This window comes from Balaenoptera ricei, chromosome 16, assembly GCF_028023285.1.
Source record: "Balaenoptera ricei isolate mBalRic1 chromosome 16, mBalRic1.hap2, whole genome shotgun sequence".
NCBI lineage: Eukaryota > Metazoa > Chordata > Mammalia > Artiodactyla > Balaenopteridae > Balaenoptera > Balaenoptera ricei.
This window is the reverse complement of record NC_082654.1, coordinates 113,411,028-113,483,116: the sequence shown is the minus strand read 5'-3', so window position 1 is coordinate 113,483,116 and position 72,089 is coordinate 113,411,028. Positions and strand designations below refer to the sequence as shown.

The following is a 72,089-nucleotide window of genomic DNA, read 5'->3' as shown; positions in this document are numbered from 1 at the left end:
CAGATCCAACTCTGGGAACTGAGGGAAGTATCACATCCTAACTAGGGTTAGTTACCTGTCCCCAAGCTATAATTAATTCCTTTGAGAACAGAGACCATGACTTATTCACTTCTTTTTTTAATTTTTTAAAAAATTATTTAATTTATTTATTTTTGGCTGTGTTGGATCTTTGTTGCTGCGCGCGGGCTTTCTCTAGTTGCAGTGAGTGGGGGCTTCTCATTGCGGTGGCTTCTCTTGTTTCAGGGCATGGGCTCTAGGCACCCGGGCTTCAGGAATTGTGGCTCACAGGCTCTGGAGCGCAGGCTCAGTAGTTGTGGTGCACGGGCGTAGTTGCTCCGTGTCATGTGGGATCTTCCCGGATCAGGGCTCGAACCCGTGTCCCCTGCATTGGCAGGCGGATTCTTAACCACTGCGCCACCAGGGAAGCCCATTCACTTCTGTTTAGCACCTAATGCATGTAAGTATTCAAAGCCTGTTTACAAAATTAAATAAACGAATGAATAAACAGATGAATGAATGAATGAATCAATCAATCAATTCTTTTCCCTTGACATCAGTGAAAGTGGATGGGATAAGAAAGAATAGGAAAGCTGGGAAGCTGTCATATATTGGACTCTGTATGCTCATTCACATGTATTATTTCATAAGGTTCAGAGATGTTCCATGTACTCACACAGCCAGTACATGGTGAGATTGGGATTTAAAACTAGCTCTGTCTGGCGTTAATAGCCTATGATCTTCTTACCATCCCAATATCTCTTATTCTCCTTCCTGCTCTATAATATGTGGGGGTTAGGAGAGAATAGGAAGTGAAAGTTTCTCTTTTCTCCACCTAACAAAGGCTTTTCTCTCATCCTAAATTTGGGAGGTTGCATATTGGAGGACATGAAAACATCTTTAAGACTAATTTAGGGAAACCAGCAATCATGGAGGAAGAAAAGGCTGGATCTGCTGTGTGTTAAGGGACCAGGGGGAGAAAAGTTACAATATTCTGTAAGTTTTCAGTTCTTTACAGCCATTCATCACCCATATTGTGGTTCATCAGTGAAGCACCACTGCCTCAATTCAGCAAATAAATCACCAAGGCCAATAGCTGTTTGCCCCAAATCAGGGAATAACATATATTCACCTTGAATCAGGGTCTGGGTCACTGCATGTATTTCTTAGCGTGAAAGTTCAGTCCTCTTTAGCATCAGTAATCCCACATCCTGAGGAATGTTCGTGCAGGACATGTACTTTGTGTGACATCTCCTGCTTATCTCAGCTAATATCCTGCAAACAAAAGCAACTCTTAAGCAAGGGTCTTTTTTATTGAAGTATAGTTGATTTACAATGTTGTGTTAATTTCTGCTGTACAGCACAGTGATTCAGTTATGGATATATATATATATATACACACACACACACATTCTTTTTTTTTTTTCTTTTTTTCATTTTTTTTCTTCTTTTTTTTTCACATTCTTTTTCATATTCTTTTCCATTATAGTTTATCACAGGATACTGAATATAGTTCCCTGTGCTATACAGTAGGACCTTGTTGTCTATCCATCTTATATATAATAGTTTGCATCTGCTAATCCCAAACTCCCAATCCATCCCTCCTCCACGCCCCCTCCCTCTTGGCAACCACAAGTCTGTTCTCTATGTCTGAGTCTGTTTCTGTTTTGTAGATAAGTTCTTCTGTGTCATATTTTAGATTTCACGTGTAAGTGTTATCATATGGTATTTGTCTTTCTCTTTCTGACTTATTTCACTTAGTGTGATAATCTCTAGGTTCATCTATGTTGCTGCAAATGGCATTATTACATTCTTTTTTATGGCTGATTAGTATTCCATTGTATATATGTACCACATCTTCTTTATCCATTCCTCTTTCGATTGACATTTAGGTTGTTTCCATGCATTGGCTATTGTGAATCGTGCTGCTATGAACATAGGCGTGCATGTATCTCCTTGAATTTTGTCCAGATATATGCCCAGGAGTGGGATTGCTGGATCATATGGCAACTTTATATTTAGTTTTTTGAGGAACCTCCATACTGTTTTCCATAGTGGGTACACCAACTTACATTTCCACCAACAGTGTAGGAGGGTTCCCTTTTCTCCACACCCTCTCCAGCATTTATTATTTGTTGACTTTTTAATCATGGCCATTCTGGGGCTTCCCTGGTGGTGCAGTAGTTAAGAATCTGCCTGCCAATGCAGGGGACATGGGTTCGAGCCCTGGTCTGGGAAGATCCCACATGCCGTGGAGCAACTAAGCCCGTGTACCACAGCTACGGAGCCTGTGCTCTAGAGCCCGTGAGCCACAACTGCTGAGCCCACGTGCCACAACTACTGAAGCCCACATGCCTAAAGCCCGTGCTCCACAACAAGAGAAGCCACTGCAATGAGAAGCCCACGCACCACAACGAAGAGTAGCCCCCGCTCACCGCAACCAGAGAAAAGCTTGCACGCAGTAACGATGACCCAATGCAGCCAAAAAATAAAATAAAATAAAATAATTTATTAAAAAAAAAAATCATGGCCATTCTGACTGGTGTCAGGTAATATACCTCGTTGTAGTTTTGATTAAGCAAGGGTATTAATGTGAGTCCAGTGCACTTTTATTGGTTTGAGCTTGGATTTCAGAGAATCCAAGATGACCCAAAATTGGAGAGAACAATTGCTGTGTGTGTGCATTTTTTTTTGGCAAGAAGTTTTCTAGCTATTATTAGATTCTAAAAGTGGTTCAAAACCAAAAAGGTTAAAGATTTGGGGGAGAGAAAATACTCCTTATAGTTTTAAATTTCTACTTTATCTTATTTCTCTGCTGATAATTTGTATTCTCATTTATATTTTATGATTGGATAAAACCATGAAAATACTCCTCATGGTTTTAAATTTCTACTTTATCTTATCTTATTTCTCTGATGATAATTTGTATTCTAATTTGTATTTTATGATTTTTGCTGTAAACCCCAAACATGAGAACTTAAACAAGTAAATCAATATGTGTTTAAGTCAAAGCAGTAATGACACTGCCAGTGGCTGAAGGGGAGCCTGCCAGTGGGTGCTGGCAAGAGGAGTCAACTCAGAGCTCATACTTTCTCTCCAGAGAAGGGCCTCACACAGAGGACAAGGAGAAATGCCAACAGCTTCTTCATGGAAGTTCAAGTTTATGCAAGGCATGCTACCAGGCACTGCCTTAAAGACACCAGTGTCATTGCTGTTGAGGAAGCACTTGCCATCTTAGTATAAACTTGAGGAGAGCAATGACATGCAATAGCACTATATGGAGAGATATATAGCACCTCAGTAACACAGAGCTGAGAGATGCAGACACCCTGTTGTCGTAAGACAGCTGGGGAAGAGATAAAGGTCATTTCAGTTTCACACACTGCCACTTTCCTAAAGTGCATCCTATTCAAGCACTCACACTCAGCAGAGTCCCTGGGAATCATTAGTACCTCTTACTACTGTGCTCACATGAACCAGTATGTTTTGTGATTCCTATATACAAATTGATATAATAAACTCTAAGTACACCCAGGGAACCAATATGGCACATTACATCAAGAGCACAGCGTAGAAGATTCCCTGGAGAGATTCTGTTAAGTCACAGTCTAATAGTTTTAGCAGAGGCATTAACTTGTATTGTGTCAAACAGCTGTATGTTAAAGACTCCCTAAATAGATAGGGACATGACGAGAATATATTAACAGCTGCTTGCCCTGTCAATCATCCAAAGCTAATGTTATAAGATGTTGCATAGAAAAACTAGAGGGAAAATAGATTAGGTTTGTTAAAATTCAACTACGCCTAGTTTGTGGATTATAATAACCTTGTCAAACCCCTTGGTATTTTTAATTGAAATTATCCCACTGTACAGCCTTCCCAGATTCTAACACTGAATAAGCAAGAATGAAGATTAGTTATCTATGCTAGTTTGTGCACAGAGCTGTTACTACTAACTCATAAATCACAAATGAGTTATTAAATCCATTGATAGTACAAGATGCTAATGAAGCGAGGGTCAAGATTTGACCCCACAGGTGCCACTTAGTTTTACCTAAGTCCATGACTTAGGTAAGAAAAGATAAAATGCCCAAGCCTGGACAGCCTTTCTGCTGGTGAGCACCAGGGGACCAGATGAGAAAGGGCCAGTCACTCACTACCAATAAGCAAGGTCGGGGGTGGGGTGAGGCCCACATTTTACACAGTTCACGACCAGTCACATTTAGAAACAGGACTACAACTTAGTTCTTTTCACTGTGCCTTGCTGTCATCTCTGTTGAAGATAGAACAGTAGCACCGTTTATACAATTTAGGCCTCTTTTTTTTATTCCCCAGGGAATGTCACGAGATGCTAGGAGCTTGGGGCTAGTGTGTGCTGTTAGAATAATATGTAAATATCTGTATTTTTAATAATAATAATAGTTTTTCTCAGGAAAAAAGGCAAAAATAAAATCTCATATACACATATACATATATATACATATGTATATGTACACACACATACACATACATACACAAAAATACAAATCTTTTTCTATGCATATATATGTTTATTTTCTACAAAACAGGGTCACACTACATATACTATTTTGTTATGTGACTTTTTTTCCCTTAGTGATATGTCAGAAAAATCAGCTAATTTAAGAAATAGAATTTTCTAAATATGCTTAGTAATACGTTACACAAAATGATCTGAAACAGATATCTTCAGTGGAAATTCCTCTTCACCTTTGGAAACATAAAATCTGTAGCACTGCCAAAGATTTGAGACTTTGGATCAAGCAACATCCCTATTTTCATTCTCCCTCCTATACCATATGCAAACCCCTTCCTCTAATGGTGGGAAGCCATGATGCTCCTTCACTGCCAAATATTGTAAGTTTCAACTTTTGGTCTAGGTTTCTGCTCTCTAAGTACAGTGACTACGTATACTTCAAAAAACATTACGTTGAGATGGGACCCTGAGGACTTGTCTAGGGCATCATCTTCAGATTCTAGACCACCAACATTTAGTGTATTGTGAACTCAATTTCATTCTTTAAATGAGCCTATTAGAAGAGAAAGGAACAGAAAAATAATGAGTACATATATCACATGAAGGAAATGCAGATGTTCGATAATGAGACTCTAATTATATGGTTGTGTGTTTGCTTAGGTCACAAGGTAAAATGGACATGAATTTTTTTTTTAAACATCTTTATTGGAGTATAATTGCTTTACAATGGTGTGTTAGTTTCTGCTGTATAACAAAGTGAATCAGTTATACATATACATATGTCCCCATATCTCTTCCCTCTTGAATCTCTCTCCCTCCCACCCTCCCTATCCCACCCCTCTAGGTGGTCACAAAGCACCGAGCTGATCTCCCTGTGCTATGCTTCCCACTAGATAGCTATTTTACATTTGGTAGTGTATATATGCCAATGCCACTCTCTCACTTTGTCCCAGCTTACCCTTCCCCCTCCCCATATCCTCAAGTCCATTCTCTAGTAGGTCTGTGTCTTTATTCCCATCTTGCCCCTAGGTTCTTCATGACCTTTTTTTTTTTTTTTTTTTTTAGATTCCATATGTATGTGTTAGCATATGGTATTTGTTTTCCTCTTTCTGACTTACTTCACTCTGTATGACATACTCTGGGTCCATCCACCTCACTACAAATAACTCAATTTCGTTTCCTTTTATGGCTGAGTAATATTCCATTGTATATATGTGCCACATCTTCTTTATCCATTCATCTGTTGATGGACACTTAGGTTGCTTTCATGTCCTGGCTATTGTAAATAGAGCTGCAATGAACATTTTGGTACATGACTCTTTTTGAATTATGGTTTTCTCAGGGTATATGCCCAGTAGTGGGATGGCTGGGTCGTATGGTAGTTCTATTTGTAGTTTTTTAAGGAACCTCCATACTGTTCTCCATAGTGGCTGTATCAATTTACATTCCCACCAACAGTGCAAGAGGGTTCGCTTTTCTCCACACCCTCTCCAGCATTTATTGTTTGTAGATGTTTTGGTGATGGCCATTCTGACCAGTGTGAGATGATATCGCATTGTAGTTTTGATTTGCATTTCTCTAATGATTAATGATGTTGACCATCCTTTCATGTGTTTGTTGGCAATCTGTATATCTTCTTTGGGGAAGTGTCTATTTAGGTCTTCTGCCCATTTTTGTATTGGGTTGTTTGTGTTTTTGATATTGAGCTGCATGAGCTACTTGTAAATTTTGGAGATTAATCCTTTGTCAGTTGCTTCATTTTCAAATATTTTCTCTCATTCTGAGGGTTGTCTTTTCGTCTTGTTTATGGTTTCCTTTGCTGTGCAAAAGCTTTGAAGTTTCATTAGGTCCCATTTGTTTATTTTTGGTTTTATTTCCCTTACTCTAGGAGGTGGCTCAAAAAGGATCTTGCTGTGATTTATGTCATAGAGTGTTCTTCCTATGTTTTCCTCTAAGAGTTTGATAGTGTCTGGCCTTACATTTAGGTCTTTAATCCACTTTGAGTTTATTTTTGTGTGTGGTGTTAAGAAGTGTTCTAATTTCATTCTTTTACATGTAGCTGTCCAGTTTTCCCAGCACCACTTACTGAAGAGGCTGTCTTTTCTCCACTGTATATTCTTGCCTCCTTTAACAAAGATAAGGTGACCATATGTGCGTGGGTTTATCTCTGGGCTTTCTATCCTGTTCCATTGATTTATATTTCTGTTTTTGTGGCAGTACCATACTGTCTTGATGACTGTAGCTTTGTAGTATAGTCTGAAGTCAGGGAGTCTGATTCCTCCAGCTCTGTTTTTCTTTCTCAAGGTTGCTTTGGTTATTCGGGGTCTTTTGTGTTTCCATACAAATTGTGAAATTTTTTGTTCTAGTTCTGAGAAAAATGCCATTGGTAGTTTGACAGGGATTGTATTGAATCTGTAGATTGCTTTGGGTAATACAGTCATTTTCACAATGTTGATTCTTCCAATCCAAGAACATGGTATATCTCTCCATCTATTTGTATCATCTTTAATTTCTTTCCTCAGTGTCTTACAATTTTCTGCGTACAGGTCTTTTGTCTCCTTAGGTAGGTTTATTCCTAGATATTTTATTCTTTTTGTTGCAATGGTAAATGTGAGTGTTTTCTTAATTTCACTTTCAGATTTTTCATCATTAGTGTATAGCAATGCAAGAGATTTCTGTGCGCTAATTTTGTATCCTGCTCCTTTACCAATTTCATTGATTAGCTCTAGTAGTTTTCTGGTAGCAACTTTAGGATTCTCTATGTATAGTATCATGTCATCTGCAAACAGTGACAGCTTTACTTCTTCTTTTGCTATTTGGATTCCTTTTATTTCTTTTTCTTCTCTGATTGCTGTGGCTAAAACTTCCAAAACTATGTTGAATAATAGTGGTGAGAGTGGGCAACCTTGTCTTGTTCCTGATCTTAGTGGAAATGGTTTCAGTTTTTCACCATTGAAGACGATGTTGGCTGTGTGTTTGTCATATATGGCCTTTATTATGTTCAGGAAAGTTCCCTCTATGCCTCCTTTCTGGAGGGTTTTTATCATAAATTGGTGTTAAATTTTGTCGCAAACTTTCTCTGCATCTATTGAGATGATCATATGGTTTTTATCCTTCAATTTGTTAATATGGTGTATCACATTGATTGATTTGCCTATATTGAAGAATCCTTGCATTCCTGGGATAAACCCCACTTGTCATGGTATATGATCCTTTTAATGTGCTGTTCGATTCTGTTTGCTAGTATTTTGTTGAGGATTTTTGCATCTATGTTCATCAGTGATATTGGCCGGTAGTTTTCTTTCTTTGTGACATCTTTGTCTGGTTTTGGTATCAGGGTGATGGTGGCCTCGTAGAATGAATTTGGGAGTGTTCCTCCCTCTGCTATATGGACACAAATTTTAAAACTTGGAAATAACAGTGAATCTAGAGAGAGAAGCCTTTAGAACAGTAGAATTCCAAAGTTCCCCTAGAAGCCTTCTGCACCAAAAAAAAAGAAAAGAAAAGAAAGTTTAATGCATAAATCCATTAATTCTGGAATTCTTCTGACAGCTTCAGCGCTCACAGTAGCTGGCCTCCTTATTTGTTAAAAGAAGCAAACTTTTAACAGTTTCTTACTCCTGCTTCTAAGCCTTACAGGAAAAAATAAAATGTGTGCAGCTTGACTTATTTTATCATAAAACTAGGCATGTTTCTAGATTAATGAATCTTCTGATTAAAGACTGCCAAGTTCAAAGACTTGTTTTGGCTGCAGGAAAGAAATAAAATGATTCAGAATTAAAGACGAAGGAACTGAGGCAGGTGGAATGTTGAAATGGCTTAAACTACTGCTTTCGTGCTCATCTCCCACCTTGGAAGGAATCTCAGCAGGAGGAGATTATCAGAGGAGACAATTTTTATTGAAACCATTACTCAGCCCTTGCACTGCATGTGTAAATTTAGGACATGGTAAGAAGTTTCAGTTTTGACTTCTGACAGTTAACGACTTTTTGAAACCAGACGCAGTAATATCCATAGCTGATGGTAAGATATCATATTAATCCCACTAACTCATTAACATAAGCCACAGCTCAAAAGATGTGGACATCGATTGGGATTGAATTGATAGGCTGAAGAGTTCACTTTGAGAGCTAATTTGAGAGTTCTAAAAGTCTATATCCTTTGAAATGGTCTATTTCTTTTGAATAGCACGAATGATTTTATGTATCTGTTTAACTTGAGATCTACAACCTTTGCAAATCCTTCCCTGACTCCCTTGTCTTTCCTTTAACAGTAATAACACATATTCTGAGCCAGAAGGCAGCATGCAAATAAATGTATATTACACTGGACTATTCACTATTTAATATGTGGCTTTTTAAACCTGGCTTCTTATGGGTAAGGAGTATTTTGCATATCATAATCATCAGATTATATAGGAAAATACTGAGTACAAATTGGTCCCTCAACAAATATTGATTATACAGTAAAACAGAAAACAAGAAGGAAACCAACATTTATTGAATAACTGTCTGCCAGGCCCTTGATGTGCGTTATGTCATTTGAGTCCCAAGGTATCCTGAATAGCATGGACAGTTATCTCTATTCTACATTTGAAGAAACTGAGCTCAGTAACGTTTAACAATTCACAAAGCATCCCCCTAGGTCTCCAGAACCTGGAGATCTTCTACTACATCAGGGATGGCAAATGTGTGCCACATCCCTGGCAAGGAATCATAGTGTTCTTTCCTACTGAACCAATATATAACCTCAGAATCCTGCTCAACACAGTGTTCTGGGCAGCTTCAATCAACTGATTGCAGTTCATTCAGGAGTTGAAAACAAATTGCAAATTTGAAATTCAGCATATAGTCTCCAAGAAACTTTCCAACTCTGATATCCTATACTTCCTACCTACATCATTTAAAGAGTTTTATTATAATGATAAATTTTTAGAATAAAAATTTTAAATAAATAAAATAGAATTTTTATTATAAATTTTATTGTAGTAAATTAGAAAAGGTAAAATCTTAGTTGAAAAATGAAGCTTAAAGCTGTCACCTTATCAAGAGGCCAACTGCCACTCTGGACTACCTGTGCCTCCCTCTCTGACTTACCTTTCCCCAACCATCTCTGCTTCCCTGTCTCTGTTCTGGCATTATCTTAGATCGTCCCTGTCTAACATGGTAGTTCTATCTACATGTGGGTTTTGAGCACATGAAATTGTAGATAGTTCCAACTGAAATGTGCCATCAGAATCAAATACTCTCTAGATTTTGAAGACTGGTATGAAAAGAGAAGGTAAAGTACCTCAATAATTTTTATGTTGATCACATGTTGATGTTATAATAATATTTGAATATAATCGAGTTAGAGAAAATATAGTTAAAATTAGTTTCATCTGTTTCCTTTTATTTTCTTGTAATGTGGCTACTAGAAAATGCAAACGAACATGTGGCTCATATTTGTGGCTTGCATTTATATTTCTGTTGGATAGCAGCACTGTCCTAAAGGCTTCCATCTTCCATCTTTGATTCTTCTGTTTTCCTTGCTTCTGTGTGGCCTCCTGTTCTATTTTCAAGGCTGGATGGTCCTCCATCTTCTTAAGCTGTTGGCTCTTGGCTGCAGCCTTGTGTCTGGCTTCCATGTGATGGGACAGCTGTTCCATCTTCCCTCAGTCCATGGTAGCCTCCCTCTGCAACAGCTCTCTGCTGCCCACTGTTGTTGCCAGGAAACCTGTGAACTGTTTGAGCTGGATTTCAGTTCTTCTAGCCAAACCCCATCAAACTCTAGCACCCTTAGTTTCTTGTAAGTTCTTTCAGAGATACATAGGAAGAGATCATATTTGAAATGGGGAAGTGAGAAGACAGTCAAGCTCTTCCCCCTTTGACTTGGAGTCCACCTTCTTTTGCAGGGCGTTCAGCCAGCTCAGAGTAGTCCACCAGTGGCTGATTGATCAAGCATGAGGAGTAGGTGATCCACGCTGATAATAGCTTATCAGTGGTCTTCACAGAATGGCAGTGGTAGTACTGTTTCCAGTAGTGGTAGTGAGACCACAACTGGAAACATCCAGAGCAAGTCAGATGGCTGTTAGGGGTCCAAACATGAGATTCAGAGCAGGAACTGTTTCTTTGTAAGGCAGAGGGGAATGACGGGAAGGTTCAAAGCCAAGAAATTCACCTGTATAGAAAAAGAGCAAATCTCATGAAGCAAAGATCCAACCACCAGGGGGCAGTAGAAAAAATTGTTAAAAGATCCGAGTTGATGTCTCAGCCCTACCACCTAGTTACACTTCCAGTTGTATCATTTAACTTTTGCATCTGAAAACTATAGACAATAATACTTCTCTTACCTGGGCATTGTGTCAATTATATAAAACATACGGGGGAGGGGAACGTTGCAGGAGGAGAGGGTAACAGAGGGGCAGCAGTCTCTCCCCCAAATCCCAGACTGGGGGAAAATGTGTAGCTATAGGGAATGTGATCTTGACCAGAAAAGCACATGAAAGCACCTGTGTATATTGTAAAATATAAATCACAGGCTACTTCAAAATAATATAAAAATACAATTTTTTAAATCATGAATGAATATTTTTGAAACGGAAAGAGAAAGTGACTCTGAGAACACTGCCTTTAGAAGGCACACTCATGACCACAACCAACTTCTAAAGAAATGTAGTCACACAAATGAAAGCGTGGATATAAAAAATCTCTAGAACCTTTGCCAAGGTGACACTAGCCTTCTTGTTTTTCGTCAATCATGTTACACTGGTTCCTGCTTCAGAGCCTCTGCACTTGTTTTCCCCCTGCCTGAAACACTGTTCCCCTGGTTCACTGCCTTATTTCCCTTCTGCTTATCAGCACCATCCCTTCTGCTCTGCCCACCAAGAGACCTTCTGAGGTTGAACGAAACATGTAGTCTCAGAAGACCACCTCAGGCCACACGTGACACCAGTGTCCTGAGATGGCTCTCGACAAGAACAAAATTGAGCCTCCTAAACCATAGCCTCAGGTGTTCCTCTTCAGCAGTGGGTGAACTTGCAGTAACTCAGGTGCCAACATCCACACTAGGGCAAGGAGAAAAGACCCTTATCAGGAAACGCCCAGGCTCAAAAGCCTCCTGCTCCACAAGAGCCAGTAACTCTTGCAATCCATTTATGGGCATATCTTACAGAATCCCCAAAACCAACATGCCCGTTATAAGACTCATGGACTCAGAGAAGCCCAAAAAGCTTGGACCTCCATCAGATACTTAGAGGTTGTTTGCAGTACCTCCTATTTCAGATGCAGTTTACCAATATGGCATCATTTTTATCATAAGCAAGGTTGCTTAATAACATAGTTGGCATTTTTACCCAAATCAGATCACCAGAGAAACAGCACTAGACAGTTGGACTAAAGGCCAGGTTCTCATGAAGCAGGAGACTTGGTTAACCCACACCATCTAAAATAGCCATGGATTCTGTCACTTTAGACTTTCAACCCTCTTGCCCTGCTTTATTTCTATTCACAGCAGACATCATTGTTTGTTTGTTTATGTGCTTGTTTGTTGCCTATTGCCCCCCATATCAGCTCCATTGGAGCAAAGAAGTTATCTGATATGTCCCCTGTTGTACCCGGCATCTAGAAGAATGTCTGGCATAAAGTAGGGAGTCAGCAAACATTTGTTAAATGAATAACATCAATATCCAGGATTTGGTGCAAAGAGAAAGAATCCAGGCTATTATTACTGGTCTAACAAGCAACTTATGAGTAGGCGTGTATGGGCAAGCAATCTGTTAGCATGCCAAGTGGCCCCCCTTGGAGACCTGGTCCCAAGAGCACAATGGTTCCAGAGAAATAATCACATTCCTAAGAGGACTTATGGTATTGGTCAGGGCTTTTATTACAGAGCAGCAAATAGTGACCTAGTCTGTAGGATGTAAAAAACTGGAAAACAACAACAAACAAAACAGTTTAGCTACTGGAACATTAGAATTCCAACATCAGAATGGACTCAACACCAAGATGGCTTGGCTGGCAGTTTAACCTCTACATGATGCCCCAACACAATGGATCAAATTACCACATTTTCCACCATCACTTCCCAAAGAGTTCTGTGAGATGTTAATAAATACTATTTAGAAAAGGATTCATGCTTGGGAAATCTCAGTTAAATATCTTTGTTTATTAAAAGACCTCTCTGAGAATTTACTTTGTAAATTTCAAAGAGAGCACAAAACACAGCCTTTCCCAAACTTCACAAGCTGTAGAAACCCTTCCTTCTCAGTGCATCTCATGTACTTTGGAACAATTTTCATAAATGTGTTTTATACTGTTTGGCAGAAAATCATGTAATGTGTATGTTATGACCAAAACTATCCAAATGAGGAAACAGGAACTAACTGCTGAGAGTGAAATTAATACACACATCCCTCAGATACTGAGGGTTCAGTTCCAGACCACAGCAGCAAAGCAAATATCGCGATAAAGTGAGTCTCATGAATTTTTTTGTTTCTCAGTGCATATAAAAGTTATGTTTACACTGTACTGTAGTCTGTTAAATGTGCAATAGCATTATGTCAAAAAAATTACATACCTTAATTTAAAAATATTTTATTGCTAAAAAATGCGAATCACCTGAACCTTCAGTGAGTTGTAGTACTAACATCAAAGATCACTGACCACAGATCACTGTAACAAATATAATAATAATGAAAAAGTTTGAAGTATTGTGAGAATTACCAAAATGTGACACAGAGACATGTAGTGAGCAAATGCTGTTGGAAAAATGGCACCAATAGACTTGCTCAGCGCAGTGTTGACAAAGTTTCAGGTTTCAAGGTCAACAAACTTTCAACTTGTAAAAGGCAATACCTGCAAAGCGCAATAAAGCAAAGTGCAGTAAAAGGAGATATGCCTGTATATTCAGTATGATTTTGAATGTATAATTTAACTATAAAGATTTAATTTTTAATTTAAAAGGTTATTTTTTCAGATATATATATACACGGTCATTTAAAAATTTTGTCTGTGAATAACCAATAGTTCCCTTATCTCAGTTCTGTTCCAGTCTCCACAAGAATGAGCCCCTTTATGTCTTCTAATTCTAAGAACCATGAATATTCACAAAACTACAGTGCTTATACAACTTGAATAGCACTTAACAGCTAGCTTAATACCTACCCTTGATAATAGGCCATCTAAGAAGATAGCCACTTTATGTTTAATCAGATGCCAAATGGAACATTCTTCTCCTCAATGTACCAAAAACTAAGAGAGAAGAAAAACAAATTTGAAAATAAACCTGCCAGCCCACTTTGTAACCTAGACTTGCACTAGTTCTGTGACGTGAGTGTCTAGATACCTAAAGCCCACTCCCTCCTCCGTGTCCCAGGTCTGCGAGGTGGCTGCCCCTCCCCGTGCCCGTTCCCTGGCTCCAGCCAAGCATACCAAGAAGAGAAGAAAATTAGAAATTTGCCTTGACTCCTGACATACAGGAGATTTGCAAAATCTTTCTGAGGCGGAAGAATGTGCTACCACACAGAGAGGGAGCAGCATGCAACAAAGTCTAAATCAGCCCCAAATAATGCTCTTTTATCATTGTGGCCCTTGGATGCCTCCATCAACAGCCAAATGAAGCCAAAGACCATTTATTTAAATGGAGAGAGAGAACCACTAATCACTTTCCACATAAGCTAAGCTAATAGCAAGTCAAGAATCTCACATTTGGACGACACATGTAAACAAGGATTGTATCCAGCATTAATAATCATCCCTGTGAAACACTGGCTTGTTTACACTCCCTGTAGTTCTTCACACTTCATGACAAGCATTTATTATACATAAAAGAATTTTAAATGTCTGCTCCTGACAGAATAATCATGCATTTTTTACAATGTGTGACCAAGGAAACATCTTAATTCCAATTCTCATTTCAATATATTTCACTGCCAGTCTCCTGGCTGCAGAGGCTTGAAATGTTTGCACAATCTCCTCCCCATCTCTTATCCCTAAGGAGGTGAGGTGAGTGGGGCGTGGATTTAAAACCTGTAGCTTTTTGGCAGCCAGCTTACTTTTTAAGCACAACACGAATCACAAAACATTTAAAATTTTATCTGTTTCAAAGTTAAAAAATTGTTTTCAGTGATCGGTTTATAGAAAGTGGAGAACCAAGTTGAAGTCATTCTGGAAACAGAAATAGTTTGCTTCCCTGTTCATCTGCTGATATTCCCAAATTTGCCAAAGGAAAGACTCCCATATCCAGAAGCAGCATTTTCAATGTGTGTGAGAAGCCAGCTGTACATGTTTGGTCGTAACAGGAAAACACGAAATGCCAGGGATTCAATTGCCACTCAATCAGCGAGCATTGGAAGGTGCCACTGTTTTCCCCTTAGGGAATCCTCCATCACTTAGCTGTTGCCTGGTTACCCCGCTCGTGGAATGTGCTCTCCCATTTCCAATATGGTAATTTGTCACAACAAAAATAACAGTTCATTACATCAAAACCTACCCACGTTGAATAGTCTGTAACGTCATAGCAGATGTGAAGTGCTGAGAAACACTTCCTGAAACTGAGGATTTTCCAGAAATCCCTCCAGCAGCTCTAAAGAACTGTAGACTCACATAAACCCAGGCCAGAAGTGTTCATTGCCTGTTTACTGAGTCTTACTTTGTATGACCTTAACCTTTATTTAAGATGTTATTCTATTCTCCCCAAAATGTTATGAGGCACAAAAAGCTGTTGTTACCCTTTTCTGGGTGAGATGGGGTAGCCAAATTTTTAGTCTATCCCCATATTTTTAATGACTATTCCCATACTATTTCAGTATTTCTCATGCCAAAGCAGAAAGTAAAGTCTCACATGAAGCACAGAATTTTTTATAGCTAGAAAAATCATCAAAGTGCTTTCCTAAATCTTCTGATGCATATAAATCTCGATTGTAATGCTTTATCCAAAAATGACTCCTGAAGCAAGAAGAGCAGACATTACGCTTGAAGCCAGCGGCTCTATAAGCTACTTCTGTGGAATAGAGATTTTAAGCTGATGCTTTTGGAAACACCAACTAGACAAATCAGAGCAAGGGGAACTAGAGAGAAGTTTACTTTAGATGCATCTATGGTTAAACATTCACTTGAATGGATAATGATGCTTTCCTAGTTTGTGCTTATGCAGCCACTTAGCAGGTTTGATATTAGACCACAAAGTTCAGAACCACACTTCATACTCTCCTAAATTCACTTCACTCAGCTTCTGAGAATTAATATCCAAAATGGATCCTCTGGCACTTTTTGTACAAGTACAAATTATTTGTTCTGACCACAATTCCTTTGGAGGAATCACACTCCCTTAGCTTAAATTACCTGCCTGGAAATAATTGAGCTTGGCACATTTCTTCCTGAGTGAATGGAGAAAAATTGCCAAGTGTTTCAAAGGTATGGTTTTGGTTTTCAAAAAGCCCAATATTGAGTGTCTTTTTTAATTTACCATTGGTTCTGAAAATATTTTCCTGAATCATGTGCAATATGAAACTAATTTTCTAAATATCGGATTTTTCATGACTTCCTTTAAATAAGTAAATGCAAAAGCATTTCAATGAATTGGCTTTAGAAATATTTATAGAGTAAGTCACAGCCATGATCCCACCTTAATGTGTGCTCCTAGAGAAACAAAATTTTCTGTCAATTGGAGCAGGAACATAAAGTAAGTCCTACTGACGTGTTGAGAATAAGTACTGATGTTAGTTGAATATTACTCTTTATTGAATATTTCCTAGGTGTCAGATGTAGGTAATACTGTCATCTCCATTTACAAGTGAGGAAACCAAGGAGCAGAAAGGTTAAATGATTTGCTTGCAATTACACGACCCATAGGGAGCACAGCTGGGACTGGGCCTGGCTGTCTGGCATGAGACTCTGTGCTCAGAGCCATGCTGCTGTTCTGTAATGAGGTAAGGAAGTGATTCTCCAGATGTCAACAACATAGTTCACCATCAGGTGTCAGGTACCAACCTTCAATGGAACTCTCAGAAACACACCTGGCTTGGTATCTGCTTTCACCTACAGGAAAGTAAATAAAGAAACTGTAGGGAAAACGTAGTAAGAATTTGGAAGACAAGTAATTACACTTTCCCAGTTTTCACAAACACATGTAAACAGTATAACAACCTGCTGTATAACACTTTATAAAGTGTAAACCTCTAGAAACCAATACTTCTGGTCCCACCAGTATAACATGAGGTCTAGGAATTGGCACCAACATACATATAAGTTCATCAACCTGTGTTCTGTCGGGGTTAGTGAGGGTTTTCAGAAAGTTGTTACCTATGTTTCACTGGGTATTCTTTAACAATGCTGATGATTTGGCCATAAAGTACTGTTTATTTCTTTATTCATCTCATAAAGGACAACAACAGATGCCATAAAGAAGTGGTTATTAAATAACCAAGAGATCACTGAAGAAATCAAAGAGGAAATCAAAGAATACCTAGAGACAAATGACAGTGAAAATACGACGAGCCAAAACGTATGGGATGCAGCAAAAGCAATTCTAAGAGGGAAGTTTATAGCAATACAAGCCTACCTCAAGAAACAAGAAAAATCTCAAATAAACAATCTAACCTTACACCTAAAGGAACTAGAGAAAGAAGAACAAACAAAACCTAAAGTTAGCAGAAGGAAAGAAATCATAAAGATCAGAGCAGAAATAAATGAAATAGAAACAAAGAAAACAATAGCAAAGATCAATAAAACTAAAAGCTGGTTGTTTGAGAAGATAAACAAAATTGATAAACCATTAGCCAAACTCATCAAGAAAAAGAGGGAGAGGACTCAAATCAATAAAATTAGAAACGAAAAAGGAGAAGGTACAACAGACACCACAGAAATACAAAGCATCCTAAGAGACTATTACAAGCAACTCTATGCCAATAAAATGGACAACCTGGAAGAAATGGACAAATTCTTAGAAAGGTGTAACCTTCCAAGACTGAACCAGGAAGAAATAGAAAATATGAACAGACCAATCACAAGCAATGAAATTGAAACTGTGATTAAAAATCTTCCAACAAACAAAAGTCCAGGACCAGATGGCTTCACAGGTGAATTCTATCAAACATTTAGAGAAGAGCTTAACACCCATCGTTCTCAAACTCTTCCAAAAATTGCAGGAAGGAACACTCTCAAACTCATTCTATGAGTCCACCATCACCCTGATACCAAAACCAGACAAAGATACTACAAAAAAAGAAAATTACAGACCAATATCACTGATGAATATGGATGCAAAAATCCTCAACAAAATACTAGCAAACACAATCCAACAACACAGTAAAAGGATCATACACCATGATCAAGTGGGATTTATCCCAGGGATGCAAGGATTCTTCAATATATGCAAATCAATCAATGTGATACACCACATTAACAAATTGAAGAAGAAAAACCATATGATCATCTCAATAGATGCAGAAAAGGCTTTTGATAAAATTCAACACATATTTATGATAAAAACTCTCCAGAAAGTGGGCATAGAGGGAAGCTACCTCAACATAATAAAGGCCATATACAACAAACCCACAGCAAACATCATTCTCAACGGTGAAAAACTGAAAGCATTTCCTCTAAGATCTGGAACAAGACAAGGATGTCCACTCTCACCACTATTATTCAACATAGTTTTGGAACTTTTAGCCACAGCAATCAGAGAAGAAAAAGAAATAAAAGGAATCCAAATAGCAAAAGAAGAAAAACTGTCACTGTTTGCAGATGACATGATACTATACATAGAGAATCCTAAAGATGCCACCAGAAAACTACTAGAGCTAATCAATGAATTTGGTAAAGTTGCAGGATACAAAATTAATGCACAGAAATCTCTTGCATTCCTATACACTAATGATGAAAAATCTGAAAGAGAAATTAAGGAAACACTCCATTTACCATTGCAACAAAAAGAATAAAATACCTAGGAATAAACCTACCTAGGGAGACAAAAGACCTGTATGCAGAAAACTATAAGACACTGATGAAAGAAATTAAAGATGATACCAACACATGGAGAGATATACCATGTTCATGGATTGGAAGAATCAATATTGTGAAAATGACTATACTACCCAAAGCAATCTACAGATTCAGTGCAATCCCTATCAAACTACCAATGGCATTTTTCTCAGAACTAGAACAAAAACTTTCACAATTTGTATGGAAACATAAAAGACCCCAAATAACCAAAGCAATCTTGAGAAAGTAAAACGGACCTGGAGGAATCAGGCTCCCTGACTTCAGATTATATTACAAAGCTACAGTAATCAAGACAGTATGGTACTGGCACAAAAACAGAAATATAGATCGATGGAACAGAATAGAAAGCCCAGAGATAAACCCACGCACAAATGGTCACCTTATCTTCGATAAAGATGGCAAGAATATACAATGGAGAAAAGACAGCCTCTTCAATAAGTGGTGCTGGGAAAACTGGACAGCTACATGTAAAAGAATGAAATTAGAAAACTTCCTAACACCATACACAAAAATAAACTGAGAATGGATTAAAGACCTAAATGTAAGGCCAGACACTGTAAAACTCTTAGAGGAAAACATAGGAAGAACACTCTTTGACATAAATCACAGCAAGATCTTTTTTGACTCACCTCCTAGAGTAATGGAAATAAAAACAAGAATAAACAAATAGGACCTAATGAAACTTCAAAGCTTTTGCACAGCAAAGGAAACCATAAACAAGATGAAAAGAAACCCTCAGAATGGGAGAAAATATTTGCAAACAAAGCAACTGACAAAGGATTAATCTCCAAAATTTACAAGTAGCTCATGCAGCTCAATATTAAAAAACCAAACAACCCAATCCAAAAATGGACAGAAGACCTAAATAGACATTTCTCCAAAGAAGACATACAGATGGCCAAGAAGCACATGAAAAGCTGCTCAACGTCACCAATTATTAGAGAAATGCAAACCAACACTACAATGAGGTATCACGTCACACCAGTTAGAATGGGCATCATCAGAAAATCTACAAACAACAAATACTGGAGAGGGTGTGGAGAAAAGGGAACCCTCTTGCACTGTTGGTGGGAATGTAAATTGATACAGCCACTATGGAGAACAGTATGGAGGTTCCTTAAAAAACGAAAAATAGAATTACCATATGATCCAGCAATCCCACTACTGGGCATATACCCAGCGAAAACCATAATTCAGAAAGACACATGCACCCCAATGTGCATTGCAGCACTATTTACAATAGCCAGGTCATGGAAGCAACCAAAATGCCCATCGGCAGACGAATGGATAAAGAAGATGTGGTACATGTATACAGTGGAATATTACTCAGCCATAAAAAGGAATGAAATTGGGTCATTTGTAGAGACGTGGATGAATCTAGAGACTGTCATACAGCGTGAAGTAAGTGAGAAAGAGAAAAACACATATCATAGATTAATGCATATATGTGGAACCTAGAAAAATGGTATGGATGAACCAGTTTGCAGGGCAGAAATTGGGACACAGATGTAGAGAACAAACGTATGGACACCAAGGGGGGAAAGCGGTGGGGGGGGGGGGCGGGTTTGTGGTGGCGTGATGAATTGGGAGATTGGGATTGACATGTATACACTAATATGTATAAAATGGATGACTAATAAGAACCTGCTGTATAAAAAAATTAATTAATTAAAAAAAAGAAGTCTTCTGAGGCAGTATTATTTCTTTGCATACCTAAAGGAAAATTTTTTACAATAAAATGTTCATAATCTTTTTTTTTTAAAATTTTTTGTTTATTTATTTATTTATTTATTTATTTATGGCTGTGTTGGGTCTTCGTTTCTGTGCAAGGGCTCTCTCTAGTTGCGGCAAGTGAGGGCCACTCTTCATCGCAGTGTGCGGGCCTCTCACTATCGCGGCCTCTCTTGTTGCGGAGCACAGGCTTCAGATGCGCAGGCTCAGTAATTGTGGCTCACGGGCCTAGTTGCTCCACGGCATGTGGGATCTTCCCAGACCAGGGCTTGAACCCATGTCCCCTGCATTGGCAGGCAGACTCTCAACCACTGCGCCACCAGGGAAGCCCCTCATAATCTTTTTTAAAATGATGCTCTATTGGATGTTTGTCAAGATACCCAAGTCAATGTGAAAGCACATGGAATTACAAATATATAATGATAAAGTACAAATTTAGGTGACATAATATGAAGAATAAACTTAATTTCCAAAGTAGAGTTAACACTGAATATTTACATTTAAAGAATACCAAGTGTGGTTACTCTGTTTCTCTAAGAAAATCCTCTTTGCTCCTTTAAAGAACAACGATTTAGCATTAAGCTAGCTGCTTTGGGCTTCCCTGGTGGTGCAGTGGTTAAGAATCTGTCTGCCAATGCAGGGGACACGGATTCAAGCCCTGGTCTGGGAGGATCCCACATGCTGCGGAGCAGCTGGGCCCGTGTGCCACAACTACTGAGCCTGCGCTCTAGATTCTGTGAGCTACAACTGCTGAGGCCCGCGTGCCTGGAGCCCGTGCTCCGCAACAAGAGAAGCCGCTGCAGTGAGATGCCTGCGCACCACAACGAAGAGTAGACCCCGCTCGCCACAACTAGAAAAAGCCTGTGCACAGCAACAAAGACCCAAAGCAGCCAAAAAAAAAAAAGACCATATGGTACTGGCAGAGTAGGGTGTGTGTGTGTGTGTGTGTGTGTATGAAAAAGAATAAAGAAACCAGAAATAAAACCTCCCATTCTTTTATGGTCAATTGACTTTTGACAAGGGTACCAAGAAAAGATTTTTCAACAAGTGATGCTGGGACAGCTGGCTATTCACCTACAAAAGAAGTTGGACTCCTGCTTTGTATCCTGTACAAAAATTAACTCAAAATGTGTAGACTTAACTGTAAGATCTAGAACTATAAAACCCTTAGAAAAAAAGCATAAGCATAAATCTCCTTGACTGTGTATTAGGCAGTGATTTTTCTAGATATGACATCAGAAGCACAAGTGACCAAACAAAATAGATAAATTCACATCATCAAAAAAATTTTTTAAATTTTGTTTTAAATTACACTATTAAGAAAGTGAAAAGAATCCACAGAATTGGAGAAAATGTTTTCAAATCATATAGCAGATAAGGGACTTATATCCACAATGCATTCTTTCAAAAACCTTACAACTCAACCGTAAAAAGACAGATAGCCCAGTTTTTAAATGGGCAAATTTGAATTGACATTCCTCTAAAGAAGATATACAAATGACCAATGAGCATGTGAAAAGATGCTCAACATCATTGGCTATTAGGGATATACAAATTAAAACCATAATGAGATACCACTTTAAAGGATAGCTATAATAAAAAAAGACGGACAACTACTAATGTGGGTGAGGATGTAGGGAAAGGGGACCCCTCATACATTGCTAGTGGGGTTGTAAAATGGTGCAGCCGCTTTAGGAAATAGGCAATTACTTGAAACATAGAATGATCCTATGACCCAGCAATTTCACTCTTTACTGGCAACTTTGAAGCAAGTGATTTGAGATCCCATCTTTGAGGATATGTCTCAAATCAAAGGAATGATTACGAATTCTGCCATTAAAATGTCACAGGCCACTTTTACACAATGCGCAAGTCATACCTGGCAAAGTCCTTTTAAATTCTACAGAGGCAAACTCTCATTAAATCCTTCTTAATATTAACACTAGGATTAGTTCTATTCATTGTTGGTATTGTTTTACCTATTCAGTATATCATAGTATTCTATGTCCTTTTTTTTTTTTTTGAATTAGTTTATTTTTGGCTGCATCGGGTCTTCATTGCTGCACGCGGGTTTCTCTAGTTGCGGCAAGCGGGGGCTACTCTTCGTTGTGATGCACAGGCTTCTCATTGCGGTGGCTTCTCTTGTTGTGAAGCACGGGCTCTAGGCACGCTGACTCAGTGGTGGTGGCTCGCGGGCTCTAGAGCACAGGCTCAGTAGTTGTGGCGCATGGGCTTTGTTGCTCCGTGGCATGTGGGATCTTCCCGGACCAGGGTTCAAACCTGTGTCCCCTGCATTGGCAGGCAGATTCTTAACCACTGCGCCACCAGGGAAGTCCCCATGTCTTCTTATTTAATCATTGGTATAGTTTTAGATAACATGGGTGTAAATATATACTTGGCAGTATATTTTGGTATTTTAAATAATTATAGGTTTATAGTTGTATTATCTTTTCTTTGTCCAGCACAAAGCTCTCCTTTATTAAAGCTGAGTCTTTGGACAGGAAAGCAACCTTAGTGTGTACACTGAAGGAGGTTTCTTTGTTCTGACCCAAACTACCTGCTGCCCCTCCTGGCCAGTCCAGCTTCCCAGATATTTTCTGTTCCCTCACTAGGCAGTATACTCTCCATTCTGGGACAGTCCCTCTGCCTGGAGTCCCTCTCATTATCTTCTCTTTTCTGTCTCTTTCTGTCTCTGTCTGTCTCTCACTTTCTCTCACTCCTTTGGTCTCTCTTCCTCCATTAATCAAAATCCTACCATATCTAACTTAAAAAACAACAACAATAACAACATCTAAAGAACCTTCCCTATTCCCTCCATCATAATGTATTGGTATTTCCTCTGTGATCCAACTGAATTGAAATGGTAAATCTAATGTGTTGGGGGTTTACTATGTGACGAGCCCTAATGCTAAACACTACAATTGATCCCCTCATTTAATCCTCCCAATATTCCTCATAATGAAGGTTTTATTAATCCCAGTTCTACACAGGAAAACAAGATGCAGAAATGTGGAAGATGCATGTCTTAAGAAATAGAGCTGGGATTCAAACCCAGGCAGACTGACTCTAGAACCAGCCGTGGGCTCTTGATCCCACTGGCAAGAATCCTACTTGTATTAAGGTTACTAGTTTCTGGCCCTGCTCTTCTCATTTGATTGTGAATCTAGTGGCCGTGGGTGGGAATTGGGGTAGAAAAGCATCATCTTATTCCTCCTTGTACCTTGCCAGCCCCTGGCGCAATGCCTGTGACATAATGGTACTCAATTCACATTTGTGGAATTAAGTTATAATAATATTCCTATGGGAAATTACAACCAGCTTTAGGATAATGCTTCATGATATTTGTCCAGAAACTTGTGGCAAAAAATACTAGACTGCAATGATTTGATACTCACACACTTATTATCTGGAATGAGCTGCCATATTAATATTATCCACTGTTATTCCTTGGCACTCACATGGAAAGAGTCTCTAGCCAATCATCAGATGAAAAGATAAAATAATTATTATAACAATTAGTGTCATCTTTATCACTATAAATATCAGTGTTCTGAATGTTTTAAGCATACATCATTTCATACATACAACCTATTAAGTGTGTACTATTACCTCCATTTTAAAGATGAGAAAACTGAGATTCAGACAGGTTAAGTAATCAGTCCGAGGTCACAGAGTTTGTCAGAGGACCCAATCCCAGTTGTCTCACCACAGGACTCGGGCACATGCGCATCTCACCATATCGCCCAGCAGTTCTGCCACTGGAACGGGATTTGGTGCCTGTATCAGGATGGATAGTGAGCAGTTCCCACTAAATGCCCTCCCTCTGCTCCCTGAACCGTCCTGCAGGTCTGAAAAGAAGTCCCACAACACTCCTCAGCTCCAGCCAGCTACTTTTTATGTAAACAGCCATTACTTATTTAACACAAAATACTGTTTTGTTTTCTTAGCGTGTTTGTGTGTGTGTGTGTGTGTGTGTGTGTGTGTGTGTGTTTCCTTTTCTGTTGCTAGCCTCGACATTGCCACAGAATTGCTAGCAGCATAATGATCAGATCAATTCCATTTCGAAGAACTGACTCACCATTGTTGTAGGGGGTATGGTTTAACCCGGCATGTAGTCTCCCTGCTGTTCTCAAGTGGCTTCATGGATTCAGTGTGCATTTTAGGCTGAAGTATGTGCTCTACAATCGAAGAAGTAGTTAATTGTGTGTTGTTGTGTTGTGCTAAGTCATCTTGTGATACTGACATAACAAAAATTAGGCTTCTTGGTGGTGATAAACGTTTTTTGGGTCATTTCAAAGTAGTCATTGGAAATTTCCTTTCCAACACTGAGGGAGAATTGTAAGGTGTTGACAGTAAAAACACAACACTTCACCTGGGCACCTGGAGTGCCTCATTTCTTTTTTCATTTTTTCTCTTTTTAATCCCACTTTTCTTCCTTGTTTGCCTACCAAAGGCTTAGACTTATCCTATGTTAAGAAGATCACTTGCCAACATTCCCCAACAAGCTGGAAAATAAGAAACTGGGCAGTCTCTCGGTAACTCTTACTTCCTGGGACCTTCCCACCAGACCTGAAACAACAGATTCCACGGATAGGAAGGGAAAGCATTTCTGTAAAGGAAAACATTTAATGGATGTTTGTGCAAAACCACCCCAACAATGAGCTTTTAGAGGGGAGATATTCAAATGTGTTAAATTTGCAATGTAAATCCCCTGACCTTTCCATTAATTTGTTTAATAATTACTCTGGCATTTTTGTTGTTTAATTAAATGGAAAAAAATTGTTTCTTCTAAGCCTTGCCTAATCACTTTTAAGTAATATTTATGTAAGTTTGAAAATTGTATTGAAGCAATTAATATGATAACAAGGATGATTCTTAAATTAAGGCATGTTTATCTGGAAAAAAAGAGCCCATGAGAGTGGTTTGTCCATTGTTGCCAGTTTCTCTGTTTCCTTTAGAATTCTGCAAATGGGCATCATTTCTATTTTTGGCCCAATTTCCATTTCCCTGGCAACGAGGATGCTGCAAGTGGAGGACTCTGACTTCTGTAAGTTTCACAGACCACAAGCAGGGCTTGCTCAGGCCTCTGAGTGTGTGCTCAGAATCCGCGTCACTGCTAAGGAAACAGGAAATAAGAAGTCACTGGCCAAGGATATTACGTTCACTGTTTATATCCCGTCCCCTTGCATTTTCAGTGTTCCACTTTACTTTCTATTCCAAATATTTTACACAGTCGATTTCTGACCAAAAGCCAATGAAATTAAATAAACAGGAAAGTGTGGAAAGAAGCAGAAGCATGGTAAGCAGAAAAAGCTGCTACTCCATTGATTTTTAAACTGTGAGCTTGGGTAAGGGTTGTGTGCCTCCAGCGCTAAGCTAAGACAGGGTGGTGAAGCAGGTGCTCGGGTCCACTTCTCTGAAGGCCACAGATGGGTGCTCAGTGCCCTCTCAATCCCTGCATTCAAGGTCCAAAACCTCTTTCCTCCACACCTGCCTCCACTGATGTTCAGTGGGCCTGGTGCCTTCTGACAGAACCCTGCAGAGGCTAACTGAGCAAGTGTATAGGGCAAGTTAACATTTACATTTGGAAGTTAGTTTTTAACTCTTAAACCCAAAAAAGTTAACAACGTGAGACATCAGATTTTCCCCTACGAATTAATAATTAACATCTGTTTTATAAAATCGTATATGTGTGTGCGTGTGTCCATATATATATATGTAATCATTTTGCTCTGCAAAATGAAATAACCCTGTGAGGTATTTTGTAGTAAATACTTTGTTATCGTCTGTAAAATGGAGATAATTCCCTCATAGGGTTGTCAGAATAATTAAATGAGATCAAATATAAAAATCGCTTAGCACATGGTCTAAAAAATAGTACATGGTTGCAAGTGGTAGATCATGATTACTATTCTGAGCCTTATTCTGAATGTGAGCATAATAGTATCAATATTAAGTATCAACTATGATTTGTCTGTCTCATATAATAACATGCTGGATGCCATACAAACCAAACACAGACAGGCATACCTTTCACACTCCGGTTTCTTGGAGTCGGAAACTTTTAATGTAGCTCTAAAGTTCAAAAAAAAACAAAGTAAAGCTAACTAACCACTGATGAAAGACATGAATTGAACAAAGGATTGGACAAACTAATCAATCTGAAGAAGAAATGTGACTGAGGAAGGAAGGGAGGGAGGAAGGAAGGAAGGAAGGAAAAGGGGGGAAGGAGGAAGGAAGGAAAGAAGGGTTCAAGTTGCATGTGGGCTGGTGTGAAAGATCTATATGGAGCTGGTACCTCATCCAGCCAGTCAGGGAAGACCTCATGAAGAGAAAAGAATGCAGGGAGACCCCAAAGATGAGGAAGAGGATTGGGCAACTTTTGACAATAGAGAAACAGAAGAAAATTTCCATATCTCCCTGTGAAGGGACAGAGGACTGAACTTCCCAAGTTCCTCACACTAGATGTCAACTGATCGCTGGGCTAACATCACTCTCCCCTGTGTTTTCACAAATGATCAGGATTTGATGATCTGTCTGTTCTTACAAGCCATCTATTGTTTATTCTAGCTTTGTAAGGACAAAATATGTGTTCATCTTTTTCTCCCTAGCTCCCAGTATAGTACCAGAATTTAGTATGTCCTCAATAAATACTTGATGAATCTTAGTGACCATATGCAGCTAAAACTCCTACATTCTAGCGGGGTCCTGCATGCTTCAGTATATATGACAGTGTTACTCATTTTCAGCATCTTTCTAACACCATCATCTTGTTTGATGTGGTCCAAATTGCAAAGAGGCATACTTGTTCCTCCTCAGTAAAAAGAGCCTCCAGTGGCATGATTAACACAAGTTCACTTACACATATGACCAACAGCCCCTAATAGAAGCCTCAAAAAAAAAAAAAAAAAAGAGGGAGGGCGAGAGAGAGAGACATCAGAAGGCTGAAGGAAAAAATTGGCTCCCAGATCTCAGTAAACTAGCAGAAAAAGTCTTTATAGAATTGTTTCATTGGCCAAAAAGTAATTCTGTATTGACATGAGTTTGGACAAGGTTAACAAAAGAGTTTTTAAGTCACCAGTTTAACTTCAGAGCATTTGCATTAAGACAAATTGGAAATAGTACCTTTAAACTTTACATATATATATACATATTCTGCATGAATGGCAAATTGTTAAATGAGGAGGAAAAAGCCATTCTGATATAATTCCTGCTTTATTTAATTCATAGTCCTAGAAAAACTAATGTTTCTGAGATAATTTATTCTTATTCAATGAAGAGTTCAACTTTTGCTTTTCCCTTAAACATTAGTATTTATAATTACTTTTCTTTGTACTTTTAAAAGACATAGTTTTAAGGAAAAACTCAAAATGGTTATCTTTTGTTCATTAACGTTGATCATTCATATTCTTAATATCACATATGCCATTGTAAAGCTAATTCCAATTCAGTGGTTTCAGAAAAGAGTTTTTATTGTTGATAATAAGTACTAATCATCTTTAAGCATAAAAATGAAGCATTGTGCAGGCAATTTTTAGACTTTTATAACGTTACATAGTGGAAATAACTTTTCAAGCCTAATGTTTTAGCTCTTGGAGTCGGAAACTTTTAATGCAGCTCTAAAGTTCAAAAAAAACAAAGTAAAGCTAACTAACCACTGATGAAAGATATGAATTGAACAAAGGATTGGACAGGCTAATCAATCTGAAGAAGAAATGTGACTGAGGAAGGAAGGAAGGGAGGGAGGAAGGAAGGAAAGAAGGAAGGCAGGAAGGAAGTGATAAAATTAATTACACTTGAAGGGATTTCTAGCTTTTTTTGTATTAGATGAATTGCTTACAGAAATCGATAATTACAGGCTAAAAAATATTGGGAACAATAAAACACTAATTGTGTCTTTTAGGATCAGAAAGTTTTTCAAAAGAAGCATTTTCTACTGTCTCTGTTCTAATCATCAAATCACCCAACAAGAGAGCTCTAGTTCAGAGGGGATTCTGATTTACCCTTCTGATTGGATGCACATGGTAAACACTAGTGGAATTCACTTAGGAACCAACACTGCCCGATCAATTCACATAGGAACCGGTACTGCCCAATCCCTCTTCCTCTCAGTAGATAAATAGCCTCACCACCTACTTCACAAGAATAGAGTTCAGCAGATCTCAACTTTGTAATATCAATCCTACACACTTGATATTAGGAAGAAACATGTCTGTTTCTTCCTATTACCATGGAGGAAATGACCCTTCCTTTATTTAAGGTCAGTCCCTTAACTTATGTAATGAGCCCATTTCCTCCTGCCTTTGCAGGATTCTTACTTACACTATCAATGACCTCTTCTTTTCTTGTATTTTTTCTTCTCTCTCTAGTTAATGATATTACTCCATCAGTTTTTAGACAGTCTGAAGTCTCCTTCACCCTAAAATAAATATCCTTTTACCTTTACCACTTATTCTCCCAGCTACTGCCCTTTGTCCTCTCCTTGAGACAAAAATGGCAAAATAATTGTGTGTTGTCTCAAATCGCTCTCTTTGTGTCCTCCCCTCCCCAAACTCAATTCTCTTCGGTCTGGCTTTCATCACTTTCTCTCTCAAATCAGCTCTACAGAGGTTGTCAGTGACTGATGACAAGAAATCCAATGGGAATTTTCCAGTCTTCATCTCACTTTAATCTTTCAGGAGACCCTGTCGGCCTTCCTTCTTAAATGTTCTCTTCTATCGGCTCTGATGCACTGCACACCATTGGTTTCCTCTGGCCACTCTCCAATCTCCTTGGTTAATTCATCCTTCTCAGCCTACCCTTTTAAATAAAGGGGCTCCTCAAGAATTAACCATTGGTGCCCCCTTCTAGCTTCACTCTATACTCTTTGTTTAGGCAGCTCATAGCTTCAGACACCATCCAGATGTCAATGAGTTCCAATTTGAATAAGTAACCCAGACATTTTCTTTGAGTTCCAATCCCAATACATCCAACTGCTTATTCAACATCAAGACATGAAGCTCTGAAGGCACATTAAATAGAGCATGTCCCAAACTAAACTCAGGATCTTGCCACCCCCCCAAACCTGGGTTTCCTCTAGTCTTCCATATCTTAGTGAATGGCACTCATACCATCAAACTGTGGACACCAGAAACCTAAGAGCCAATCCTGACACCACCACCCCTGCCCCCTTCACCAGCCCATTTAACACATCACCAGTCTTGCCGCTTACTTCTCACCTAATTTCCATTATCTTTCACTTCTCTCTGTCTCTACCACTATCACCCTAGACCAAACTACCATCTCATCTTACTTGGGCTACTGCTAAAGCTTTCTAACTGACCCTCCCCATGCCCAATATTGACCTTTAATCTGTTCTTCACACTACAACCAAAGTAAGCTTTTCAAAAGGAATATCGGTGTATTTCATTCTCTAGTAAAACCTTGTAATGGACTTCCATTGCTCTCCTGATAACAAAGTACTTGATGCATTTGTTCTACGAGGCTCCATGTGATCTGGCCCAGACCTGTCTTCGCAGCACCCTCCTCTTCTCTCTCCCCACTTCCGCCACAGTATCCTTCTTTTAGTTATTCTTGGCCAGCCTCATAGCCTTCTCTTTTTTTTCTTCATTGCTCTTACTGTAATTTTTATCTAACTGTTTTACGAGTACTTGATTACCTGTCTTCTCCAAAAGACTCTTCAAAATCAGGGCCCAAATCATGTATATTTTGCTCAATATTTTATCCCCAAGCAGTTTGCTTATACATCTTAGGTGTTCCTCACACATTTATTGGATGAATGTCTGAATTGGAGATGTCAAATTTGTGATTAATCAGTTAAAACCATGGGAATGGATGAGCTCTGCTAGAATGGGAAGGGAAGTAGGTCAAAGAACGAATCCTGGGAAGGTCCATTCATGGGGACCTGAATATACATATATACATATATACACATACATATATATATTCTTTTTCAGATTCTTTTCCTTTATAGGTTATTACAAGATATTGAGTATAGTTCCCTGTGCTATATAGTAGGTCCTTGTTGTTTACCTATTTTGCGTATAGTAGTGTGTATATGTTAATCCCAAACTCCTAATTTATCTCTCCACGCCTGCGCCCCCAAACTGTCCCCTTTGGTAACCGTAAGTTTGTTTTCTATGTCTGTGAGTCTATTTCTGTTTTTGTAAAAAGGTTCATTTGTATAATTTTTTTACATTCCACCAGTAAGTGATACCATATGATACTTGTCTTTCTCTCTCTGACTTACTTCAGTTAATATGATAATCTCATATATATGATTTTTTAAAAATAGAGGTTGCTCTAATCAGAATTTTCATCATGAACAAACCAGTAGACAGCTTTTTCAATTTATACATCACAGGCCACAAGTAACATTTTTATCAGAGTGAGTCAAAATGATAATTAAATAAAATAAGCTCAAATTTCACAAAGCTTAAGTCATAGGATTTTAGTGCAGTAAAGATAACCAACAAGGATGATTTCATTTTCCAGCAGAGAAAACTGAGACCCAGAGAGGCACATGCACAAAGTTCCACTTGTTATCCCGTCAGTCACACATTAGTTGACACATCTTACACGCCAGCCCTAGGGTGGGAAGTCCAAGGATGAATCGTTGTACATGGAAGACTGCACTGGAATTAGGACCCAGGGCTTCTCACTCCCGGGACAAAGTTCTTTCCTTCCCTGGAAGGCAGGCTCTTAGAATGGCCTCTGCTCCCTTTGGACATTGAAGCGGAAGGTCATGTAATGCCTGGTTGCCCACCCAACGTCCCACACCCTGGGAGCTTCACTTACCGTCAAGGGGTCACTTATACACCACTAGACTAATGACCTCTGTTAGAAAATAAGGATTTGGGAAATTAATTATTTCCAAAGTCACACATACAACTTTGAATCCAATGGTTTATCAAATCCCTGCATGACTTTAAATTCTTTCTTTTTCATTTCAAGCCACTGCCAGATTATCTGTGCCTCGGAGCATGAAGATGCAATGCATAAATCAAAAACGAGTAAGTTTTTTCCTTTCCTGTGCTACTGCAGAGATGCCCATTTGCCACATCATTTAGCAGCAGAGAAGAAAGCTGCAGATGGGAGAGGGGAAGCAGGGGCAATGAGCCTGCTCACTTGGGAAAAAAACGTGGAATTTCTGACCAAAGTGAATTCCTTGTGATTTTAGGGAAAGGTATTGGCATGCAGATAAAATATGAGGCCTGAGGAACCGCCTCCACCTCCCAAATGTTCTCAGTTTTTATTTCAATTGTATTTACTTCTAATCTCTCCCCTTGGGCTATCCAGACCACCACCACCATCACTGTCATCTTGCTGTTTCCTTTTTTTAATTTTTTTTTTTACAATTGATTGATGGTTTCCCATACTGAGACATCCTTTATCTATGTTGGCGAGCATGAATCTATGTTTTTAAACTATGCAGTGGAAAATCCACATGCACACAGCACCAGAGGGGACGGTTACAAGAAGCTATTTGCTTCTATGGAAAAGTTCTTAAGCGAGGATTTAGGAGAGCTGGGTTCTGGTTCCAGGTCTGACATTTGAATGTTAATGTTTCAGGAACTCAAATACTCATCCCTGTACTTTCGCTCCCAGGGCCTGGCACAAGAGAGGAGTGAAAGCTACATCATCTATCAAATTTGTCTCCCAGGAGAGATCCCCTTCTCCACTGGGCATGACCCTTTACTCTCTCCCACCTATATTCTGTTGATTCCTATTCTAAGTGTTTTTTTGTGTCTTTGGTCATTTGATTTTGACTAATCCTTCATTCATCAAATCTAGACTAGCCTCCTTCCTCACCATCTGTCTTATCCCACCCTAACCATCCTCAACTGAAACTCAGATTCCGCTTCTGCAGAGCTTCAGTTTCAATGTCATCAGTTCTCACCCTGCTCTGAAGTTCCAGCTCTTTCTACTTGTATCACATATTTTTTCACTTGGTTATATAATGTCTCATATTATTGTTATAGATTTCTTTGCATTATTTATTAATGGCTTCCCTGTGTTTGCCTTGACTCCCATCTGAGTCTCCAACCCCTTCTCTAAAATAATCAAAAGTCCTAGTTTCTTGTCCCAAGTTTCTACTCCCAACGACTCTGAGCAAAACCAATGATCTTCCATTTTCTTATATAAAAAGTAAAAGATCCTTAAAATTGATTTCAGCTCTAATAGTCTGCAAGTCTAAGATTTTATTTACTGTTTAATATTTCAGATTTGTTCTTTCATGTTATCATTATTATTACTCCTTTCACTTCCTAGCACAATCCTAGATGCTTAATCAAGGAGGAAGTTTAAACAGAGTCAGTGAGATCATTTCCCTGGCTACTCTGTGGAAGTGCAAGAATTCCAAGGGTTAAACTGAGGTGTCTTTGGAAGTGTTCCTCAACTCCTAAGGCCTTTCCTATTACGCTGTGAGCATCAGAAGTCTTTTTTTTCTCCTTCAAAGCATGGGAAAGGATGTGGAAACACAACTCAGTGTTTATTGGAAGCAAAAGCCTTCCTAAAAATCCATCTTCAAAGCTTATAATTTTCAATGAATGAGAAGCAATTCCTTTACCTCCAAAGGCCAGGATTCTTCTATCTTTTTAAATAAAGGGAAAGGCACGACCTGTCACACAAGCTGACAACACGACCCAATTTAAGAAGAAAGAAATGAAACGATCAACAGTTTCAGTTTGCAGTTTGGAAGGAGGAGGGTGAGATCTGATAATCCTGGCCTGTTCCTCATTTTCTGCTTGAGGAAAAAATAAAGGGTATTTATGAGAACTGTCCTCTGTTATTAAACTGAGATGATTGCTTCTGCCCCTCTAAAATGTTTTGTAATATTAATTTTTCACTAATGACATTTTTAATATACTGTGTGATAAATCCCTGCCAAAGTCTCACTCTCACCAGTGTCTGCGTGTGGGGCTGTAATAAGCATGACCCCAGTCTCTTACCCAGATTGGAGTCATTCATTACCCAATGCCGTGGCCAGTTTGCATCTCCAGTTCATAAGCAGTCTTTCTCCAGCTGTTACCTCAATTTGTCCTTGCAACCATTTCCATCAGTTCTGGAGAATTTTATGTAGTAAAACTTTGCAGGTATCACTGGGAGTGGAGGTAAGGGAAGGAGGAGGGATTTGTGTTCTCCATCAGAGGAAATCAGATGAGTCTGCAGTCAGCTTCCAGGGGACCCTCCTGAGGCAGCCCCGCTTGGCCTTTTGAATCCGTGACTACCCCAGTCATAGGCACGAAGCCTCAAAGCTAGCTGTTGGCAGGGTCCTGCTGAATTTGGGGGAAACTTATGCCAAATTTTATCAGCACCAAGTATATCAGATGGCTCTATAAAACTAGGGCTTTGAAGTTTGAGAAAAAACAAAACAAAAGCAACCTTGATTAGGTTCTTTAGTTCTGAGTCTAACCTATCACTTATCTGCCACACTAAGGAAAAAAGGAAAAGGAGGATAGTGGAAAATAAATGAGAATATTAGAGGGATTCTCTAGAACACTCAGCACCCAGTCAGAAAGGACAGCCCCTGAATCACATGCATCGATAAAACACTTCAGAGCTGCTGGTTGCTCTGAAGTGAAATGTATAGAAATATTTGAAATTAGTTTACTCATGGTTTTATACTTTCGTCCATTCATTCACTCATTAACGAGCATTCACGGCCAGACATTGGGCTAAGCCTAGGGGATACATGTGTGACTAATATTGTTCAGTAAATAATAAGTATCTCATCTGTAAGTTCCATGAGACCAAGTCTCTTTTTTTTTTTTTTTTTTTACTGATAGATCTCTGAGACTGGCATAGTATGTGACAGAAAGTGTGTCCCATGAGAGAGAGATTGGGAGGCAAAGAGAAAGAGAACCAGAAAATGAGAGCAGGAGAAAGGTGAGTTTCATCCCCAGGATCTAGGAAAATATCTGGTCCAGAGTAGAGGCTCAGTGAAGTTGGCTATTATTTATAAATATAGTGTAATTAACATGATTTATTCCCGAAGCATTGACTACACTGTGTGACTCGAGTTATTCGTGTTCAGGCTGGATAAAAAGATCTTAACAGAAGCATTCTATGCTTCTATTGATATTTGCTTAGAGGCAGTAGGCAACTACTCTGCTTCATGATATGTTTTTGTATATGCACGAATATGCTTTGGCAAAATCATTTAACTAGACCTCTTCTAGGGAAGGTTGTAAAGAAGATAAAGAAAACTCTAACTGAATACAAAGGAGAACTGCTAGTCCTGTGTGAAATGCAGGGTAGAAAGATGCAAGGGGGAAGGTGGGACCTTCAATGGGATTTTAAAATTTTGTCTAAGCTGAATTCCCAGAGCACGATCCATCCATTGCATAAATATTTATTGAGGCTTTGCTGCGTTGAAGGCATTAAGCTAGAGGGGACGGACCCTGCGCTCAAAGACCCTGTGGCTGAAAAGGACCCAGACAGAGGATGCGATGCCCTGGGAAGGGCTGTGAGAGCAGAAGGTACTAAAGTGCTCAGGGCACAGCCCGCAACCCGGCCAGGTGGCCAGGGGCCAGAGGAGGATTTCCAGAGGAGGTGATCCCTCAGCCAGATTTTTTAAAGAATAAGATGCAATGAAATAAGTAAAAGTAAGCCAAGCCGGAAACAAGCAGACAAAGCAGGAGACGGTTGTCGACTGGGGGAAAAAAAAAGCACAGCCGAAAAGTTAAGAATTATGTTTTATTCAGCAGCCTTTCTTAGGATTTAAGGCTGAGAGGCAGTCTGTCATAGTTCTGAAGGACTGCTCGGAAGAGGTAAGGGAGGAACCAGGATGTATGGGAGCTTTTGCAAACAAACAAACCAAAAAGCAGGCAGAATATCAAAAGATTACTGTTAATTAAAGAAAACCAGACATCTCAAGTTAATGAATTAAGTGCTTTTCTGTGTATGGGGAAGATGCAAGTCTGGGCTCACTGAAATCATTCCTTCCATGTGCACCTTAACTATCTGGGGCCAGTGTCCTGTTTTCTCCACCCTGAATCCCCTCAGGGTTCACAGTCAGGGGCAACTGCAGTGGCTGACGGCTTGATGGCCACAACATCCTTTGTTGACTGATATGGCAGGATCCACAGGGCATCCCAGAATATAAAAGAGCACAGGCCACAGCCCGGGGCAGGGTGGTGGGGGGAGCGGTGTGTGGAGTCAGAGCAGGTTTGGGAAACTTCAGAGGAGCTTTATATGACCAGCCACTGGGAAGAAGGGGGCCACTGGGACACATGAGCAGAGACAAGATCAGGGAGGGCTTGGGGGGGCCATGCTAAGGAGACTGGGTCTTCTCCTGGAGATAACAGGAAGTTTCCCTCACATGCTGAGTTAGCACAGAAACACAGGCTGGTGGCAAATAGGAAGCAGGTATTGCAAAACTGGCTCCTTCTAAAGCATGGATGCAGACCACTTATGAGATCAGAGTTCATTCATCTCAAAAATATGGTTTGAGCACTTGGGTAAGTAATATGGAGAATACAAAGATGAGTAAGACACATGCTTCAAGGACATTCAATCCAGAAAGGGAAAGTAGAGTCCTGAATTGCTGTTGTCACAAGAGGAATACACATAAAGAGTGTTGGTTTTCCGAACTAAGAAGTTCTCTCCGGCTGGACGATCAGGAAATGCTTCATGGAGAAGAGGACTTGGAGGTTCTACCTTAAGGTGGTGGTTCTCAAGCGTGAGTGTGTGTCAGAATCACCTGGAAGGCTTAACCATGATGGGTCCCCCACCCAGAGTTTCTGATTCCCTAGATCAGGAGTGAGGCCCGCAAATTGGCAGACAGCTCTCCTAAGTCCCCAGGTGACGCTGGTCCTGCTCGTTCAGGGACAAGGCTTTGGAGAATCTTTGCCCTGTGTGACAGTGAGGGACTGCTCAAATAGAGGTGAGGCTGTGGGCATCCCATGAGGAGGAAACCGTGTATGTAAAGGCACATGGCTAGAAAAGCAAGGCTATATCCTGATTATGGTCAAGTTGGGGTAGAATATAAGACTTATGAGTATATAAGATACCATCAGGCACAACAAACTTGGTAAGTTAATTACCCAATCAACTCCAGTCAGCTGAGAGCAATTGTGCTAGAATAGCTATCAAGCATAAGGCAATGGCCAAGCCTATTCTTCAACTGTCCTAGCTCACCTGGTTTGCCCTGCTCTGAACTGAAACAGCCATTAGTACCAGTCAACTCAGCCGTTGTATGCATTTACCAATCCTTTTCATCTAAACAAAAAGGAATTTTAAAAATCCCTTTAGTTTAGCCAAAGCAAGATTGGAATGCTTAAAAGAACTTTTAACAAGGAAAGAAAAATTATAAAAGTAAAGAAACAGAGGCTTTCGCATACATTGAGTTCTCATGTCATTAAAAAAAAAAGAAAAAAGAAAAAAGCCCCAAAGAAAGATTAATTTGGCTGATGCAGTTTTACATGGTTTGCAAGGTGTTTTGAGTTGAATTGTGCCTAAAGATACATTGAAGTCCTAGCCCAGTGAATGTGACCGGGTTCACCTCTTGGTGGGTGTTGAACCAAAAGACATAGCCAAGCCAGAGATTGGGAGAAGGAAGGATTTATTATTACTTGCAGCAAGGAAGAGAGCACCAGCCATCTTTCCCAAAGCAGTGTCTCCCTGAACAGCCAAATTGGGGAAGTTTTAAGCTAAGGGCACATGCATATTCATGAAGGGGATTGAGCAGAAGAGAACTCAGCATAAAATTGAGGCAGAGGTTGACAGAGTCCAAACTTTAGTTGATTGAAGTCAGAAGGGTCGACATCACCATTCCGTCCTCCACCTGGTTGGGGGCCTTAGTTCCTGCAGAACTCAAAGACAAGTGTCAGATTGTTACGTATATCCCTTGAGGAGGAACTAGGCCTCTGCTTTAATCATTGCACTCTTGTTTGACTGCCTTTTGTCTGTTCCTGCATTCCTTTGTTCCTTAAGATCATTGATTACTGAGACCTGTTCAAGGGCAGGCATTGTGGCCAGGCTTAGAACACAAAATGGCTTAGCCAAAATGGCTTCTCATTTCAAGAAAGCCATTCCTGGTTCTCTTTCTCTGGGAACCCCCTAACCTATCTGCTATCACACAAGAATGTGACCTTATTTGGAAATGGGGTGTTTATGGAGGTAATCAAGTTAAAATGGGGTAATTAGTGTGGACTCTTATCCAATACGACTGTTGTCCCTTTGAGCCTAATTCAAGAGGGGGGCATGCATTTCAGTAGACGCTGTACAGGCCAGAAATCTCACACCAAGTGTACCTGTAAATCCCCACCCCAAGGTCCTTAATTTTAGTTCTTTTTCTTTCTTTAGCAGTTTACTACCTCTTTCTTCGTCACCTAACTACTTACTTAACTACTCTTCCACCTCAAGAGAGAGCTAGCCACTACATTGCCGTTCCTCTCAAAGCCCAAAAGCCTATTCAGCCGGGGCCCCTCCTGCCTGAGGAAGAAGGAAGGATAGTTTCCCCTACTGGCGGTGGTCATGGTGACAGGAAGGGGTGGAGCAGGAGAGGCCAGACAAAATCAGAGCAGAGTCGGGGCTGGGCCGCCAGGGCAGGGGGTTGCCTGGCCCAGGCGGGAAGGAGGAAGACGAAAGAAGACCTGGGGCTAGGACTCATCACCTCACAACTGACTCAGGCTCGCACTTTGTTCTTGCTTGCTGAGAAGGAAAACCATGTAAGTACTTGCAGTACATTGTCGGACGTCTTCCTTCAGAAGAGAAGTATCCTATTTCCACCACTTGCCGAGAACAGCTGGGTGCCCCCTAATTACTGATTAGCACACACAATGGTCTAATTGGTCCTCCATATTTGAGGGGTAATTTTGATTATTGCTTTTTCACACTTGATGAGAGTTTCCTGGGGCTTTGTTTATGTGATACCCCACCTTCCAGTCAGGAGGGCACACTCCAGTCACAGCAAGGGAGCCGCTGTCGATGCCAGGTCTCAAGGAACATGTGTCCAATGGCCAGAAAGCAGTAACAACCTTGGTATCTATCAAAACGCAGCCAGTCTCTAAAGAAATCGCCATGTGTGCCCATTTCCAATAAAGGGAGCATTAGTAAACCTGGCATAGCTATACCCTTGTTCTTTAGTTTAAATCGAAACATTCAAATGTAACTCAAAGAAGGTATGCCCAGAGTGAGCAAGGTTTTCAGAAATCAGACTTTGCCTTTCCCCAGTAGCACAGGCTGTCCTTGCCCTCCCGTGTCTCGGGGACCCTCGGGGGCCAGTCCAGTGAATGAGGAATGAGCAGCGTGTGAGTCAGGGTTCTCCGGAGAAACGGAACAAGTAGGGGATAGAGAGGTATAGATATATATTTATTATGAGGAATTTGCTCACATGTTTATGGAGGCTGAGAAGTCCCACGATCTGCTGTCTACAAGCTGGGGACCCTGGAAAGCCAGGGGTATAATACAGTCCTTTGGTAGGTGACACAAAGTGGATCCTTAAATATGCCTATAAAACGTGAGTCAGATGAACACTGCAGTGATGACAGGGCTTTTGATAAGTCTCTACAATTTATGTGATTTGTATTCTACCTGTAATCCCACTAAAATTATGATTTTTTACTTTTTTATTTTTTCTTTAATATTTATTTATTTATTTTTGGCTGCGTCGGTTCTTAGTTGCGGCACCCGGGATCTTTCGTTGTGGCACACAGGCTCTTCGTTGTGGTGCACGGGCTTCTCTCTAGTTGTGGCATGCACGCTCCAGAGCACGTGAGCTCCGTAGTTGTGGCGCGAGGGCTCAGTAGTTGTGGCACACGGGCTTAGTTGCCCTGCGGCATGCGGCATCTTAGTCCCCCGACCAGGAATCGAACGGGCTTCCCCTGCATTGCAAGACCGATTCTTAACCACTGGACCACCAGGGAAGTCCCCCACTAGAATTGTTTTTAAACGAGCGGATGATTTTAATATAAGAGAATGCTAAGAGCAGCATTTGCCCTTCCAGATTCAAAGGGCAGAGAGTTACTTTTGAGATAATCGGGGCTCCTTGAGGTGGGCCACACATTTTCAGTGCATTTTCTCTCCCGAAACCGAGTTGTGTCGTTGAATAAAGATGTCCTCAGAGGATTTAGTGCAGAAGTGAGCGTGGACTCACCTCATCTCAGCCCTGCTGGTGTCTCTTGGGATTCACCCTTGACCCTCTACATCCGCGTGACTGGTGTGAGCCTGGGGGGACTTCCAGATATCACAACATAGTTCCAGACTTTTATGTTTGTTTCCCAGCTGTGTAAACACATACCCTCACAAGGGAATGCAACTCCAGAAGTACAGGCTGCTCTTCAGACTCGCCACCGAGCCAAGGAGTCCATTGCTTGGCACTTGCTTTCTTTTCACCTCCCATCTCACCTTTATTTCCCAAGCACATAGACTTGTCTTGTTAATGTTAGTGACAATTTAACAAGTCACGATTATGCAGCAAGGTTTGTAATAAGCACTATCCATACATAATTTAATCGAACAAAAACCTGTTCGTTATAATAATACCTCCCCTGTGAGGTAGGTGTTATTATCCCCGTTTTACAGATGTAAAAATTGTAACTCATTGACAGAGGTCACTGAGCTAGTAAGTAATGACTCAGAATTTATACCCAGATTCACCCATTGCCAAAATCCATATAACCGCTATTCTATACTGCCTGCAAGTTTTAGCAAAATAGGTAAACTTTCCTAGATTTTTCACTACTTTAGGGAGCAGCATTCATAAGTCCAGTGGGGAGACTGGCCGTTCAGCTCCTGAGGCATCACACACAAGTCCAACCCTCATCCTTTTTTTTTTTTTTTTTTATTGAATGAAAGATTCTTGAAATTCTATACTGCTTTACAGTTTTCAGAAGTTTCACACAGATGATTTCATATAATCTCATAATAACTTTTTTCCCCCTATCCCTATATTGCCCCTTCCTCCTTCCCCCTCCCCACTGGTAACCACTAGTTTGTTCTCTATATCTGTGAGTCTGCTGCTTTTTTGTTTTATTCACTAGTTTGTTGTATTCCTCTTCATTCTTATACTTACTCACATGTATAATGACTTGAAGAAAAAACACCTAAATATTGTGAGTTTGAGCTCATCACAAAGGAAATGAATCTGTGCCAGTGAGGTTGGGAAACCACATTTTCAAGGGGGTTAGCCTTAGGACATGGCCACTAATGAAAGCGAATTCATTGATTCATTCTTTCCCCAGTAAACACTGAGTACACACTGTCTAAGGCTTTCAGGATGCAATGAAAAATAAAACATCGGTCCCTGCCCTCAAGTGCTTCTAGTAGGGACACTGAGTAAATAAGAGGCCATTAAAATCCAATGTGGTAAGTCCTGTGAGCAAGTAAATGGGATGTGATGGGCTAGTGGCCAAACCCAAACCAGACAGAGATGTTGGAAAGCCACATCCCATCCCTGAGGGCAGAGTCCAGCATTTCCTCAGTGTTGTTTGTCACCACATGGTTAAATGGGTTGTGCAATTTCCCCGGGGAAGACACAGGCTTATTTGTTCGCTTTTATCAGTTGAAGAGAATTATGGATATCTGGTTACACGTTCCCAGTGCTCTGACAAAGATTCTTAGTCAACTTGGGAAAATTGTTCCTATCATAAATATTAGGCTAAATACAATCAAAAGAACACACCTGCCAGGAGATATTCCCAATTTACAGATGAGAATACTGAGATTCTGAGAGGTAGTAACTTACCCAGTTCATACAGCTCATAAGTGGCAGAGCTAGGATTTACACCCAAATATGCAAGCTTCTAAAGGAAGGTCAGTAAGCTAGTAAAATAAGTGCTACACTGAGCAACCGGGAGAAAGCCTCTCTTAGCTAAAAGGCACCACATTGTTCCTGGTCTCTGAAGACCACCTGATTTCGATGTTTAAAGTGCTGCAGCTGCAGACTGTGGCCTAAAGTGAATGAAGCTGGAGGAATCACCCTTTCCAAAGGGGTCCCACCTGCATGCTACATAGACGTGCACCTGAAACCAGCTTTCCCTCTGTATATAAAGGGCATGGGGAGCGCGGGCTCTCGGGAGAGGAAGTGCAGGACCGGAAGCGCGGTCAGTCAGGCTCCCGCCGACGCTGCTATGTGGCTGCTGCGATCCCTCTGGCTCTGGTTTCCACTGTCTGTTGCTCTGAGTGGCCAGCGTGAGCCCGAGGCACCAGGTTATCCCGGTGGACTCCGCTGTGGGCTAAGGAGCTTGCAGTTCACCATAAACCTTCTCAGCCAGGAGACAGCAACCCCTCCTGCACTGGTAGCTTGGGGTAGGTTTGAAGGCTGAGCCAGGCAATGGCGTGTCTCCTCTACTGCCTACAACTGCCCTCTGCTTCCTGTCCTAATGCTTCCCCCCTGTGCTAAACTCTGCCGCTTCTCTCTATAGAACGAATCTTTTAAAATGTAGCTTTGCTTCTGAATCTGATTCCCCTTTTGTCCCTCTTTTCTTGGCAGCTGTCCCTGGGGTCTAAGGCAAAGCTGGCAGTCCTTTCCCAGCACTGGTGACGGTGGTGACCGACCATCTGTGCTTTCCCCCTTTCCCCGCCCCCAGATAATCGCGGGCTGCCGCACAGGCTGCAGAATGACTCTGAGTGTGGCACCTGGGTGAGCGAGGGCCCTGGCAGCTCCCTGCTGGTGGACGTGTCCTACAGCGGCTGCTATGTCACTGAGTGGGTGAGTACGACCCAGTCCTCAGGAACGCTGAGACACCTGTGCCACCATCCGGGCTGACTCCCGGGGCGTGTCTCTCCAGGACTCCCACTACATCATGCCGGTTGGAGTTGAAGGAGCAGATGCGGGTGGACGCAGGACGGTTACAGAGACAAAGCTGTTCAGGTGTCCCATGGATCTCCCAGGTAAGGGCTGGAAACTTCCAGGTTCTGGGTGGTATGGAGCTGCCTGGAAGATGCCCTCAGGCATCTTCTACCTGCTGTGTGCAGTGACCCCAGGCACCCATGAAGGACTGTCTTCTAACTCTCTCCTCCACGGGAGACCTTAGGATAACCACCACCTGAGCGACGACTTGGGGCCCAGGCACTGTGGGTGGTGCTGCGCGTGTCACCTATAATCCCAGCCCAGCGCTGTGAGCTCTATTGCTGGCCCCCAGCAGGGAGCTTACCAAGTGCCCCTCACTGGTAGGTGGCAGAGCTAGGATTCAACCAAGAGTTATCCCAGGACCAGAGCTCCCCTCGCCTTGAAGGGTAGGGAAGGAAGCTGAAGTTATCAAGGAGACTCGGCAAATGCCTTCAAGAAGCAGACTGCGCTGAGAATAGGGCTCAGCCCCTTCAGCTAGGGGCGCTACTCGATTACTTAACTGGGTAATTAATAGGAAGTATGACACCAACTCAACTCCAGCAAATCTTGCCTTGCCACCTGCGAGCCCTACCTCAGTCATAAGAGTCGAATTTGTAATTCACACCTGCCTTGTTAGGCTATAGCCACTGGGGTAATAGTGATAAAATATAGGATCATAGGCCTCACTCCCCACCTACTGAATCAGAACTGCATTTCAAAATGATGGTAATTTAGAGTACACTAAGATTGAGAAGTGCCTTTTAAAGAACAGAATTAAGAATTCTTTATTTTTAACGTCTTTATTGGAGTATAATTGCTTTACAATGGTGTGTTAGTTTCTGCTGTATAACAAAGTGAATCAGCTATACGTATACATATATTCCCATATCTCCTCCCTCTCGCGTCTTCCTCCCACCCTCCCTATCCCACCCCTTTAGGTGGTCACAGAGCACCGAGCTGATCTCCCTGTGCTATGCGGCTGCTTCCCACTAGCTATCTATTTTACATTTGGTAGTGTATATATGTCCATGCCACTCTCTCACTTCGTCCCAGCTTACCCTTCCCCCTCCCCATGTCCTCAAGTCCATTGTCTACGTCTACATCTTTATTCCTGTCCTGCCCCTAGGTTCATCAGAACCATAAGAATTCTTTGCTTGAATAAAAAAGTTGAGTCTCACTGCTTCTTCCAGTCTTACTGGTATTTCTTCCAAAGAGGACTCCTTTCAGGGGACTCCTATAAGGTGATCTAATAGTTAACTTTCTAACTCAGATATAATCTCTAGTATGTATATATCCCTTTCAATCATGTAGATATCTATGGGAATTGAATGTTAATGCTTTGTAATGAAATGGTCTCTTCTTAAAGACCAAACTTTGTTACTTAATGTTGCTCTTCTCTGCAAAATCTAGCCCTAGACATCCCAAATGGTGGCCTCTGCGACTCTGTCCCAGTGTGGGACAGACTGCCATGTGCTCCTTCACCCATCACTCAAGGAGACTGCAAGCAGCTAGGCTGCTGCTATGATTCTGAAGAGGTCAATTCCTGTTACTACGGAAACACAGGTGAGTCACTGTGTCTTTGAAATCAGCTGAAGAAAAGTGCCTGCAATTACCATTAACTAAACCCAGAGGAGGGTTATCTCCCCCACCCCCATCCAGAAGGCAAATACTAAAGATGACCAAAGATTGATGTATAAGCAACACCTCCTAGAACACTTGACTAAGTGACAGAGCTTTCTACAGTCTTCCATTGTCTATTCTCCTAGAATCCAATGTAGAGCAAGTAACGCTCAATGAACTCAAGAAGCTAAGTCTGTGTGCAAGATGCTAATTGACAGAAACTTAACCAATTCCCAAGAAATAGCCACTGGTGGCTGATTGTCCAGAGAGCTTTATTTCAAAAGATGATTATTTGTCCCAAACCGTGCTCCAAGTTTTTCCCATGAAAAAAAAAAAAAAAAGACCCTCATTAAACACCTAGATGCCACACTCAGTTATATGCTCTGAATTCTAGCTGATCAGTAAAACAAAGCAGGTACGGCTGTCCCCATTCTACAGATGAAGTTGATGCAAGGAGGTTAAATACTCTCCTTGAGGCCACACAGTAAGTGGTGGAGGCAAGATTCAAACCCAAGTGACCATGCAGAGCCTTGATGAAGCTCTGGATGGCTGAACATGCATCAAGGTCACTAGCTGGGAATGCAGCTTTTCTAGGAGTGGGGGGGGAGGAGGGCGGGGAATTTAAAAGAACTAAACTAAATAATTAGACTCTTGTCTGGCTGGCTCGGTAACAAGCGAGATGACCTGCCTTCAGCACAGTCGCTCTGGTGTTTCAGTGACCGCACGCTGTACCCAGGACGGCCACTTCTCCATCGCTGTGTCTCGGAATGTGACCTCGCCCCCACTGCTGCTGAATTCTGTGCACTTGGCCTTCAGGAATGACAGTGAATGTAAACCTGCGACGGCAACACACACCTTTGTCCTGTTCCGGTTTCCGTTTACTGCCTGTGGTACTACAAAATGGGTGAGAAGAGCTGACCTTGGGCTCTGTTCCTGACTTGAAGTTGGGTAGGAATGCCCTAGTGATGGGGGGAGAACTGGAATAGCTTAGCCGTGACTACTGCTTGGTGCGTAGGATGGTCTCTAGGACATAGAGGGCTTCATCACTGAGAAAGCCGAAGCCTCCCCAGGGCACTCGGCTAAGTCATCCCACCTGCACTCCAGCGAGGGGCTAGCACCTCTTACCACACTGTAGAAGAACAAATAACAGGTTCTTCCCACTGCACTGCCCTGGGAAACGAGCAGGGAGGTCAGCTGAGGTCGGTGGTATTTCTGGCTGCCTCATCTGAGTACTCCTAAGCCTCTTCCTGCCCTTTGTCCTGAAAGTAAGGTGAAGTGATAACTTGCCAGCTAGTCAGTGCCACCTGCTCTTGCCTCCACTCACGTTTTGAAAAATGCAACCTGTAATAGGGCAGCCTTGCTGAGCACCGAACAAAGCGAATGATGAGTGAAGCAGCATCTGGCTTGCAGGAGTGACAAGACTCTTCACCTGCCCTTGTAGATCACTGGAAACCAGGCAGTATATGAAAACGAGCTGGTTGCAACTCGGGATGTGAGAACTTGGAGCCGTGGTTCTATCACCCGAGACAGTATCTTCAGGTAAGGGTCTTAGTTAACCTGACCTTGCTTGACCAGAATGCCTGACTTCCCTTCTCGCATAAAGCAGGAGTTTTAGAGTAAACATGAATCCAGAAATGACCATCTCCTCATGACAGGAGAATCTCAACTGCCTTGGTTGTCCGATCTCACTTACCATTATTTGATCCAATAGCCCTGCGTTACTGCCACCAACTTGATCCTAAGCCTCAAACTTACCTGACTTCTAATTCATTTCACGGGTCTTTTGTTTCTCACTCTGGTCTCTTCCTTCTACCTCCACTGTTTAAGCTGTAGCAAAATGAATCCCTTTAAAACCTTAGCCAGCATACTTAAAGCTTTCTCTTTGTCTTCCTAGAGCTTAAGCTTAACATCGTGAGGATAACTTGCAGGGCTCTGCATGAAACTGCTACTACTTCTCCAGCCTAATCTTTCTCAATCCTTCCCTCACTATTCACTAACCCCAGATTGTGCTTCTGGAGTATTCAGTGGCCCTCAAACTTCTTGCCTCCGTACTTTTCTCTCTATCTCTCAGTTACTTTTACCAAATCCCCTGCAACATCTTCCCTGACTACCCCCTCCTCAGAAGGTACGTTTTTCCCATAGTACCATATCTATTTCTTAATTGAAGTATAGTTGATTTACAATGTTTTAATTTCTGCTGTACAACAAAGGGATTCGGTTATATATATTTTTCATATTTTCCATTATGGTTTGTTACAGGATATTGAATATAGTTCCATGTGCTGTACAGTAGGACCTTATTTATCCAGTCTCTATGTAATAGCATCTGCTAATCCCAAACTCCCAATCCATCCCTCCCCCACTTTCCCTTCCCCTTCCCCTTCCCCTTGGCAACCACAAGTCTGTTCTCTGTCTGTGAGTCTGTTTCTGTTTCATAGATAAGTTCATTTGTGTCCTATTTTAGATTCCACATGTAAATGATATCATATGATATTTGTCTTTGTGTCTGATTTCACTTAGTATGACCATCTGTGGGTCCATCCATGTTGCTGCAAATGGCATCATTTCATTCTTTTTTATGGCTGAGTAGTGTTCCATTGTATCTACCGCATGTTTATCCATTCATCTGTTGACCATGTCTATTTCTTGTATGGTTTTTATATCAAACTCTCAAACACTGATCTTGTTTACATATCAGTCTCCCCAATGATAGGTCTCACAAGGCCAGAATCACACAACACGTTTATAAACTTGTTCCAACACCTAGCACTTAATAGTTCCTCAAACCTTAAAGAGGTGGCATGGTCCACCCCCCCAGGATAGTAGCTAAAATCTTATTTTTCTGCAGGCTTCGAATCAGTTGTAGCTACTCCGCAAGCAGCAGTGCTCTTCCAGTTAATGTCCAGGTTTTTACTCTCCCACCACCCCTTCCTGAGACCCAGCCTGGACACCTCACTCTGGAACTTCAGATTGCCAAAGGTAAGACCCTCTTTTGTGGAGTATCTGGCCTCTAGTCCAAGTCTTGTCACTTCTCTGGGCGTCAAGACCCTACCTTGGTAACAAGATACTTGCCAGAGGTGTTTATGTGGGTGATGGTCTATCTCAAGCCACCTAGAGGTTCCAATCTCTTTACTGCTTCAACTTGTTTTGGCCTCTTGCAGACAAACACTATAGCTCCTACTACACTGCTAGTGACTACCCAGTGGTGAAGTTGCTTCGGGATCCCATCTACGTGGAAGTCTCTATCCAACACAGAACAGACCCCAGTCTAGAGCTGCGCCTACACCAGTGTTGGGCCACCCCCAGCACAAACGCCCTGCTCCAGCCCCAGTGGCCCATGCTGGTAAATGGGTAAGTGGCTTTTTCCTGCACCTGTGTTAAACACCCTCCACGAAGCCCATCTTGACTGCTGGATATCCTTGCTTAGATGCCCCTACACTGGAGACAACTATCAGACCAAACTGATCCCCGTCCGGAGAGCCTTGGACCTGGCGTTTCCTTCTCACCACCAGCGCTTCAGCATTTCCACCTTCAGTTTCGTGGACTCGGCGGCAAAGCAGGCACTCAAGGGACCGGTACGATGCCACCTTCTGTGGTCTTCAGCAGGGCTCTAAACCCCCCAGCTCAAGTGTTCTCACACTGTACCCCTCTTCAGCTGAAGTGGCCCTTAAACATTGGTTGTTGGTACTGCTTTGGACCAATCAAAGGATGCCAATGGCATGTGTGACCTGTCAACTAGAATCGAGTATTTTAGTGATTCTGTGATGTCAGCTTGGTTTTTCAGGATTTTCTGAAACTTCTTGATTTCTTCCTGGGGGAGATAAAGCAGGTTTGAAGACTTATCATGACGTGTTACACCATGATCCCAATTCTGTTGGCTCCCAGGTGTATCTGCACTGCAGTGCATCGGTCTGCCAGCCTTCTGGGACACCATCCTGTGTGACAACCTGTCCTGCCAGACGTAAGTTTCCAAGCTGTCTACACCAGAGGACAGATTTCAGTGTATTTGGCGTCCCAGAGCAAACCTTCTTTAGCCTGTGGCAAATGAGTCAAACCGAAGATTCATCTTATTAACGAGGCTTCCTTAAGTACTTTCATGATGCAGTAGAACAGAAATACAACTAGTTTCCTAGAATTCCAGGCCTTCTAAATATAAGCTATAAATCCTGAAAACTCTCAGCTTTAGCTTTTCTCCATATAAATTTTGCCTTAGCCAGGAGTCAAATGGGTTCACAGCCTATAATCTAATAAGACATTTCTGGTCTATCCAGATATAAATGGTAGACCTCTATACTTGCCTGAGGGCTTACAGGTGGAATAGGATTGCAGACTTAAGAGTTATGTGCTCTGATGATCAGGCCCGATGCTCATACAGCTGTGTACTCCACCTGATCCCACAGATCGTACCTGGCTCCTGAATTAATGGGGATTCATGACCCCTGAAGCTTTAAGTCCCTTATGTCAAAAAAAAACCACCTCATAGTATTTTTCATAACTATCATCTAATAGATTAAATATTGAACATCCAACTGCAATGACACATACACTTGTATACATATATGTCTATAAAAACTAAAACTTTGAAAGTTCAAAGATCTACAACTGGCAGTAGAAATAGGATTCAAACAGAGCTCTGCTATTAGTGTCTTACCAGGTACCTTTATATCATAGGGTCTCAGTACTAAGATACAACTGTTTAAGCATCTCTACGTAAGAAGAATGACAGTTTGGGGATAGTCCAAAGTCATCATTTCTCCGAAAGTGTTAATACAAATGAGCAAGTCTGAGACTTTGTATCGAACACATTGAGGTTTTTCTTGAGGCCCATGGAACAGAGCTATCCATACTAAGGGACCTGGCACTATTTTAGACTCCTTAACCGCTCACACCACATGTACTAACAAATCCCTAACTCATCTCTCCAACAGGAAGAAGAAGCTCTGACATCCATTTTCAGAACAGCACTGCTAGCATTTCTAGCCAGGGCCCCATGATTTTACTCCAAGCCACTCCGGACTCTTCAGAAAAGCTCCGTAAATACTCAAGTGAGTGGAAGGAGACCTCCAGGAGGTCCCGTATCTGAACCATTGGTCAAACCAAAGCTACTTGCTCACCCCTGCTTTCCTTACTGATTTGGCCAATGTGAACCTCAAAAGGAATTGTCTAGTTTTTTTTCCTGTAGCTCAAGACTGGCAGTCTTTATTAGGATGTAGAATCTCTTGATTTTCAGCATGCATTAATCTACCTTTCCATCCTCCAGGGTCTCCTTTAGACTCCCAAGCTCTGTGGGTGGCTGGCCTTTCTGGAACCTTAATCATTGGAGCCTTGTTAGTGTCCTACCTGGCCATCAGGAAACGGAGATGAGTTACTCAGACCAAATGTGTTAATAAAACCAGATTGCACTGCTAGCCTGTGCTCAGCTTCTCATTTGAAAGGTAAAAAGTAATTTCTTTACACTAGCTCATCTACTGTTAGCGTCACCTCTTTCCAGCTTGGGGTAATTTTTTCTTCTGCAGCCCTCCTATCTTCTGAAGAGAACATTTCAGTAGAATTTCATAGTTGGTTGACAACTCAAACAGAATCTACAAGAACTTAGTATCTCAGGCTTAGCAGACCTTTTACAAGTTTATGAGGGTGTAGAACAAAACTCTTCCACAAAGTCGAGCAAACTTAGGTAGAACTAGTCTAGAGCTAGTCACGAATCTTCTAGCTCAGGGGTCCCCAACCCCTGGGCCATGGACCCGTACCGGTCCTCGGCCTGTTAGGAACCGGGCCTCACAGCAGGAGGTGAGCAGTGGGCAAGCGAGCGAAGCTTCATCTGCCGCTCCCCATCGCTCCCCATCGCTGGCGTTACCGTCTGAACCACCCCTCCACCACCCCCGTCCGTGGAAAAATTGTCTTCCACAAAACCGGTCCCTGGTGCCAAAAAGGTTGGGGACTGCTGTTCTAGACCATTGGTTCTCCAACTTTCGTGTGCATCAGGATCAAAGGAGGGCTGATGGAAACAGTTACTGCCCCCACCCCCCGACTTTGATTAAGTAGGTCTGGGCTGAGGCTTATGAACTTGCATTTATCACCATGCCTCAGGTGATCCTGATCTTTCTCTTCCAAGCATTACACTTGGAAAACTAATGCCTAAAAAAGTATCTGATCATGAATTGATCAACTGGGAGTAGCTTGATCAGAAGAGGCTTTGTTTTGCCCCAGAACCAGCAAGTAACTTCATACTGTAGTAGCTCTTAAGATTAGTAGAAAAAACAGGAGAAGAATGAATTATCCTGACTTCTCAAGGTGAATGTCCTACTCAAAGAACTCTGGTAACTAACACTGTTAGCCAACCTCTGTGGATCTCCTCTCTCCCCAGGGGGGAAACTATGAAAGTATGCCTGGTTAAATAAGATTAAGACCATTCATCTTCATGGAGCAACTTCCAGGTCACTTTGAGGTGTAAAGTTGTTTCTAGCTTGGGGTGATTAGTAAAAAAGCTCCTTCCTGTATACAACAACCTTGTGCGATCTCCTACTTGGAATCAAAATGGCTGTGTGACAATAGAACATGGTGAACATGATGGTGTTACTGGCACTAGGTTATAAAAGACAGCACAGCTTCTGCCTTGGATCATTTGCTCTGGAGAAGCTAGCTGTTATGCCGCAGTAAGGATGCTGAAGCAGCCCTGTGGAGAAGGACTGAGGCCCCCCAGCCGAGAGCCATGTGAATGAGCCTCCTTGGAAGCTGATCCTCCAGCCCTAGTCCACGTCTAACCAAAACCTCATGAAAGACTGCACCAGAACCACCCAGCTGAGCCACTTCCAAATACATGCTCCACCACAACTATGAGAAATGATTAATGTTATAAGCCACCACAGTTTGGGGTTACTTTTATTTTTTTAAGGCACAATAGATAACTAAGCCAAACAGTCCTTAAACTTCTTTGTGAAGATGTCTTATCTTGGATATCAAGGAGTAGAACTGCACAAAGTGTATGGTTTGGCTGTTGCTTATGAAGTTACAACATTTTCCAAAGTATTTCTAATATCTTAACACTCATACTAGCTTTGTAAAGAGTTTTAGCTGCTCTAAACCCCATAAGGATAGGCATCTGTTTTGGGGAGGTAAACAGTCTACAGTTTGTGCTATAGTCTAGTGTTGGCTCCTCCTCCTTAGCTTATGCCTAGTCCAGCCTATGGGGGCCCACAGCTGTCTCCTCTCCCCTCTGTCATCACTCTTTTTTACATAATTTTTATTGGTATAGTTTTACAATGTTGTACAGCAAAATCAATCTGTTATACATATATCCACTTTTTTAGATTCTTTCCCCATATAAGCTGTTACAGAGTATTGAGTAGAGTTCCCTGTGCTCTACAGTAGGCCCTTATTAGTTATCTATTTTATATACAGTAGTGTATATGTGATGTGTGTCAATCCTGATCTTCCAATTTATCTCTCTCCCACTGTTAACCACCCCATAACCATAGGTTCCCTTTTTAAGATTTTTTTGATGGACCATTTTTAAAGTCTTTATTGAATTTGTTACAATATTGCTTCTGTTTTATATTTTGGTGTTTTGGCCGCGAGGCACGTGGGATCTTAGCTCCCCAACCAGGGATTGAACCCACAACCCCTGTATTGAAGGTGAAGTCCTAATAACCACTGGACTGCCAGGAAAGTCCCTTATTTTCTTTATCTGTAACTCTACTTCTATTTTGTAGATAAGTTCATTTGTAGCCTTTTTTAGATTCCCCATAAGTGATATCATATGATATTTGTCTTTCTCTGCCTGACTTCATTTAGTATGATAATCTTTAGTTTCATCCGTGTTGCTGCAAATGGCATTATTTTGTCCTTTTTCGTGGCTGAGTAATGTTCCCTTGTATATATGTACCATATCTTTATCCATTCATCTGTTGATGGACATTTAGGTTGCTTCCAGGTCCTGGCTATTGTAAATAGTGCTACAATGAACATTGGGGTGCATGTATCTCTTAGATTTATAGTTCTCTCCAGATGTATGCCCAGGAGTGGAATTGCAGGATTATGTGGTAGCTATATTTTTAGTTTTTTTAAGGAACCTCTATACTGTTCTCCATAGTGGCTCTACCAGTTTACATTCCCACCATCAGCGTAGCAGGGTTCCCTTTTCTCCTCACCCTCTCCAGCATTTATTGTTTGTAGCTTTTTTGATGAGGGCCATTCTGACCAGTGTGAGGTGATACCTCATTGTAGTTTTGATTTGCATTTCTCTAATAATTAGTGATGTTGAGCATCCTTTCGTGTGCTTTTTAACCATCTGTTTCATGGCTCTAGTTTCTGACACTGCAAGTTCGTAACTGCAAATTTTGTTAGGACTGTTTCCTCCTCCTCAGTGTTAGCAAGCTGGGGCGTGGTTGCTGCCCATGTCTAATCAGCCGACAAACAAGGGAACTTTAAGCCAATGAAATATACTAGAATTCACAAAAATTGTAAGACTGAGACAAAATTCACATCTTCAGAGTCAATGAGAATAAAGATCTGCTGGTCACCAACCACGCAGGGACCTAAGAAGTATTAAGTTTCCTTCATTTTTCCAGGGAAACAATTTTATCTTAGGGCAAATCTAAGAAAACCCAAAGCAGCTGGCAGAAGACTGCAAACAGCATCTTGATATCAGCCCCATATATTGAAACATTATTTTATTCGATCTTCATGTTCAATGAAATAAACTCTTTCATACTGGGGATTGACAGTAGAGGACTCTATTTCAGCAACCAACAAGAAACTTAACTTATGTGGTCTGGGAACAGGAGAAACAATAGGAAACCAGAAGTTGAACCTGATATCACAGTAGCCATTCACGTGGAATCCTGTGATTTTTAATAGAGAATATCAACCTCCTGCTACCCAGAATATTCAGACCAGGATATGGCATGACTGTTGGCCAGACATTTAATCTCTACAGACTCAACCTTCTCACTCCTGAAGTAAGGACTAAATTATTTCTTTCTGTCTTTAAGAATAATCTAAGAACCAAAAATTTAATCTTCTTCCGTCATTTTCCATTTGCCCTGCTTCCTAGCTCTCCCTTGGAAATGGTACTTCCCTGATTCCTTGCTCAGCATTATCATGCTGTGAGCTGGTGATGTGCTTTTGTGTCTTACACCACAGCATACTTCTGCTGTCTGAAAGCTAAAGCCTAGCTTTTAGTTAATAAAAGTCTGAGCAAGCCTTACTACAATAGCCATAGGCCAGAGGTAGCAGAAATTAGGTAGTTCTGCCACTTACCAACTTCTCACTTTTCCCAAGAAGTATTGCTTTGATATGAGACTGAGGACGTTGCCACAGAGAAATAAATCACCTTCCCAACACTCCCAAGTAGCCCAGTCAGGTGATGAGAAATGGCCAAATCAAATGAAGGCTCTCATTTCAAGCAAAGCGGCTGGGAGTGGAAGGAGCAGAGAAGAAAGGGCTGACTACACAAAGATTTATGGTTGTAAGATAAAGAATAGGTTTCAGTGAAATTGGATAAAATTTGTTATACCAACAGAATTTTGTCTTATCTCAATATTGGGATAAAGAGTTGGATCATAATAGCTACTTCAAGTTTACCAGGTGTTCTTATTATGTGCCTGGTCAGTTAATTGTCCCCTCATCGGCGTAGAAGCACTGCTGTCTCAAAAGGCTGAATTTGTTTTACATGTGTCAAAAATACCTACGAGGTCAGTTTTTAAATAAGGCATCTGCTTTCTTACCCCAAGAGTCTTGTTGTCCTCTGTGGGGTAAATGTTAGGGACTGGGGGCCGGGGAGTGGGTGGAGATCATGGAGAGGGGAAGAGTGCCAGCCTCGGGAGAGAGACCCACATGTCCACCAGACAGAGTGATTCCTCAGCATGGCAGAGGCACACCAGAGAAGCAGCCCTGAGACCGAGGGGGCGGTTGTTTGGAGGTCAGGTTCCTGTTGCCAGTGGCCTTCATGGCTGGTCGTGCTACCCAGATCTCATCAAAGTCAGACTTCCATCCTAAAAATTCCCTCGTCCTTGTCCAGGACAAAGAGCCTGGCACAGACCAGGAGCTCAGGGAACATTTGCTGAGTGAATCACACCAAACTATGACATAATTTAACCAGATTTAAAAGAGCCTAGAAAATTCCCAGAGAATGGATGGCCGGATTTTAACCAGAACCAACCACTCATCCCCTAGTATAGGAACTCCTGACCAGGCAGGGCTTTTAGGGCATGCACACTGTCTGCCTCTGTTAGCAGCCCCTTGTGGTTCACAGGAATGACAAAAACTTCATGATAAATATGGACGGTCCCTTTGCACAAACATACATCTTTATCTTTTGACAATTAGGAAAGCCACAGATTTCAAATTTCCCATTAAAACACCTACATCTTGTTTCTCCCCTTGAGGAAAAGTACTTAAGCAAGGAATAAAACTGCCACAAAGAAAAATGACAAATCCAGTAGCAACTATAGTGTGCTTTTCTCTTCAGAAGCCTAGCCTTTGGTTCTCATAGTTTAACATCCTTATTGACATATAACTCACATTCCGTACAATTATCCATTTAATTTGTACAATTCATTGGTGGTTTAGTATATTCAGAGTTGTGCAACCATCACTACACTCAACTTTAGAACATTTTCATCATCCTCAAAGAAACCCCATTAGAAGCCACTCCTGATTCCCACCACTCCCCAACCCCCAACATTCACGAATCTACTGTCTGTCTCTATAGATTTGTCTGATCTGGAGCAGCTCACATAAATGAAATCATATAATATGTGGCCTTTTGTGACTGGCTTCTTTCATTGCATAATGTTTTCAAGGTTCATTTATGCCATATCATGTGTCTGTACTTCAGTCCTTTTTAGGACTGGATAATATTCCATTGTTACATTTTGTGTATCCATTTATCAGTTGATGGGCATTTGGGTTGTTTCCACCTTTGGCTATTAAGAATAATGCTGCCATGAATTTCGTACAAGTTCTTTTATGGACATATTTTTCTCTAGGTTATATACCTAGGAATAGAATTTCTGGGTCATCTGGTAACTCTGTGTTTAACATTTTGAGAAACTTAACTGTTTTCCAAAGTGGTTCCACCATTTTACATTCCCACCAACAATATATGAGGGTCCCAATTTCTCCACATCCTCACCAACATTTATTATCTCATACTTCAAAGTAACGTTTATAAATGATTCTTTTTTTAATGGAGTATAATTGATTTACAGCATTGTGTTAGTTTATACATATATCCCCTCCCTCTTAAGCCTCCCTTTGCACCCTCTAACCCCGATCCCACCCCCTAGGTCACCACAGAGCACTGAGCTGAGCTCTCTGTGCTATACAGCAGCTTCCCACTAGCTATCTATTTTACACATGGTAGTGTATATATGTCAACGCTACTCTCTCAGTTCGTCCCACCCACCCCTTCCCCGCCTGTGTCCACAAGTCCGTTCTCTATGTCTGCGTCTCTCTTCCTGCCCTGCAAATAGGTTCATCAGTACCATTTTTCTAGATTCCATATATGTGTTGATATACAATGTTTGTTTTTCTCTTTCTGACTTACTTCACTCTATGACAGACTCTAGGTTCATCCACATCACTACAAATGACCTGATTTTGTTCCTTTTTATGGCTTAGTAATATTCCATTGTATATATGTACCACATCTTCTTTATCCGTTCATCTGTTGAGCAACCTAAATGTATATCGAAAGATGAATGGATAAAGAAAATGTGATACATATATACAATGGAATATTACTCAGCCGTAAAAAGGAACGAAATTGGGTCATTTGTAGTGATGTGGATGAACCTGTAAATGATTTTTAAACATGAAAAAGCATAAAGGCAATAAGAAGACCCATAATCCTACCAATAAAAATACTAATGTGTATGACCAAATTAGAAAAAAATTCAAATCATATAGAAAAGCACAAATATAAAGAACTACCATTCCCCACTCCCAGTCACTCTTCCTGAAAGTAACTGTCCTCAAGAGTATGTCAGGCCAGAAAAAGCAAGCCTCATGTGTATATGGTATACCTGTTATTTGGTATCAATTTGGCATACAGTATATACCAGTATATGGTATCACTTATTTTTTTCTATGTGTATGTCATCTGTCTCTTGTCCAGAAGTCCAGTAGCCTCCAAAGAATAAGGATGCATCGGTATCAGGATGACCAAATACCCATCAGGAGTCCTGGAGGGCACCTTTTGCCTTTGTGTCTTCCCATGGGCTTAGCAAAGTATTCTGTATACAGGATAAACCAGTTTTACAAGATGGCTTTTTATTTGACCGGACTGGAAGAAGACCCTAGTGTGTGTGTCGGCTTTTTTGCTGAGCTTCCCAAAGTAAAGCCCGCGCGGTGGGGAAGGCTGAGCCCAGGGTCAACGGTGCTTTTATGTGCCTGCATCATACTCTGCACTAGGCCATTAGATCAAGCTCCACGCTCTTGATAATGCTTTGCATGCTGTCTTCCTTGTCTCCTTCAAAGGAATTCTACCTGCAAGCATGCTGTTTCTGGCATTTGCTGTTGCCCAGGAAGCTACAGGGACAGGTGATGGGAGAGCATTCATAAATAAGTCCATTCATAATGACGGCCGGGGAAGAAGCCTTCTGTCAAAGTCACATTTAAATTCAATGAGTCAACCCTTTTTGCAATTAGCACACAGAAAAGCTTAATACAGTCTATTGGAGTGGCCTCCGTAAGATGACACAGAAACCCTTAGACACCTCCGGGATGACTCGATGCCCTTGGTTTGGGATCAGTCAACTTAATACTTTGTGTTTCCTGGGAATGAACTTTCCCTCATTTCACCCCACTGTCTACATTATAAGATTCCCTACACTGTTATTTTAGCCTTTCTTAACCCTCTGGTATCTCAAGAACCATCTTCTTTTGGATAAAACATGGAAACTTTAACCATTGAAATAGGGTAGCACGATGAAAGTACTTCCCCAGCTGAGGTCTGGTGAAAAAGTTTAGCAGAATGTATTAATGGAAAAGTATACAGAGCACAAAAGCAGTCGTATTTAAATATTATGATTGTAATAAATATTTATTTCATGTTAATGATGCATTGGGTAAAATTAAAAACAAAATGAGATGCAGAATTAATCATGAGTCTACCCTGTTGAACTTATCTAAATGAAAGGTTATTCTATGAAACAAATGGTGTTGAGAGGAAAAGATTAATTTGTGCATTTTAACCTTTGAAATAGGTGTTTAGGGAGCATAAAATAATAAATTACCATTTTTTAGCATATATAACATGCCAGACACTATGTAAGCGATTTCCATGGATTATTTTACTTAATGCACACAATGCCAAATAAGTATATGTTTAATAAATGGTGATGACTGTGGTAATAATAGTGATAATGTTAATGTTGAGAATCTCTACCATTTTGTGTGCATTTTATGTGCACTGTGCTGAGCTCATTAAATATACCGTATTTAATTCTCATAACTCTCTTCTACATATTAATGTCATTTGTGGTATCACAGTTGTTAAATATATAGACACAGGGACAAAAATAGCAAAAATTACTGTTTATAGTATGCTACATCCTACAGAAGAGAAAAACTCTTACTTATCTACCCAAAGGTCTCTTTTGAATTTATCATGGGAGGTTGACAAAGACTGTTTTGGTTTCCCATGCATCTGGTGCTTCCCTTGGCCAGAATGAGGGACACACTCACTTGTGAAAGCAGAAGTAAAATTCTTTGCTCAACGATGTTTTCTTAAACACTCCTTCTATGCTGGGCACTGTGTGAGGGAGGTACTGAGGATCAGAACTCAGTCTAGAGAATAAAAACTTATTAAGGTAATTGTGATAGAAAGATAGAGACAAGAAAGGGTATTGTCTATGGCCACATACAGGGACCTGAGTGTGAAGTGAGGGCTTAGGAAGTTGGGGATTAGATTGATGAATGGTTGGGATGGGAAGGGCAGAGAGAGTTTCAGGGCTTGGAGAGAGAGAAAGGAGAACATTCCAAGCAGAAGAAGAAGTGTGAACAAAGCCAGAGAGATGACAAACAGCCTGATGTGTCCAGAAAATGCCAAAGAATATGGTAAAGCTATCAATCTGTAAACACTGTGAAAATTGTCTGGAATGGATAAACACATCAATAGAACAAGGCAGAGAGTTGAAACAAAATCATTTATATCAATGAATTTAATATCCAAAGAAGGCAGTATTTCTAATCATTGCAGAAATGATGAGGAATTTCACTTCCCACTCTATATACCATTGTAGGTCAGGAGTTCAGACAAGAGCATGGCAGAATGGCAGAGATGGCTTATTTCTGTTCCACAGCTGTCTGGAGTTTCCCCTGGAAGGCAGGAGGTAATGCTGTTCCCCATCTCTGTCTCTCTCTCTTTCATGGGCCATGACTACTCCTCATGGCTATGCTCTTCTGAGCCTGTCTGACCCATTTTCCCCTCTTTCCCACAGCCTGCTTTCCTTGCTAACCCACACCAGGATTCTAGTTTCCTCATGGCTTATAATGGCCACCTGGACCCTGGGTCACCTTCCCGAATTTTATGCTCTGTTCCCATAGCCCATCCCCTTTCTATGTCCCAGTTCCAGACTCCAGAGAGAAAGTATAATTGAAGCAGCTCTTCTTTGAAGTCAGGCTTCACAAATCATGGGTCACTAGCAGCCTATGATTGGTTGTCCCTCGGGCACGCAACCATGCCTGGTCCAATCAGCTGTTGCATAAGTAAGCTCATGTGATACAAACCAAGGCCACTTAACTGTAGGTAGGCAGATTCCATTAGCATGGGTTAGCATGAGATTGTGTAAGCCTGGGCTGTTGTGTAAGCCACCAGCTACATGGAGAATTTAAATTAAAATTAATTGAAATAAAATTAAAAATCCAGTTCCTCATTTACAATAGCCACATTTCTGATGCACAAAGCCTGCCTCCCCACCACCATTAGGCTGGGCGTGCAGCCTAAGCTAAGAGAAATGATCTCAGTCTCCTGGACATGGATGGGTTTAGGGTCATCATTTGACTCCAGAAGGGTCACTCTTCCGTGACTGACATAGGTACACACAGAGAGGAGGTATTTTGCCTTCAGAGAGCAGAAGCACTGAGAATCTTCTTAGCCTAGGCCTGCTAGAGGCCATCGCTACAGCCACGTGGAGAGAACCTGACAGAGAACTGCATCAAATCCCAGGCTAGGAGAGCAAGGGGGAGAGAGGGAGAGAGAGGAAGGGTGATGGGAGGAAGGAGGCGGAAGAAGAGGAGCAGGAGAGAAGGAAGAGGTGAGAAGGGCGAAGCTTTAAAGTGACTTTGTTTGTACTTCTGGATTCACTTGTGCAGGAAGTGCCAGCCTTGTAAACTGAATAAAATTCCGTTTGCTGGAAGGAGTCTAAGTTAGTTTAGTTCACTTACAGCCAAAAGAATCTTCATTTTCTCCACATCCTGAAGCCAAACACTGTAAGGAGAGGGAAGAAAATTAGCTGATAATGTAATTTATCCTAAGTTGTAAGTTACTCATGGCTCAGTGTTTCATCTACTCACTAAAAAGGTCAATTTGAAAGGACGCTGAAGAGTTGATGCCCTTTTTCCGTAGAACTCTGTATTATCTGCTTTTTTTTTTCCCCTTTTCCTCATACTCACTCTCTTTTTTATTAACAGAGTTAATTTTTTAGAGGAGTTTTAGGTTTATACAAAAATTGAGCAGAAAGTATAGAGAGTACCCCTATACTCCCTCCCTCCCCAACTATTCCCCCCATTATTAACATCTTGCATTAGTGTGGTACATTTATTACAATTGGTGAGCTAATACTGATACATTATTATTAACCAAAGTCCATAGTTGACATTATGGTTCACTCTTAATGTTCTGGATTTTGACAAATGCATAATGCTGTGTATACACCATTATAGTATCACACAAAGTAGTTTCCCTGCCCTAAAAATCCCCTGTGCTCCAATTAGTCATCCCTCTCTTCCCCAGCCCCTGGTAACCACCGGTCTTTTTACTATCTCCATAGTTTTGCCTTTTCCAGAATGTCGTATGGTTGAAATCATGCAATATACAGAGTTTTCACATTGGCTTCTTTCACTTAGTAAGATGCCTTAAAGTTTCCCCTGTGTCTTCTCATGGCTTGACAGCTCTTTTTTTAATCACTGAATAATATTCCATTGTCTGGATGAACCACAGTTTGTCTATTCATTCACCTACTGAAGGACATCTTAGTTGCTTCCAGTTATGAATAAAGTTGCTATAGATTATAATGACCACTTTCTGTTATGGCTGCCTGTCCTATTTTGAAAGCTGCTTTTCATTTCAAGAGCCACTCAGATGTCACCTGCCTGATGAAGATTTCCCAACTCCCCAGGACAGTATAAATCACAGCATTCTCTCTACCTACCACATTTCTTAAGTGCTTCTATAATAGCTTCTATTATCACATTATTGAGTAGTTTCTTTGTCTCTCTATTCCTTACCAAGTGAACTCTTTCAGGATGTCTTACTCTCTACTGAATTACTTAATCTTTCTTTGCCTCAGTTTCCTTGTCTGTAAAATAAAAATTGTGAGAATTAAATACATTACATATATATAATATATATCATATATATTTTTAGAATGTATATTTAGAATAGTACCTGGCACACAGTATACACTATATAAATTTTAGCTATTATTCTTTTTTATTATTAACACTCATAACTATATCCACAGCAATGAGCCACTTAGTAAATGCCACTTAGTAAATAATTTCCTCATCCCATTGGTTGATATATGACTGAACATGACTTATAATTTAAAATAATAATAACTGTGTCAGACTCAACATCTATTATTTGTTTGGTTTTTTTTTTCCATACTATTGCTCAGCTATTTTACTGAGACTTGAGCCTCTAGGTTAAGCTGCTTCTGTGATGAGGGCATGATAGGGGAGGGCCAGCTGATGAGGCCTGGAAGAGTTGAGAGAATGGGAGGCATTTGCCTCTTTCAGGTCCACAAACTTTGTAGACCCAGAAACTTCATTTCTAGTTCTACTGACTCGATTCATCTTTCAGGAATTGACAAACTCAAACGCAACAAACTTAAAAGGCTCTGGTGAGTAAACTAGAATGGTAACTTTCATTTTTCATGAAATCTGCGGTTGCCAATGAAAAGAGGATGGTTGGAGAACCCCAACAAGTGCATTTATTTTCTCCCTATAGGAAAACTCGATATCATTATCATACCTTGGTCTGTGAGTTTAAAGACATTTCTCCAAATTTATATACAACCTGTGCCATTTGTACAAGGGGTGTAGACAACATCAGCACTCCGTTTATGTCCTCCTCCCCTTTCAGCAAAGAGCAATTAAAGTTGAGTTGTAGTCAGTGTGTTCTGGGCAACCTGGGAGACCAAGTCTCAAAGTGCAACATATCTGAGTTCAAAAAATCCAACTGCCCCTCTTCTTTTGTTTGTGAAATGGGGTTAGGGATACCTACTTTTTTTTTTTTTAATTTTTTAATTTTGATTTTTTTAATTGAAGTATAGTTAAATTACAATGTCATGTTAGTTTTAGGTGTTCAGCACAGTAATTCAGTTATATATATTTTCAGAGTCTTTTCCCTTGTAGGTTATTATATTGAGTACAGTTCCCTATGCTATAGGTCCTTGTTGCTTATATTTTATATATAGTTGTGTGTATATGTTAATCCCAACCTCCTAGTTTATCCCTCCCCCTGCTTTTCCCTTTGGTAACTTTAAATTTGTTTTCTATGTCTGTGTGTCTATTCTGTTTTGTAAATAAGTTCATTTGTATCTTTTTTTTTAAGTCCCCATATAAGCAATATCATACTTGTTTCTCTGTCTGACTTACTTCACTCAGTATGACAATCTCTGGGTCCATCCATGTTGCTGCAAATGGCATTAGTTCATTCTTTTTTATGGCTGAGTAATATTCCGTTGTATATATGTACCACATATTCTTTATCCACTCCTCTGTCAATGAACATTTAGGTTGCTTCCATATCTTGGCTATTGTAAATAGTGCTGCTATGAACATTGGGGTGCATGTATCTTTTCAAATTATAGTTTTCACTGGATATATGCCCAGGAGTGGGACTGCAGGATCATATGGTAGCTCTATTTTTAGTTTTTTAAGGGATACCTACTTCTAAGGGTTGTTGTGGAGTTAAAGGAGGAGCATCGAGCAGAGAGCCCACCGCAAGTTCCCTTTATTTTACTTGTCCACCTGATTTGCCAGGGCAGGAAGGTCCTGAGGATGCAAACACAGCTCTTGCTGCTAAGAACCCACTCCCCAGTCCAACTGGATTTCCAAGTACACCTCTGCCTCATTCACAGCAGACTTGCCTTAAGGCTTAGACATAACCAATTCTCAAGAGTTGAGTCAAAGATGAAAATTTAAAAAAAAAATTCCTTTGAGCCATAATAGTACTTGAAATTTAATTACTTTATAAATGAGCTTTGATCCCTCAGTTGTGACAGTCTCTCCACCCTCCCTCCCACCCACAGTTCAGTAGAGGATGCCTAATTATCTGATCTTGCTAAGTCATTAAATATGCATTTGCTAAAGTCATTTCCCTTCTCCCCCGACCCTCCCTAGAGATTTTATCCTAATTACTGATCTGCTTTCCTTCATTAGAGTATGATTCATTTGCAAATCTTTTGTTTTGCTAATGTGTCTGTGTAGCTGGGGGACCCTGGGAATTCTGTGCCTGCACACCGGTTGTGTTCTTCTTCCTCTTTCCCTCCAAAGGAGAGAATTGCAAATGCCTGCCGCCTCTTCCCAGCCTTCGTGGGTTGGGCCCAATGTCAACCAGTCTTATCAGAAATTTGAGGTCTGCGCGCGATGCAGTAATGTTGGCTATACCTGAAAAGCCCGTGAGTTCATGGGAGATGCAGGGAAGCACCAGGGTTTGCCAATCTGTGGCTCAGAGCATGCTCTGTTCCTTCTTAGGAAGCACCTGGGTGCACTCGAGGCTTGCCCCCTCAACTACTCTCCACCATCATGCTGGTTCTCAGGGATCGGCAGGCCCCCATGAGAATGGATGTTTGGAGAGAGCGCCCTTGAGCAAGCAAGTAGTAGGAGGGGTTGCAACTATAGTTGGTCTAAATGAGCAATTTTTGAACTGGATACGCCATTGGTGTCATGGCCTGGGTTCTCCTGAAAGCAAAGACTGAGACAACATCTTCTGGGCAGGTAGTTTGCTTGTTGGCAGGGCATATAAGTCAGGAAGAGGAGCAAGGGACCAAGAGTAGAGAAACAGGGAAGGAGCAAGAGGTGATGCAGGAGGATGTTGCCATGGTAGTGACTTTTCCGACAGACAGGGGCTCCATCCCCTGGTGTTTTCTGGGGAGCTTTCTGACATGTGACTCCGAGCTGTCCTCCCAGGGGGATGTAGGCGACAGCATTTATTCATTGGCTCTGATCCCCTATCAGTCAAGGGGGGGTGCCTCATAGGGCGAAACTCCTCAAGTTGCACTTTTGGGCAGCAGGTGCATGAGTAACCTCATAGGTGATGGGAAACCTCGGGCATGTCGCGCTGCAGCACCAGAGAAGCCCAGGCAGGAGGCAAGGGGTGCACAGCGCTTTCGGGGGCAGCGGTCCAGAGCCAGCCAAACGGCTGCGTGGAAGGACAAGGATCGGAATAGTGCACTAGAGGTAAAATTGGTCTTCATACCATCAGTTGCTTTTAATTTTCTCCTTCCAATCTCATTTCACAAATGGCACAGCCCATTCTCAAGTCTTATATGTGATGCTGCTCATTTCCAACTGAAGGTTAGAAGGCAAATTAAAAGTGATTCCCAGCACTGTTTAATGACACTCTGGGTGCTGTCAATTATTTCAAAGCACACTGTAAAACTCTCCAGAATAATTTGAATCTGTGTATTAAAATACCATAGAACATATTTCAGAGGAATACTGAGGTGGGGAGGGATGCATATCGTTAAGTCAAGCAGTGATGAGATGACCCTGCTCATAAAGTGTTAAGAGAGCTGAAAGCATGACACCCATCTTGACACTGAACCGTGGAGCTGGGTGACTTCAAGTCCTCAACAGTGGAGGCGGCAGAGGGAATAAATGCCATCTTACAGTACAGGATGTATTTGGGGAAATAACTTCCTCTGATAATAGAGGAAACCATTGTCTGACCTGGAAGTGGCTCGAATGTGATGCAAATGGAGCATTTTTGTATCTTTCCAGTGTAACAAAAGTAGAGTCTAAATTTAAATGTGCAAAGTCCTGGAGGTCAGGGAATTGATTTACATACATATCACATTGTGACTAATCGTGTATTTGAAGGGCAGGGGGCATTATGTTAAGACAGACAAGGATGTAAAGGCCAGGGGGTCTTCAGAAATCAATCACTTGACTCTGATTCAAAATCACACCCATGGTAACTGACAGGAGGAGGTTTCTATTCAGATCTGTAGAGAAACCATGACCTTCACCATCTAAGTTAAGGAAAGAACACTGTGCAGTGACCTGAGGAGAAACAAACACCAGTCCCCTAGCCCGTAGAAAGGTGAGCTATTTGCTGTATAAACCGTAGACATATGGCTGTAGTTTTCAACTGTGATTTCTCCTTCTGAGGATGTTTTCAGGAAGAAAGCCTGACATTAGCACAACATGGCAGGATATTTGCCTGAAGAGTGGGTCTAAAGCCTTAAAAAAAAAAAAAAATCAAGTGTGTTATAATTTCTGGAGAATAGGCCTTATGATATTTGTCTATGCTATTTCTTATCCAAAACAATGGGAATTTGGGGAAAGTCGATATCCCAGATACAACTCTGGAGTATCAGTAGAGGCATGAGAAAGAAAGGCAGAAGGGGTATCACTGAGAGGATCTTCCAGTGAAGAAGGAGGGTGTAGGTTAAAGACAATGTCGGAGCCAGGACAGAAGCTAGAAAGGACCGCTTGTGAGACCAGTCATTTTTAGACTGTGTGGGAAGCAAAGGCAGAAGACAACATATTGCGAGAGGGACAGACAAGGTCAAGGCATTAAGAAACAAAGGCAGTTTATGAAGTTGATTTTAGAGGCTGCAAGCAATATATTGAGAAGGTTATGCTAAAGGCACGTTGGTATGAGTGAGGGATTTATCTGCAAGCTACGGGTATATTTGGCTGCAACTCAATAAAAATGATTAAGCATAAGAAAAGAAAGCCATGATTTGACTCTTCTGCTCCAATAATGTCTGAAAAGTTTAACCTTTGTAGTTCTGGAATTGAAGACACAGCAAAAGTTCAGGCTGAGCTTGACAATAACACAAAGAGATTGGGGAAAGAGAGAGAGGGAGAGAGAGAGAGAGCAATGCTTTGGAAGGCATCCACATGAAAGCAGCCTGCCAACATGTTTATAAATGTGATCAACTTCCTTCTCTAAATTCTCATCAAGGGGATTAAAAATTTTTTCTGTATATAAAATGCTTTATAATTGACTTGGGAAAATTAGGCAGAAGGCAAATGCAAATCTGTTAAAAGACAAATTCCAGTTAAAGAACACAAGAGAAACTCTTAAAGGTGATAAGCTTCCAGTAAGCAAATAAAATGATAAATGAACAGAAAAGACCATAAACTTTCTCTTAAATGCCAAAGGAAAGTGTCATCTTGAGGCTTACCCAATTTATTACAATCCCATTGTGAAGATTGCTATAATGCAATCAGAAATCCTTGCCACAATTAAATTCTGCAGTGTTTTCAACTACTGAAATAACTAAAAACACTAAGGGGAATTCAATGCCTTTGTTTTACCACATCCTTGAAGCATGGATACAGAATATTAACAAATGTGGCAAAGACTAATATTTACCGGGCATTGTTCAGACACATAGGAATGTTGGGTGCTTTATCTCATTTAATTCTCCTGACAATGCAATGAGGTATGATACTGTTATCTTCATTCTACAAAGGAAAAAACTGAGATTTAAAAGGGTTAGAAAATATGCCATACTTGGTTTTTTTCACCCCTGTATTCATAGTACCTCCTAGCCTAGTGGCTGGCAAAGAAAGGCCTTTAGTAACTATCTACTGAATTAACGATGAGTAAATGAATGAAAAAATGAAGAGGTGGGCTTCCCTGGAGGCGCAGTGGTTGAGAGTCTGCCTGCTAATGCAGGGGACACGGGTTCGAGCCCTGGTCTGGGAGGATCCCACATGCCGCGGAGCAACTAGGCCCGTGAGCCACAACTGCTGAGCCTGCGCATCTGGAGCCTGTGCTCCGCAACAAGAGAGGCCACGATAGTGAGAGGCCCGCGCACTGCGATGAAGAGTGGCCCCCGCTTGCCGCAACTAGAGAAAGCCCTAGCAAAGAAACGAAGACCCAACGTAGCAATCAATCAATCAACAATAAATAAATTAAAAAAAAAAAAATGAAGTGGTGATACCTAGACTCACATCCTAGACTGCCTAATGCCAAATCTTTAAGGACTCTGCTCTGTCGCTTATTGCTGATAGGACTGTGAAATGCAGTTTGAAATGAGAGTTTTATAATATTAACAACCTTCTGCAGCCACCAAGACAAGTCACATCCTTTCTTAGGTACTTTGATGGCTAATCTGATGGGATATCTACCAAAACAATCTAAATACCTGTGGAGAGTGTAGACAAAAGTTGTAATTTAGTCCTTCCCTCATTTTCCAAACCAAAAATTTATCCCTAAATTCAAGATAGGGTAAAAAAAATGATTTCAAAAAAAAATACGTTAACAAAGAAGTGAAGTAGCTGCAAAAAAAAAAAAAAAAAAAAGGCTAATCCTTACAAATAAACTCCGAAGTATTCAACCATCAGGTAGAGATCCCAGTGTTTTTTTAAAAGCCAAGAAAGAGAGAGAGAAAGGAAAGGAAGAAAGAAAGAAAGGAAGAAAGAAATGTTTACAGGAGACAAAAATGGCACCCCTTCAGAGAAGTTTCAAAATATGAACTGAGAAAGAATAAAATCAAAATTGTGCAACATAGGTGATCTGTGCCATATTCACCACAGCAAGGAGAAACCCTGTCCCACATTCGTTTATGAATCTCCTTCAATTAAGTAGTCAAGTTGTCTCAACTTGGTGCTACATGATTGTACAATAATTATATTAGCAGCAGAACACACTGTGCTGGTGCAAACTAGCGGCGGCATCAAACACGCCTTGCAAGAGTGCTTTACCGCTGCTCCTCACTTGTTTCCTCCGTTAATAATCCCCTGGAGACCTCCAGCCCAAAACTCGGTGCTCATATAGAAACTGCATCTTTAGCTCGGTTCAATTGCCTTTTCCTGGCTCTGATTACGCCTTCCCTTCTCCGGTGGTGGTAATTAGTTTGCAAAGTTGCACTGCCACGGCTGAAACTATTTCCACATGATGAAGAGTTCCACCAGAATCTTGACTCAGTATGAAAAGTTGTCTTTTGAATTTGGATTGCCCCAAATCCAAAGCCTCAGTGAGATTAAACCTAGGCCGATTCATTTGAGTGCTAATGCAAGAAAGTCAAAAGACCAAAGTCAATCAGAAAGTATTTTTGTAAAGGTGGAACCTAAAATTCCACTCACAGCACCAAATCAAGTGCCAAAAGTCATGTGTTCATTCATGTAACAAACATTTACTGAACAACTCTAACTTATGGAAAGTTATTCTAGGCGCTGCTGAATGAGAGCAGAATAAGGCAGCGACGCTGCCCTTCAAGAGTTCACCACCTAATAAAACAAACAAAGAGATTTGCTTTTTAAAAAATGTTTCAGTAAAACGATATTTAAAAATCCATACAAAGTACAGTGAGGAGGGACTTTGTTTCTTGTGGTCTGGCTATCCTGATCATCTTCCCCACTGGAAAACAAATAAAAATACTAAATGAGATATAAAAACCAACTTTGGTTTAAATAAACATTTTTATTAAAGTACAACATGCATAGAGGAAAACGTGCCAGTAACTACGGAGTTGAATTAGCACAAAGAAACATAGCAACCACCCAGATCTCCAAATGTAACCCTAGGTGCATTTCAAAAGCCAGCTTATGCCCTTTCTCAGCCACAAACCCCCTCCTCTTCCCTCAAGTTGACTTTAAAGCCATAGTTTACTTTTGCCAGTTTGTTATCATGCCATGTTTATTGGTTTGGGATCTGACTTCTTTCACTCAACTGTGAGATTCATCCATATTGTTGCACGTGTAATAGTTCATTCATTTTCATTGGTGTATGGTATTTCATCGCATAAATATGACACATCCGTATAGAATTTATTTGTTTACTGAATTGTTGAAGGACACTTTCCTACTGTATGGTCAGGCCACTCAGGGTGGCTATTCTCTTGCCCTCTGTACATCCCCTGCCTGACCAGGGCCCGCTTCACCGACACCTACTCACATGACTGACCTTCCTAATTAGTAAATGCCTACATACTTGCCCCAGCTGGTGATTGTTCTTATCAAAGGGGCGGAGGGGCAGTGAAGGGCGTGCTACTCTGTTAGTTTCCCTGGTAACTGACGAGCCAACCTGACATCAATTCCCGCTGTAACTAGGAATCTCCCCTTCCCTCCGCGAGTGAAGACTGCTGCGGCATCCTGCCTACCGTCTGCCACGCAGTGAGGTGTTCCTCCAGGACCTTGCTTCAGACGGGTAAGTTTCCCCCAACCATTAAACCACTGATGTCTCTGTCGCTGACTCGGGGCTCGCTCTTTGGTCTTCAAGTTGGGCAGGCACCGGCCTTGTGGGCCTGCGGGGTGCAGCCCAACAATTGGTGGAGCAGCCAGGAGACTGAGGAAACTCCCGTGAGCGCCGCCAAGATGTCGGGAAATAAGGACGGGGAATGAAAAGTTGCAGGGGTGATTCCGGGGTGTCTGTCCACTAACATCTGCGGCGCCAAAGTTGCAGGCGTAATCCCAGCGTGGCCGTCCACTAATGTGAAGCTTGAAAGTTCCAGGGGTGATCCCCAAAGGTGCAGGGGTAATCCTGGGGTAGCTATCCACTAGTATGGGGGGCCCTGTGGTGGCTGTCCTCGATAAGGGGGGGCTGCCAAGAGATTAAAGAACAGTGGTCCCCTGATGGCTCTGCTGTTGTGTCAAAGTGAGCCTTTGTCATTGGTGAGCCTAGCTTTCTAGAAGGAATTGGTATTTCTATTCTTGTGCCTTTGAGACATAAATGATCGACCTGGGCTCTCAGAAACTTTAATCAAGTGTGATCTCTAAGAGTGAAGGGAAAAAAAGAGCTTTTAGGTAAACTCTATAGGAATGATTATATTTGGGGGAATGTCTATCAAAAATAATCTCTCCAGATTTTGGTATCTTGAAATGAAACTAAGTGAAATGAAGAGAATTCATTGACTATCTGGGTCGTTTCAAATAGGATAAAATATTGGAACATTAATTGCTGTGCGGGTCTTAGTTTACCTACCTTACCTTTTTAGGAGAGGAAGACTAAAGCGTAAGTTTTCCTATCAGGAAATGCTGGTATGACAAACAGTCCACACTTATTTGCTTCTTGGTTTTTACCAGAGATTAAGGTTTTTAAGGGTTACGATTATTATCAGTCATAATTCTAGTTATTGTAACCAAGTTTCTTCATTGATTACATTGTAATCAGGTATTTAACTCTGATGCTTTTGCAAAAGTGCTTCATCTTCAAGAGGATTGATAGGAAGGACCTTTCACAAGTACAGGTCTCTGATAACTTTCAGATTATACCTCTGAACTGGGTAAAAAATTTAAAAATCCTAATGGAAAATCTGATGGTTTCATAAAATGTTAACAGAAGGATTGGTTAATGAGTGAACTGGTGAATATGGTTATAATTTTTATGGTTTTAGTCTGAAATGTTACTGGTTTTGATCTGTGTTTTCCTGTATAAGAAAGCCCCTCCCCTCAAGTTAGTTATGACTTAACAACAATTTGGTAAACTACACCTGTGGGTAGAATTGAAACATTTTTCTTCGCTCTCTGCCTGGTCGCTCCAGAAATTGGAGACTCTTGAGTTCTGAGTAGCCTTAGCAGGTGAAGGGGAAAGACTGTCTCCTGACACGTGCAGGAATCTCAATATTTTGGGGACCTCTAGAAGAGAAAAATCCACCAAGGTGGGGCATGATGGCAGGCCTTTGGCATGGCTTTCCTGGCCTTGAGAGGCCTTTTGGGAATTCAGTCTGAGATTCCTGAGGAGTTCCTCCACAGCCAGTTTGGAGAAGCCTATGTGGTCAATTGATCAGACTTGTTTTACAAACAAATTAGCCTTAATTTGGCTGTGTTTGGTGGAGAAGAGCGTAATTTTAGAAAAATATTATGTTTCAGTGGGTATTAAATTCTAGTTCTGCTAATTGAGGTCTGTATTTATGGAAGTTACCGCATTGGCCATACTTCTGCCCTGATGATCAGGAGGGAAAAAAATTATCTAGTATAATTGTCACAGAGTGTGACTACTCATGATCTGTGACACAGCTTGCTTTTAGTCTGCTGCTAAAAGCACATGTACAATGCTTGTGTGACCATTGGCTACAAGTGATAACATGTGCGGCCTGTAAAGTGTTTCCCCATTTACATACCTCTGAGCCTGCTCACCATATCTGATTGGTTTTCCCCCATTGTGGATAACTATGTGAATATAAAGGAGGCCTAGCACCAAGGGACATGATCTACACCCAGGGCAGGCAACTGAACTACCCCAGCTTCTAGGGACAAATATTTTGATCATCAGTGCTTTCTATTAAATGTTTGGAATCAAAAGGGGAAATGATGGGAAAATCTGCACATGTTGAGGTATGGGGAACTCAGAAGGCTTATACATTCTTTACCTTAAATTTCACTGACCAGAGCAACGTGTTTGGTGTACTTTTAGACATGCACTGTACATGTGCTTTGTCCACTGAGGGAGGCAATGCATTTGAAAGTCAAAATGGAGTAGCTGTGGTTCAGACATCCAAGGTAAAACTAGGTAGACATTGTAGATGTGATTTTTTTTTCGGGGGCGGTGGGTGTCTTGTTTCACTTTATTTTTTACTTGAAGTATATTTGATTTACAACGCTATGTTAGTTTCAGGTGTACAGGAAAGTGATTCAGTTATACATACATATGTATGTATTTTTTTTCAGATTCTTTTCCCTTATAGGTTATTACAAAATATTGAGTATAGTTCCTTGTACTATACAGTAGATATTTGTTGTTATCTATTTTATATATAGTAGTGTGTTTATGTTAATCCCAAACTACTATTTATCCCTTCCCCCTGCCACTTTCCCCTTTGGTAACCATAAGTTTGTTTTCTATGTCTGTGGGTCTATTTCTGTTTTGTATGAAAGTTCATTTGTATAATTTTTTTAAGATTCCACATATAAGCGATATCATATGCTATTTGTCTTTCTCTATCTGGCTTACTTCAGTTATTATGGTAATCTCTAGGTCCATCCATGTTGCTGCAAATGGCATTATTTCATTCTTTTTATGGCTGAATAATATTCCATTGTATATATGTACCACATCATCTTTATCCATTCATCTGTTGACGGACATTTAGGTTGCTTCCATGTCTTGGCTATTGTAAATCGTTGTGCAGTGAACATTGGAGTGCATGTATCTTTTTGACTTATGATGTTCTCTGACTTATGATGTTCTCTGGATATATGCCCAGAAGTGGGACTGCAGGATCATATGATAGCTATATTTTTAGTTTTTTAAAGAACATCCATACTGTTCTCCATAGTGGCTGTACCTATTTACATTCTCACCAGTAGTGTAGGAGGGTTCCTTTATCTCCACACCCTCTCCAGCATTTATTATTTATAGACTTTTTGATGATGGGCATTCAGACTGGTGTGAGGTGATACCTCATTGTAGTTTTGATTTGCATTTCTCTATTAATGAGTGATGTTGAGCATCTGTTCATGTACCTTTTGGCCATCTGTATGTCTCCTTTGGAGAAATGTCTATTTAGGTCTTATGCCCATTTTAAAAAATAATTTAATTTAATTAATTTATTTGTTTATTTTTTGGCTGTGTTGGGCCTTAGGTGTGGCTCACAGGATCTTCGTTGTGGCGTGCAGGATCTTTCGTTGCGGCGCGTGGGCTTCTCTCTAGTTGCAGTGTGTGGGCTCTCTAGTTATGGCACACAGGCTCCAGAGCGCACGGGTTCTGTAGTTTGCAGCACACGGGCTCTCTAGTTGAGATGCGCGGGCTTTAGTAGTTGCAGCACGTGGGCTTAGTTGCCCCGCGGCATGTGGGATCTTAGTTCCCCGACCAGGGATCGAACCCACGTCCCCTGCATTGGAAGGCGGATTCTTTACCACTGGACCACCAGGGAAGTCCCTTATGCCCATTTTTTGATTGGGTCATTTGTTCTTTTTGATATCAAGCCACAGCCGACCCCCGCCTCCCCAGGAGACCCTCCAAGACCAGCAGGTAGGTCTGATCCAGGCTCGTATGGAGTCACTGCTTTGCCCTGGGTCCCAGTGCACGTGAAACCTTGTGTGCGCCCTCCAAGTGTGGAGTCTCTGTTTCCCTCAGTTTTGTGGAGCTCCTGCACTCAAGCCCCCTGGCCTTCAAAGTCAAATGCTCTGGGGGCTC

The 72,089-nt window shown here is 41.1% G+C and overlaps 1 protein-coding gene across 1 annotated transcript; it reads left to right on the top strand.

Annotated features, from left to right (window-relative positions):
• Window positions 1–41,279: 41,279 nt before the first annotated feature.
• Window positions 41,280–57,870, top strand: ZP4 (zona pellucida glycoprotein 4). The gene is made up of 13 exons (XM_059900068.1): window positions 41,280–41,457; window positions 41,739–41,860; window positions 41,940–42,042; window positions 43,391–43,543; window positions 44,317–44,504; window positions 45,042–45,139; window positions 46,449–46,579; window positions 46,762–46,951; window positions 47,028–47,175; window positions 47,486–47,561; window positions 48,529–48,633; window positions 48,861–49,035; window positions 57,847–57,870. The coding sequence occupies exons 1-12, from the start codon at window positions 41,280–41,282 to the stop codon at window positions 48,962–48,964; spliced, it is 1,596 nt and encodes a 531-aa protein (XP_059756051.1). The 3' UTR covers window positions 48,965–49,035; window positions 57,847–57,870.
• The last annotated feature ends 14,219 nt before the right edge of the window (window positions 57,871–72,089 follow it).

Bases quoted from the DNA above. Each gene is read 5' to 3' on its own strand.
- ZP4 (XM_059900068.1), top strand. From the start codon at position 41,280: ATGTGGCTGCTGCGATCCCTCTGGCTCTGGTTTCCACTGTCTGTTGCT. The intron at 44,505-45,041 runs GTGAGAAGAGCT...CTGCCCTTGTAG, and splicing joins CCTGTGGTACTACAAAATGG to ATCACTGGAAACCAGGCAGT. The intron at 46,580-46,761 runs GTAAGACCCTCT...GGCCTCTTGCAG, and splicing joins GGAACTTCAGATTGCCAAAG to ACAAACACTATAGCTCCTAC.